The sequence below is a fragment of the Salvelinus fontinalis genome, chromosome 7, assembly GCF_029448725.1.
Source record: "Salvelinus fontinalis isolate EN_2023a chromosome 7, ASM2944872v1, whole genome shotgun sequence".
NCBI classification, from domain to species: Eukaryota; Metazoa; Chordata; class Actinopteri; order Salmoniformes; family Salmonidae; genus Salvelinus; species Salvelinus fontinalis.
The window spans coordinates 39,697,474-39,769,562 of NC_074671.1; the positions used below are offsets into that span (position 1 = coordinate 39,697,474).

Consider the following 72,089-nt stretch of genomic DNA (forward strand, 5'->3'; position numbering starts at 1 on the left):
TTGAGTAAAAGTAAAGACATCCTAATAGAACATTGCTCAAGTAAATGTGAAAGAAATCCAGTAAATTACTACTCGAGTAACAGTCTAAAGGTATTTGGTTTTAAATATGCTTAAGTAGCAAAAGTACATGCAATTGCTAAAATATACTTAATGCATGTGAGACAGGTTCCATGTACAACAAGACAGGCAGAGATGGAGAACAATAACACAGAACGGATGAATTACCTCTGGTTATGGTCACTTTTGCCAGCAATAAAGCGTCCACGTGTCACGCCCTGGCCTTAGTATTCTTTGTTTTCTTAATTATTTTAGTTAGGTCAGGGTGTGACATGGGGAATGTATGTGTTTTTTGTTACGTGTGTGTATTTTGGGTGTTTGGCAAGTGTTCTCTCTGCGCCCTGGATGTTCGGGCTTATTCAGTTTTTGTTAAGAAAAAATATAAGGAATATTTTTCCCAAGCGGCTCTCTCTCTCTGCGTCTGGTTCTTTCGCCAACCTAGTCCCGCGTGACAGAATTCCCCACCAAACCCGAATCAAGCAGCGTGACAAGCAGCAACAGGAGCAAGGCATCAAGGATTCATGGACATGGGAGGAGATATTAGATGGAAAGGGACCTTGGGCTCAACCGGGAGAATATCGCCTCCCTCGTGAAGAGCTGGAGGCAGCGAAAGCCGAGAGGAGGCGATATGAGGAGGCAGCACGGAGGCAAGGCTGGAAGCCCGCAAGTACTACCCAAAAATTTATTGGGGGGGGGGGGGGGGTGGCTAAGAGGTAGTGGGCCGAGGGCTGGTAGGAGACCTGCGCCCACTTCCCAGGCTAACCGTGGAGAGCGGGAGTACGGGCGGAAACCGTGTTACGCAGTAGAGCGCACGGTGTCTCCTGTACGTGTTCATAGCCCGGTGCAGGTTATTCCACCTCCCCGCACTGGTAGGGCTAAATTGGGCATTGAGCCAGGTGCCATGAAGCCGGCTCAACGCGTCTGGTCTCCAGTGCGTCTCCTCGGGCCGGCTTACATGGCACCAGCCTTACGCATGGTGTCCCCGGTGCGCCTACATAGCCCGGTGCGGGTTATTCCACCTCCCCGCACTGGGCGGGCGACAGGGAGTATTCAATCAGGTAAGGTTGGGCAGGCTCGGTGTTCAAGGGAACCAGTAGCCTGCACGGTCCGGTATTTCCGGCGCCACCTCCCCGCCCCAGTCCAGTACCACCAGTGCCTCCTCCACGCACTAACCCTATGGTGCGTGTCTCCAGCCCTTTACCACCAGTGCCTAAACCACGCACCAAGCCTCCTGTGTGTCCCCAGAGTCCTGTGCGTCCTGTTGCTGCTCCCCGCACTAGCCCTGTGATGCGTGTCCCCAGCCCGGTACCACCAGTTCCGGCACCACGCACTAGGCCTAATGTGCGTCTCCAGGGTCCAGTATGCCTTGTTCCTTCTCCCCGCACTAGCCCTGAGATGCGTGTCCCCAGCCCGGTACCACCAGTTCCGGCACCACGCACCAGGCCTACAGTGCGCCTCAGCCGGCCAGAGTCTGCCGTCTGCACAGCGGTGCCTGAACTGCCCGTCTGCCAAGAGCCATCTGAGCCACCCGTCTGCCAAGCGCCATCTGAGCCATCAGTCTACCCAGCTCCATCTGAGCCATCCGTCTGCCCAGCGCCATCTGAGCCATCCGTCTCCCCAGTGCCGTCTGAGCCATCCGTCTGCCCAGTGCCATCTGAGCCATCCATCTGCCCAGTGCCGTCTGAGCCATCCGTCTGTCCCGAGCCATTAGAGCCGCCCGTCTGTCCCGAGCCGTCAGAGCCGTTAGTCAGTCAGGAGCCGCTAGAGCCATTCGTCAGTCAGGATCTGCCAGAGCCGCCAACCAGACAGGATCTGCCTGAGCCGCCAACCAGACAGGATCTGCCAGAGCCGTCAGCGAGCCATGAGCGTCCAGAGCCGTCAGCCAGCCATGAGCGTCCAGAGCCGTCAGCCAGCCATGAGCGTCCAGAGCCGTCAGCCAGCCATGAGCGTCCAGAGCCGTCAGCCAGCCATGAGCGTCCAGAGCCGTCAGCCAGTCATGAGCTGCCCCTCAGCCCAGAGCGGCCATTTATCCAGAACTGCCTCTCAGTCCAGAGCTGTCTCTCTGTCCGGAGCTGCCCTTCAGTCCGGAGTTGCCCCTCTATCCTGAGCTACCTCTCTATCTTGACCTACCTCTCTGTCTTGAGCTATCTCTCTGTTCTGCGCTACCTTATCCTGGTGCTGCCCCTTATTTTGAAGTTACCTATTAAATTAAGTAGGTGTAATAGGAGGGTGGTCATTTTAAGGAGAGACGTAAACTGGGATTGACTATGGTGGGGTGGGGACCTCGCCCAGAGCCTGAGCCACCACCGTGGTCAGACGCCCACCCAGACCCTCCCCTAGACTTTTGGTGGTGCGTTCGGAGTACGCACCTTGAGGGGGGGTTATGTCACGTTCCTGACCGGTTTTCTGTTATTTTGTATGTGTTTGACGGTCAGGGCGTGAGTTTGGGTGGGTAGTCTATGTTATGTGTTTCTATGTTTGTTTAAGGGTGACCTGATATGGCTCTCAATTAGAGGCAGGTGGTTTTCATTTCCTCTGATTGAGAGTCATATTAAGGTAGGTGTTTTCACACTGTTTGTTGTGGGTGGTTGTCTCCTGTGTCAGTGTTTGTCGCGCCACACGGGACTGTCTCGGTTATGTAGTCTGTTCCTGTTCGTGAGTTCTTCGTGTATTTATGTAAGTTCCATGTCCAGGTCTGTCTACTCCGTTTTGTTATTTTGTTAATTACTCAAGTGTATTTCGTTTCGTGTTTTTTCGTCTTTACTTTAATAAATATCATGTCTTGTCACAACGCTGCGTTTTGGTCGAAAAAGCCGTTACAATGTCAGTGATTCTCTCGTTAACACAGGTGTGAGTGTTGACGAGGACAAGGCTGGAGATAACGCTGTCATGCTGATTGAGTTCGAATAACAGACTGGAAGCTTCAAAAGGAGGTTGGTGCTTGGAATCATTGTTCTTCCTCTGTCAGCCATGGTTATCTGCAAAATAATCAATTTCTATATAAATTAAACTTGTTTTATACATTCGTGATGAATTTAATAACGACTATATATTTCAATGGAAATGTGATATCCCATTGGAAAAAATAGTTATAAACCTCTTTACTATTTAATTGCAATTACTTCCTTCTTTACATGATGGGTCATGTGACTTGGATACCATCATCAGGTACTAGCCAAGTACCCCCTGTACATAGTCTTGCAATTGTTATTTTACTGCTGCTCTTTAATTACTTGTTCCATTTATTTCTTATTCCTATTTGTCATTTTTTAAACTGCCTTGTTGGTTAGGGGCTTGTAAGTAAGCATTTCACTGTTGTATTCGGCGCCTATGAAAAATACAATTTGATTTGAAGTAGCCTAGGGTGTGCCTAAATTCAATCTGGAGTGCCAGAGTGCGCTCAGTGTGTGCTCTGGGCATTAGTAAATTCAGAGCATTGTCAGATTGTCCGTTTTGTAAATTCAGAGTGTTTTGTTCTCAGAGCATTCAGAGTGCACACTGGACGCTTTGACCAAGGAGTAGGGTCTATCAGAGTGTTCTGACCACACAACGGCAGTCAAGCACCCAAGCTAACTGGCCAACGGTGGCTGGCTTGCTAGCTAATTCCAGACCCAAATGAGAGCACACCACTCTGACCATTTTACTCTCCCTAGCAGAGCTGATTAGGCTGTTTTCATGTTATCCAGAGCGTTGGTGACTGTAACTGTGCAGCTGACAACAATTTAATTATGCTTTTTTGCTGATGTTTACAGACCGGCCATTTTCAACAGGTGTTGATCATTCATAAATTCATCAGTTATTCTGCGTTCTGGCACACTCCGACAAGAGTGCTCTGAAATCGGAGTAGATAGCCAGAGTGGATTTACAAACACACCCCTAGTCATTCAACAAATCAAGTCTATCACCATCCGTTTCAAAATACTCCAAAATTATAACCCAATTTATGGCATAGCAAGAGGGTTATCAGACCTCATTTGTCAAGTTTTTTAAATGTTTTTTTATGGTAAGACCTAGCTAGCCGCCAATGCAGCTGGAGAACGTGCATGCATCCCACGTTTTTTTTTCCCCCACCAAGATGTACATGCTGAAATCGCCACTGCCTATATCTATTTCCTCCAATACTGCCACCATGCACTCCTTAATTATGCCTATCTCCTTTTCGTGTCAGACTTGGGCCTCATGTCTAAAATGTAAAATCTACTTCTGAAAGTGCCATGCTTAGATTCATAATGACATCTCAGATGGAATTATTTGCAAACAGAGACAGTTTCATTGCAAACAAGACACAATGGTTTGGCATTACGGTACAATTAATACGGTACGATTAATATCTTTTAGAGTAGGTAGGTCTATAGACATGGGTAATTATACCACTGTAATCCGATCAAAATTATTACATTGCAAATTCATTAATTAGCTCGCTAACCACGTGTTAAATGTGTCGTGTAGTCTACATTGTGTACGGTTCTGAATTGGGCAACTATAGGCTATTTGTTAATAGGCAAATTCTGTTCAGCCTGCCAGCTAGCTAGCTACAAGCTCAGGAACAAACTGGCTGGAGGCAAAACCTAGTTTCCAACACCATTGCATAGGCTATTGTGGGGAGGCATGTAGCATAGTGGTTAGAGAGTTGGGCCAGTAATCGAAAAGTTGCTGGATCAAATCTCTGAGCTGACAAGGTAAAAATCTGTTGTTCTACCCCTTGTCAAGGCAGTTAACCAACTGTTCCCAGGTAGGCCGTCATTGTAAAATAAGAATTTGTTCTCAACTGACTTGCTTAGTTAAATGTAAATTCAATCATCCTTTAAATGTGTGTGTGGCTTAGAACTTAACTTGAAGAGTTCATGGTTGTCTTGGCGAAGTGAAATTTTATTGTTGCTTTAGTGTGCTTTGAAGAGGAAAAACAATACAATGTAGCCAAATGTAGCTTGCAAACGGCACAGATGTGAGATATTTATTTAACTATATAGCACTGGTCCTCTTACATTTTTATTCCAGGTTGCATATCACAGTATTTAAGCGCATTAAAAAAACCGTCAGTATTTGGTGTGACCACCATTTGCCTCATGCAGTGCGACACATCTCCTTTGCCTAGATGCTGTTGATTGTGGCCTGTGGAATGTTGTCCCACTCCTCTTCAATAGCTCTGCGATGTTGCTGGATATTGGCGGGAACTGAAACAAGCTGTCGTACACGTCAATCCAGAGCATCCCAAACATGCTCAATGGGTGACATGTCTGGTGAGTATGCAGGCCATGGAAGAGCTCGTACATTTTCAGCTTCCAGGAATTGTGTACAGATTCCTGTGACATGGGGCCATGCATTATCATGGTGAAACATGAGGTGATGGCGGCAGATGAACGGCACTACAATGGGCCTCAGGATCTTGTCACGGTATCTCTGTGCATTCAAATTGCTTACTACATGATTCCATATGTGCTATTTCATAGTTTTGATGTCTTCACTATTATTCTACAATTTGGAAAATAGTAACTAAAAAGAAAAACCTTTGAATGAGTAGGTATGACCAAACTTTTGACTGGTACTGTAATATGAATAGCAGTTTGACTGAATACAATTTACAGTGTAACACAGTCAATATTCAAGTCCACTTGAATGATACACTACTTTTTAAGTACACTGGTTCTTAACCGTTCAAATCTCACGAATAATATCTCATATCTCATCATATCTCTTCGTATTTCTACTTCACAGTTTGTATTTATAAGGATGAAGGAAAAGTTTACGTTCTAGTTTTCATAAAAGGACTTCTTGCTCTACCACAGCTTCCAAACGGGTACCCGTAGTATTCGCCGACACCATTACAAAATAGGGGTCTTGCTTTACAATGTTGATCTTATAAGTCTTTGAATCGACGCCCTCTGTAATTGTGACTTTTGTTGGTTATTAATATTTTAATTGTGCGCGGTACACATTTAATTTGTCGAATATGAGTAGACTGAATGCTCATGACTACTACATCCATAACTACTCCATTACAGTACACCTACAGCTGATACAATGGTATATTCCATGAGGTATGGAAATGGCAGTGCTGTAAGTGAGAGATCAAGCTTGTGACAGCGGAGAAACTTGACTTTTTAATAACACGTATATATATTTATTAGAGGTATGTATATACAGAAAATCTCCCTTTGACGTTGTAAACGTGTTTACCTAGCTACCCCAAATCGGTCGTTACTAGCTAGAATTAAGTGCCTAGCTCTAGCTAACTGGACCTCAAAGCTAGCTACTTCTATTACCTAGCTATGTTGTTGCTTCTTCCTCATCCTAGCATGGTTAGTTAGTAAATGTGTAACATTGTTCGAGAAAAATATGACTGTTCGTGACTTCAGTGAGTAAGGTAAATATGTATGCTGCATGCTGCAATATTCTCCAAAACTGACAAGCTATCTAACTTTAGCTTGCTTGTTTGAATGACGAATGAAATTGATAGCTGCTAACTAGCTACAGTAGCTAGACAGCTAGCCAGGCCTTCTTGTAAAAATCTTGCAGGATATCTAACGTTGGCATTAGACTCACCCTGTTACCTGTGACAGTTCAACTTAACGTTAATGCAACGAATGACTGCATATTGTTAGCAAATCGCTTTGCTAACTAGTTATATTTGATTTGGGTAGTATGACTAATATTTTGACGATTGGATTGTTTACACTGTCAATTAATTTAAGCTACGTTAGGTTGCTAGCAACCGCCCGTGGACAAGGGTGGAACATTCCATTTTATAACCTTCTAGCTAGCTATTAACAGGATTGTTTGTATGTTGAGGTGTAATTGTATTTAGGGGTAACGTTAAATCTCACATGATAGTGATAACTTCATTTGTGCTTTCACTATATTGAGTAGGAGATACAGTAGTATTTATCATCCCCTGCACAATTTTACGTTTTGACATGTCTTTTAGTTAGGTTGTGAACCCATCTGAAACTGTAATTTGGCAAATTATTAAGTCATAACCTTGTTATCACAACATCATGTTTGAAATTGTAATTGCAAACTTATAATCAGAGTTAGTTATGCTACAGGCAGAGCAGTAAAAACATATTTTTTTCAAATCTGTCTTTTTTAAATAATCTGTATGCCCAAGTATTGTTTAGTTATTGAGACATTATGTAACAGTTTATCAAACCTGAAGAGGAAAGATCATTCCTAATTGCAGTTGGATTGATTACGTTTGGCATAGTGTATTAGCAGTTACTTGATTCAACATCCATACATGAAGAATTTGCATTTATAATTCCAAACACCTTGCTCCAATATTCCAGTACTGTCCAATTACACCAATAACCCTGCTCTTTTTCCCTCTTTACAACAGCCTGAAGAAGAAGCCGTACGATGTCCTTGAAGCCGCGGGTGGTGGACTTTGATGAAACATGGAGCAAGCTACTGACGACAATCAAGGCTGTGGTGATGCTTGATTATGTGGAGAGGGCCACATGGAACGACAGATTTTCGTATCCTACCTCGTTTCAGCTCTTCAGAAAAATAGTTTTTATGAGTTTCTGAACTTTCTGTGTTTTGTTGTTTAGTTTTCCATTGATTTAGTAGGCTAATATGCCACTTATCTTTGTTTACATAGTCAAGCCATTGAAGGGATACTTCAGGATTTTGGCTATGAGGCCCTTTATCTACTTTATCTTCCCCAGAGTCAGATGAACTTGTGGATACCATTTGTATGTCTTTAACTAGGTTTCCATCCAATTGCTGACAGATTTTAATGTGAATGTTCTAGAATCCCCATAAATAAAATATGTGCATTTTCCCACCAGTGGTGTGTTTCCACCAAATGGACTTGTTGCGGACAAAAATCATTGCATGATGTAGTGCACACAAAAATGTACTTTTTCGCTTACGTTTTCATATACCAAATAAAAATCGTAAGTTCAATGCGTTTCCATCGCATTTTAAACTTAACCGATAGTTTTGTCACAAACATTTGCGTTAAACAGCAAATGTACCTACTCTGGTCTTGGCACCTGCACTCTAGCCAAAAGCTCGCATATACAGTGCCGGTAGGCTGTTCGGGGTCTCTAGTCTATATTAGATTATTATGGATAAGAGCGAGAGTATTCTGTCAAACTGCAGTCATTAATCTATCATCATGTCACCAGAATGAGTCCTTCGATATTTATTGGATAGAAGGAGCAAGATCACCGTGCACTTTCACTACCCTGTGAAGTTCACCATAATTTATTTCATTTGTAGCCTTAATAAACTGCATGGTTTCCAGAGTTGTATGAGGAGGACCACACACCATATCATCACAAGACTCCAAATTTGCTTTGATATGGTGGTTATTATATCAAAATTTGTGCAGAAAGGCGTTTCCACTGCCATTTCCTGCATAATTAATTTCCCGTCACAAAAAGATCCCACCATGTCGAATGAACAAATTACACCAAAACTTCCTGTTTCCGTCACAGCTTTTGTGATTTTCTTTTTACAATATGGTTGGTGATATGGTTACTTGCATTAAATTGTGGATGAATACATGGTTGGCTGTCCAGTATAAAGAGTGTTAGAGGTAGTTTTGCAAGCCAATGCTAACTAGTTGCACAATGGCCAGAGGTCTATCATAGACTTCCAGCCATTGCGCTAACACTAATTAGCATCGTCTTGCAAAATTTCCTCCAAGTTCCTTCATACTGGACACAGAGACCTAAAAATGGTATCCACAAGTTAATCTGACTCAGGAAGTAAATATCCCAAAGTATTCCTTTAAGGTTTAGCTTTAGGAAATTCTCAAGTTCACTTAACAATTTTCCAGTAGAAAATAAATTGTCTGCATGATTTTCTTCCTCAGTGTTACAGATGAATGTGTTGGACTCCTTTACTCTAAAATCAGTGACATCTATGCCTTGTGTGTTGCATACCCAGAGCCTTTGGGTGAAAGGTTGTACACAGAGACCAAGGTATTCCTGGAGAACCATGTCAGACAGTTGTACAAGGTAAATAAGTTTCATCATTTGGGGAAAATATATTAGATCTGTTATCTACTGAATGTTAGTTCATAATGCCATTTTCACTCAATTTACTAATTTCCCATTGCTCAGCATCGGATAGCCTAATAGTTGTATTTGTTGGTTGGCTGCTTGTCATTGAAGTGCCAAGGTAATAAACTGATATTGGGTCTCTAATCTGTAATTTCAGAAAGTTCTGGAGTCTGAGGAGAAGGTTTTAGTGATGTACCACAGATACTGGGAGGAGTACAGCAAGGGAGCAGATTACATGGATTGCTTGTACAGGTAATATTAGGGATGTGCATCTTTTTCTGTCGAGGTGATTCGATGCGTATATGTTCTTCGATATGATACAGGAACGATACGTTTTAGTTTGAAATTATTCGGTTTGATTAGAGAGAGAATTGATGCAATTCAATGCACTAACATTCATTTTCCATTCTAAATACAAGTCTGCTGCTGGTATAGCTCATGAGCTGGGCCTCTCCGAGCTGGATCTGTCTGAGGTGACTTTGTCGGCACCTGAGCTTAGCCATAAGAGAGAGGCATCTACCACACGACTATCAGATTGGGGCGGCGGGAGGCAAACTAGCCTTTGTTTATTGTATTGTCTCCCCATTATGGTTCTGAAATCACCATCACCCACTAATTAACTTGGCATTTTTGCTGATTGTATTTGAGCTAGTAATGTTACAATATTTATAATTTACAAACTAACTATGACATAACCAATGAATACATAGCACAACTTTGGATTTTACCCCCATCTCAAAATCAAATGGTTTTGACCGTTTGTAAGTTTTTCCTGAGTGATCTTTTATTTTCCTCTTGTTTTGGCCATGCAGTGCGCCTCACATAAGTGATTGCTGTCCTCCTTATGAAATTATCAACTTTACCCTATATATAAAAAAAATGACCAAATACACTGATTGTTTAAAGCAAAACTAACAAAACTATTGCTGATGGTGAACCAGAACAAACAAATTAAAATCTTTTGCAAGCTCCTTTGAGCAAGTATAGCCAGATGAGAGTGCTCTCCAATAGCTTACTTTTGTTCCAGTAAAACATAATTTTCAACAGCGCATATATGCAAATTACTTTTTGCCACTCATCTAATAAAGCGTAATATCACGCAAGCCATTTTAGCATTTGAATGCTGAATGTGCTGCACAGATGTGCAAGATCAGGAGCAAGCTGCCAAACTCACGAAGCTGGGCAAAGCGGGCAGTTTGATGAGGAAAAAAAACTTGACTGTCAACACAGTTACATGCAGTTCGACACTGGAGGATGCATCAGTAGTCAAAAGTTTAGGTGTTTTAGAGGGATGTAACGATTCACCGATGCGCATCGGTCCCGATTCAAATGTTTAATATATGAGAGTGGATCGGTCCGCGGGACCCCAAACCGATCCAAATGTACTGCTATTGTGTAGCTGGCACTTATCCCTCAGCCAATTCTATTTTCTGATATAGTCTGAGATTGGCACCATGTGTAAAGAACACTGCCACTTTTAGATATTTACAGATATTTCATATGTCACATTGGCAGATGTTTTGGGAAATTAACTCACACCACAGTGACAGCTTTGGATGTCATAATTTCTTACAAGAAGCTCTTTTCAACCATTTTTAAAGGTCATTTAGCATGTTGTCGTCCCAGGAGTTTGTATATATGAACTTGAGTTCATATCTCTTCTCGTCACTGTCTGTCCTGCTAATGCAAAGTAGACAGCACAGCTGTGAAAACAACTTGTCATGTAGAATGTAGATAGAGCCAGGGTCAGATCAGTCTGATGACAGCCTTCAGAGCTAGTGTGTCTGTCTGCCTGACAGTATCTGTCTGCGTTCTCTCTCTGTGGTCTGATTGGCCCTGGGATCTTGGCCATTCACACTCTAGTGAATCTGTATTGTGTTATGGGTTGCCCATAGCTAGCTAGTCTTACCAATACTTTGGTACAACTCTAGATTAATAACAGACGTGTTGTTATTTTAATATTATGTTGTGTAATGCTCTTTCTCTCCCCTCTCTCTAATATAGGTACCTCAACACACAGTTCATCAAGAAGAACAAACTGACAGAGGCAGACTTGCAGTATGGCTACGGAGGGGTTGACATGAACGAACCACTTATGGAGATAGGAGAGGTAAGTCTCCAATCATATCTTATTACTTACAATCTCAGTTATCCAGTACAAATGTCACAATATATCAGTTTCAAATCAAATTGGATTTGTCACATGCGCTGAATACAACAGGTGTGGACCTTACAGTGAAATGCTTACTTGCAAGCCCTTAACCAACAATGCAATTTTAAGTATTTACTCAAATAAACTGAAGTAAAAAATGTACAAATTAAAAAAATTATATTAAAGCGCAACAATAAAATGACAGTAGCCAGGCTATATACAAGGGGTACTGGTACAGAGTCAATGTGCGGGGGCACAGGTTAGTGGAGGTAATTGAGGTAATATGTGCATGTAGGTAGAGGTAAAGTGACTATGCATAGATAATAAACCGAGAGTAGCAGTAGTGTAAGCATTTGGGGGACAATGCAATTTGATTAGCTGTTCAGGAGTCTTATGGCTTGGGGCTAGAAGCTGTTAAGAAGTCTTTTGGACCTAGACTTGGCGCTCCGGTACCGCTTACTGTGCACTAGCAGAGAGAACGGTCTACAGTTGCTGCTCAACTAAAAGTTTTGAGATTATGCTGCGGGATTTAGAGGTAATTTGTAGTTTAGTACATTACCCTGCGTCACTGCTTCATTGCTCCAGACCAGCAGAAGGGGGGGGGGGTTAGAGCACTGATTATGCTTTTGGGTCCCAAGGCCCTACTGTGTCGTTAACTGACAATGAATGGGCGACATAAACCAAATAGAAACTGATAATTATGCACAACTTCAAAATTGAATTTCAATGAACTGAATGATAAGGATGAAGAAAGTGATTGAATTTAGGACAATAGTGTAAGAATTGCTATTCCTCTGTCCTGCACGTGCACACCCGGAAAAATTCACTTTTTTTGTTACTACTCGTCAGTATTACTTACTAAGATAAATTAAAATGTTCAATTATATTCCATGATATTCTTAAAATATATGTGTTGACTGAATATAAGCAAGTGATGTCTGCTAAATAATCAAGTTGATGGTGCAGTCATATAGCCTCGGCACCTACATGCATGAAGCTGAATGACTCACTCGTTCATGGCTTTGGATCAAAATTATTAAGTACAAACATTCTTTCTGATAGTCTTGAAAAAAGAAATGTTTTGGTTACCCTGACCTGGATTATCTGGATTACCACCATCTCTTGCGCATGTCAAGACATTATAGTCTCTAAAAGAAAAAATATTACCACCATCTCTTGCGCATGTCAAGACATTACGGGCTATTAGAAGGACAATATACTCTTGCCAACACCTCTCTGTATTTTGACACTTTATGCGAAGCAATTGATCAGCATTAAAAACTTTGTGGATGGGGCCTCCCGATTGGCGTAGCGGTCTAAGACACTGCATTGTTGCTACAGATGCTGGTTCAATACCCGTGCTGGCCGCGACCAGGAGACCCACGAGGCGACGCACAATTGGCCCAGCGTCGTCCTGGTTAGGGGAGGAATTGGTCATCCGGGATGTCCTTGAAAACGTAATCGTCTCCAAAATATCGTTCTTTTTTAAACAAACAATTTAGAATCCTCCAATCCTCTAAATGTAATTATTGGCGAAGAGCCATATAGATTGCAAAATAGTTTGTAAGAGATTTTGCGATGGCACATGGTTTATGAATTGACATGCAATTTTCCGTTCCTCCAGAACAATAGTGTAAGAATTGCTATTCCTCTGTCCTGCACGCACACCCCAAAAAATACATTTATCCCCCAAAATACACTTATTTTGTTGTTTCTACTTGATCAGAACAAGCTGTAACTGGACTGTAGCATATTACTTACTAAAAATGACAGGAAAGCGCACATTTCTAAAAAGTAATTGGAAAGGTAGATACAACTTATTTGTGACATTGTGGTTACAATAAAAAATGTAAACAAGATGCTGTGTTTTTATTTACAGTAGTGATGGATAGCTGGAGGCATTTTGAAAACAGGTTTTCAAACTTTTCTTTTTCACTGTAATACTGTATCTGGTGTATATCCCATCATGCAAACAATGTTTCCTATTAGCAGGACAATAGACTCTTCACATCCCGGCTACTGTAGTTGTGAAAATTCCCCAATTTGTAATGTATTCGATGCTTAAGTACTATAAAGTGTTACATTTCTAACTCAAGTCCTCATGCAACCGCAAAATTTCGAAGAGCCATGAAGATGGAAAATAGTTGGGAAGACATTCCATGGCACATGGTTTATGAATTGACACGCAACTCTTCATAACCCAGCTGCTGTAAGTGTGGAAATCCCCCAATTTGGCCCTAACAGTTCTTCATCAACATCTTTATGCTTTCATTAATAAAATAACTAGACAAATACATAAAAAATGCAGATGTTTATTTAAACTACATTTTAGTTGTACTTCCCCCCCCATCTCCACGACGGGTAAAACCTTACTGAGATGTATCAATTTCTCAATCCAAAACGGATTTCTTCTTAAACTTCTTCTTAAAGAAGAAGTTACAGGTCTGTGAGAGCCAGAAATCTTGCTTGTTTGTAGGTGACCAAATACTTATTTTCCACCATAATTTGCAAATAAATTCATAAAAAATCCTACAATGTGATTTTCTGGATTTGTTTTTCTCATTTTGTCTGTCATAGTTGAAGTGTACCTATGATGAAAATTACAGGCCTCGCTCATTTTTTTAAGTGGGAGAACTTGCACAATTGGTGGCTGACTAACTACTTTTTTTGCCCCACTGTATATATATGGCTTACCTAGCCTTTCCATAAGTCCACCCAAGTTTCTTGAACTGTCTTCTTTCTGTGATCAGAGTGATGTAGATGTTGGGCCGTGATGTCAGCAGATTACAGATGGCCTTTGCTGAGCACTCATCATCTTCATCCATTAGTGAGTCGATCGCTTGAATTGTCTTGCTGTAAACAGAACACAATACAATTGTGCATCAAACAGTAAATACCAGCAGTCAATTTCTTTAAGCATTATTTTTTAGCATTATTAGGCCTACTTTACAGTATTGTAGCCTACTGTACCTGTTAATTGTATCGGGCTTTCGCGTTCGGTATAACACAGGCATCTGATGATGGTGTTTGTGAATAGCACAGTCCGTGACCAAAATCCCCAAGTCTACCAGTATTTTTGAAATGTCTCCAGTAGATTTTCTGTTCCTCCTGAAAGCCAAAATCTGTTCACTTAAATGAATAGAGATCCTGGTCATGGTGCTACAGTATGTTGTTACAGCAAAATCAAAGAGAGGACAATCGGCAATCTGCTGTATACTTATGGCCTATTGTAACCTGAAAGTCACACCTTACCAGTACTCCTCACCCCGCCCTAAACTCCACCCTTAACGCGGTTACCATTCAAAAACGAGCTGTTTATCTAAAACGAATGATGGGCTATTAGGAGGACAATATATATTGGTCATGGCTGCCGAGTGGTGCTGTGGTCTAAGGCACTGCATCTCAGTGCAAGAGGCATCACTACAGTCCCTGGTTCAAATCCAGGCTGTATCACATCTGACTGTGATTGGGAGTCCCATTTGGCCTTTATTCAGATTACAATCGCTCACTTTCGGTTATTTGAGAACTAAATAATCTCCAAAATATCTGTATTTTTTTAGACAGTGATTTATTATTATTATTAATTAATTTCGAATGATATAAAAGCCCCTTAGACATTCTCACAGATCAGATTTGCCCTAATGAAAAATGCCACTTAGATATTAATTTAGAATCCTCCAATCCTCTAAATGTAATTATTGGCAGAGTCACATCTTTGAAAACAATATTTTTAAATTTACTGTAGGCCTACCGTAGGATACATGAGTCTCACTAGTGTTGCGTAATGTTATTTATTTAAAAAGCATATTGAAGTTAGAAGCAATAAGATTTGAAAAATTGCCTACTCGTGTGTGGTCAACTATTTCAGCACCGTTTCGCGCTGCTCTGAGACAAGCATGGGGACTGGTCTTGATAAATCAATGAGATTTTTATTTTCACTGAATCTACGTTTGGGTATTGGTTAGACTAGAATTAGGATGTGGAAATGTTATGCTCGTAGTACTGTAGCCTACTAACAACAGTCACTTTGTACAGCGCCATATTTTCCAAATGGAAACCCTGAGTGTTTCGTTTTTATTTCTCTTGGAAACGAAACACCATAATATTAATCAAATGAATAAAGCAACATTTCTTAACATTAATCCCATATACTATGTTCTTACAAAAAAGGTTTTAAGTTCTCTAGTACAGCCAATATTGATGACTATCAAATGCTTCTCAAAGATGCCCTCTGGTGGTCAAACTAGCACTAATTGGCATTAATGGAAACAGTGGCTGACAATTAAATAACGTGCCATAGAATTCTGCGGCAGCCCACAAGGTGTGCTGCAGTATGACACAACTTTTACAGGAAGAACCACTGTATGACTAGGTTGGCTAGAGTTTTGGGCATTTTTTAGGGCCTTCCTCTGACACCGCCTGGTATAGAGGTCCTGGATGGCAGGAAGCTTGGCCCCAGTGATGTAATGGGCTGTATGCACTACCCTGTGTAGTGCCTTGCTGTTGGAGGCCGAGCAGTTGACATACCAGGCAGTGATGCAACCAGTCAGGATGTTCTCGATGGTGAAGCTGTAGAAACTTTTGAGGATCTGAGGACCCATGCCAAATCTTTTCAGCCTCCTGAGAAGGAATATGCGTTGTCGTGCCCTCTTCACAACTGTCTTGGTGTGTTTGCACCATTATAGTTCGTTGGTGATGTTGACACCAAGGAACTTGAAGCTCTCAACCTGCTCTACTACAGCCCCGTCGATGAGAATGGGGGCTCGGCCCTCCTTTTCCTGTTGTCCACAATCATCTCCTTTGTGTTGATCACTTTGACGGAGAGGTTGTTATCCTGGGACCACACTGCCAGGTCTCTGACCTCCTCCCTAAAGGCTGTCTCATCGTTGTCGGTTGTGTCATCGGCGAACTTAATGATAGTGTTGGAGTCGTGCTTGGCCATTCAGTCATGGGTGAACAGGGAGTACAGGAGGGAACTGAGCACGCACCCCTGAGGGGCCCCCGTGTTTAGGATCAGCGTGGCATTTGCGTTTCTTTCGATTTTATTTTAATTTAACCTTTATTTAACTAGGCAAGTCAGTTAAGAACACATTTTTATTGACAATGACAACTTACTCTGGCCAAACCCGGATGACGCTGGGCCAATTGTGCACCGCCCTATGGGACTCCCAATCACGGCCGAATGTGGTACAGCCTGGATTCAAACCAGGGAATGTAGTGACGCCTCTTGCGCTTATATTTAGTGCCTTAGACCGCTGCGCCACTCAGGAGCCCCCTTGTTACCTACCCTCACCACCTCAGTGGCCCGTCAGGAAGTCCAGGATCCAGTTGCAGAGGGAGGTGTTTAGTTCCAGGTTCCTTTCTCTTCGTGATGTGCTTTCAGGGCACTATGGTGTTGAATGCTGAGCTGTAGCCAATAAATAGTATTCTCACGTAGGTGTTCCTTTTGTGCAGGTGGGAAAGGGCAGTGTGATAGAGTGTAATAGAGATTGCATCATCTGTGGATCTGTTGGGGCAGTATGCAAACTGGAGTGGGACTTGGCTTTCTTGGATAATTGTGTGTATGAGAGCCATGACCAGCCTTTCAAAGCACTTCATGGCTATAGACATGAGCGCTACAGGTAGGTAGTCATTTAGACAGGTTATCTTGGTGTTCTTGGGCAAAGGGACTATGGTGGTCTACTTGAAACATGTTGGTATTACAAACTCGGTCAGGGACATGTTGAAAATGTCAGTTAAGACACTTGCTCGTTGGTCAGCGCATGCTTGGAGTACACGTCCTTGTTATCAGCTACGGAGAGCGTGATCACCCAGTCATCCGGGAACAGCTGATCCTCTCATCCATGATTCAGTGTTGCTTCCCTCGAAGCGAGCATAGAAGGCATTTAGCTCGTCTGGTAGGTGAGGATCAATTTGTGGTGGTAAATAGACTGCTTAAAAAATTTAGATGATTTCTCTTGGTAAATAGTGTTGTCTACAGCGTATCATGAGATACTCTACGTCAGGTGAGCAAAACCTCGAGACTTCCTTAGTATTATGTAACGGATAGCTAGCCATTTCACATCCGTTACAATTACATTTCGTGCACAAGCTGTTATTTACAAATAGACACAGACCGCCACCCTTATCTATCTTGCCGATGCACCGAAAAACCTGACAGCTGTATGTTAGTTTACATTTCTCTGTGTGCTGAACTCAAAGATGATGTTGTCTTGACGTTACTATCATTAATGACACGCTATTTATCGAATAATTACCTAAAGTGCGGGCGGCAGTTAGCCTAGTGGTTAGAGCATTGGACTAGTAACCGAAAGGTTGCAAGATTGAATCCCCGAGCTGACAAGGTAAAACATTTGTCATTCTGCCCCTGAACAAGGTTAACTGCCTTGTTAACTGCCGTCACTGTTCCTAGGCCATCATTGAAAATAAGAATTTGTTCTTAACTGACTTGCCTAGTTAAATAAAGGTAATAAAAAAGACCTTTGAATTATTACCCGATTTAAATTAATCATGTTACAATTAAATCATTAGGAATCTGGGGCACAATGGGAAAAGTTTGTTTAATAAGTTACCTTTTCCCCAATTAACTCAAGAATATATCAGAATATATCAATATCATAACAGTCAATAATTAATAATTTCCTCATATCAGTCTCATTCTGAATGTCGTAGACTCCGTAAATCTGCACAAAACTTGGTCTCATTGATCATTCCGTACCACACATTGATTTGATTATTTATTTACGAACAAGCTAAATGATAACATAAGATACATACACACACGGTATAGGTTAGTGATTAGAAAGTTAATACGATGACAACAGATCCCTAGTGGAACAACACAATATGACACGTGTTACACAAGACAGAGATTTAAATAGAGAGACAGTGAGAGAGAAAGAGAAACAACACTTGCATACATGTGTAAACTATGCTTAGTTTAGCCCTATTACCTTACCCCGAACTGCCTCTCTTATGGGTAAGAAGTTTTATGCATGTATTTATGTGTTGAAGGTCTTTGTTGGGTATCTCTGTTGGGCCCACTTCGGATGGCCTGGCCTTTTGTTCTCAGGTGTAAATCTCTGATTGTCCACAAGATGTCACAATGTCCTTCCTCTTAGTTGTCTGTTTGTTTGTACTTGTTCTGTAAGAGGGGTCTCCTGAGGACGGCTAAACAGCCGTGTCGATGCTCCCAGCATGGGGATGAAAGCCATGTAGACAACCGATGATTTGAAGAGAATAACTAGATGGTCCTGCTTAAATTCATTCACCTTAGATACAGTACTTAGAACAGCTACTCAACCATAGCATTGATTAAGAGGTTCCTTTGTCTTCTTCAACCTCGTGTTGCGTTTTGGAGTTGTGACTAATCGTTGACCTCGGCTGCAGCGCGCGATCATCCTAGTCTGGTATGTTAATTCTTAACTCAAATGCTTTATACCCTCGGGTAGAAAGGGATATTTCCGTCTTGCTGGTACGCTCTCTGGGTTCCCTGGGGTGTAGCTAAAGTGGTTCCTCCTTTAAAAGTAGCGAGCTTACACCGCGGGACTTAGAGGTACCCAGCATCATGGCTTTGTTGCTCCAGACCACCGCAAGGGGGAGTTAGAGCACTCATTATGCATTTGGGTCCCAAGGTTTTTATATGATCAATCATATCGAGTGGTTCCAATGGCAAATTTGACGCGAGCCACCCGTCCCTGGTAACTTTCTTCAGAAAAGATGGCTGACAAAACATTACGGTGGAAGAAAATGTAAGTAATTATAATCTTATAACGAGTCAAGCAAAAAAATTACAATTGAGATAAATATGTTAATTGATGTAAAGACAAACGATTGTGCGTATTTTTTTGGTCATAAAGGTAATTTACGAAAATTGCTTTTTAGCAAGTTAGCTGACTAGCTAACATTAGCCAACTACCTAGCTAGTGTTATCACATGAGTATGAAATTGTAATTTGTGTTGTTTAATGTTTTAGGGACTCCTGAGAAAACCAGCAAACCAGACTATCGTCTTGTGAAACAGTGGATGTAAAGAATCTAGCAAGATAAAGCATTTACTGCAAATTGAATGTACAATTGTGTTAGCTTGCCTTGCTTATATTTGCCATGCAATGCAGCTGAAGTAACATAGCTAGGTAACTATTTATTTGCTTATTGTGTAGTGGAGAATGAAAATAACTGTATGCCTATGGATGTGTAGCAAGCGACAGTATGTACCCGATCTGTGTATGGACCCTACAACGTTTGGTATGAATATTAGTTCAGAACCTATGAACCTCAGCTATCATAGTTGTATTGACTTCAAGTCTGAATGGCATTAATGAAACCTATGGATTGAGTAGAATATAATAACTTTATTGTGCCAAGGATGCAAGTCCTACATGTACTGTAGTTATTACCACGCATGGGATCCCTACGTTGTAGCCTGTACATTGAATATATTCACTGATCATGTACTCTTCCTTGGCAGCAAATAAAGTTGCAGTTCAGGTATGGATCTCTGTGTGACATTCTTTTTCAGTCATATCCAATAATAGGTGTATCAAACTCCATTCTTTGAATTATGCTGTGTATGCATGTATTACAATTATACACTTCAACAGTGTTTACCACTCATGCTCCTGGGACATCAATGATTACACATTGTAACTATGCAATAGACTAGAAACATGATTTAAGTAAAGGCTGATTTGTAATTCATATATACAGAAAAAAACAGTACACTCCACTTCCTATGCATATCTAACTCCCTTCATCTGCATTAATCTGAGGACACAGGATATGTGAAGTATTTCAATGAGTTACGTAATTTCAACCAGTGGAGAATGTGAAACGCTTTATTGAAAGTTCATTATCCAGGTGTTATAAATTCATAATACATGCATTATAAATATTTAAATTGTAATATTATATTATAAATACAAGTTACATCTGTACTTCAATGCACATATAGTGTGCATTATAAAAAAGAGGAACAAAGAGGAGGTGGGGAGAGAGGTAAAACAGGAGCAGGGAAGACAGCATATGATTTAATGAATTACAGTGCTACCCTAATATTCTCTCAGTTCATCACAATTACGTAGTGTCTCTAGCGGTGTCTCCTAACCAGCCTTGGGCCCCCAGGTGTTCCGAAGGTTATCTTAAGAGCGGGTGAGGTGGCGATGACGGGACTGGCTTCCTCTCTCACATCAAAACATACCTGCAGACGAGAGACAGATGGATAGAGAGAGAGCATGATTAAGCTTTGTTTTTTATTCTAACATGGTCAGTCATCATAATCATCAGGAGGTGAAATGCAAAACTGACCTTGGATCATTAACTCTGGGACTACTACATCTCTATCTGTATTTCATTGTAAAACATCTCTTTAATAATAATTCCTGTTGACCCGACCAAGTGACCTCACACCTATGCTGTGCCCTCTGTGTCAGCCAGTTCAGATGTGGGAGGGGTTCACCAAAACAGCTGATATAACTGTGTGTGTGTAGTCTCACCTGGTGTCCACATTAAGTGGCTACAGAGTACGTTATGCTGACAAACAGACACACGAGGACAAACAATGGAAGATAATGTCATTATTAGACTTTTACATTACCAGATCTCAAATGAATACATAAATACCCCTTGAAGCTTAATGACGACTTGATCATTTGAATCCGTTGTGTAGTGCTAAGGCAATAGCTGGTGAGGTGTCAGGTTCACCTCTGTACTTAAATGGTGATTATTCCAACTCTCTGTGAAATGCTGCAGATCTGCCCGCAGATGAGGTAGGAGCACATATCCCACACAGAAGAGGTGGATATAATTCGACAGGTCAAGGTAGCCTTCTTTCTCCAAACTGTGCAGCAAGTTGTATTACTGACATGTCTCAGCACTCCGAACATCTCTCCATAAGTGTTCCACTCTAACAGAGAAAGAGAAGGTTTTGTGGGGGGGAGGAACCTAATATCTGTGGCCATGTGTTCTTCCTCCATGAATAGTGAACACAGGTGGGTCCGAGGTTATTGTGTGTGCCTCTCTGAGTGGTTACTGACTGTATGTGACGCAGACACCTATCTGAGTGAACCTGAAACATTTAAATATAGAGGGCTGTGTCTCTCACCACCGGGTTATTGCAAGGCTAACCCCCAGGGAAATCATGACTTGGTAGCAACAGGGGCTTGATAGTCCAGTGAAAATGGCTGAGTGTTTATGTGGTGTAAATCTCAAAATTAGCAGCTGACATCTTAAGTTTACATTTTTTTTTATGCATGTAAGATAGGTTCCATGTACCACAAGAAAGGCAGAGAGGAAGAGAGAAAAAGAACACAGAACAGTTTAATTACCTCTGGTTATGGACACTTTTGCCAGCAGTAAAGCTTCCATGGCCTGTTGCTCAGACAGTGAACATACATCTGTCAATATCTAAATTTTCAACCCCTTGATCAGCTCGCACTCTGAAAGTAAAGAAAATAGCTTATTTTTTATAGATATGAAAACAGTAACTGAGATATGACCGTTCACTCTAAAGCAGCAGATGTCATTTTCAGTATCCGTCAATACAGCACAGAAAGCTGGTATTGTGGTTGTTCATTAGGTGATGGGAAATATGCAATATGCATATAAAATAATATACTTACCTTAAAAAAAAGCATTGGAATTAAAAGTGAAATGTTTAACCTATTAACCTGCTTCAGTATACCTTATAAATGTATGATTTGTAACAATGTGGACGAGAGACGGGAGCAGGAACAAGAGTATTTTTGCCAAGCAATGCAACGAAGCTGGATCATTCTGGCAATGATACCTGCACCATCTACATGCTGCAAAGACTCCCTAACTCTTCGCCATTGTACACGATGGCCCATTGCTTGGAGACTTCCTTTGACCATTCTAAAGCCCGGATGGGGCATCCTTGCCTTAATGGCCCTGACTTTCTGGTATAACTCTTCATCTGACATATCAGAATAACATTCCCGGACAGACATATTGTGTTCTTTCATCCTTCTGTAAAAAAAGTTAACCGTTACACTGTCATGAAATATGATTATATATCGACTATGAAGCAAATAAGACATGGCCTGCTTATGAGTTGCCATGAAAGGAAGTTAGATGAATTCAAATGAAAATGGCGAGAACAGACATTCGTAGCTAAATGTTTTTGGTTAGCTTGAGAATAATAATTGCATGAGTTATCACTCTACGGTATGTATGTATCTACGTAATATAGTAGAATGTTAAGAACCCGACACTGAATCGTAGGCGCTAACTACTAGCTATGTAGAAGTTGGACAGAAGAACGCCCAGTGCTGCTTACCTGAGATGCCATCATCACACAGTCCTTCGTAGGTGTCCGCTATGACTTCCTTTGTGTCGGAAAGAAATGTTGAACAGTATTGGTTGTAGCCAAACTGACACTCAAAAAATTGCCAAAATGGAAGGTGGTTGATAGCGAAATTAAATCAGATAATCTTTTTTTTATTTAAAGTAAAAAAGTTGCTTTCAGAACAATTATTTTTGATTGAAAATAAAAAAGTTTTGCTCTCGACAAAAAGACACAAACGTACCTCCACAGCATATAATGATTTGCCTGTGAATAACCAGATCTTCATACAAACTTGCCATACCGAATTATTGATGCACAACCGAAGATGCTGCCATATCCTGCCAGCACGCCCATAAGCGAGCCACTCAGGTGTAGAATGACACGTGGAAGAGGGCGAGGAACGAGATGGGAGTAACAACAATTTGTTGCAAGTTGGGGAGGAGGGCTAATAGCTGTAAAATAGACTATTCAACCTTTACTAAAGAATAGTCTAATAGCCGAGCTAGGTGTAAAAAAAAAAACAATCCAATCACAGACCAAATTTGCCCTAACGACCAAGAGCACTGATTTATGCTTTTGGGTCCCAATGCACTACTGTGTCTCTGACTGACAATGAATGGGCAAAATAAACCAAATAATAAACTGATAATTGGGCACAACTTCAAATGAAACATGCAGGAAGCAGGTTTCGAACCCTCAACCTTCTTGCCCGATGTCCAGCGTGCTATTGACTGTGCACCAAATTCGCTCTAAAATAATGAATTTACGATCGCTCAACACCTGTTTTAATATGGCTGGTGTCAGTAAACATCGGCAAAAGAGCGTAATGAATTGTTTCCAGCAGCACAGTTACAGTCACCAACTCTCTGGTTAACACGAAAACTGCCTAACCAGCTCTGCTACGGCGAGTAAAATGGTCAGAGTGGTCTCATTTGTGTCTGGAAGTAGCTAGCAAGCTAGCCAACGTTAGCTTAGGTGCTTGACTGTCACGTTGTACAGCGCCATATTTTCCATTCCATCCTAACAGAAACCCAGAGTATTTTTCATGGAATAGAAACACCATAATATTAATCAAATTCATTAAGCAAGTACCAGTTAGATGTTTGGACACACATACTCATTCCAGGATTTTTCTTTATTTTTACTATTTTCTACATTGTAAAATAATAGTGAAGACATCACAACTATGAAATAACACATATGGAATTGGTTAAGAACACTTTTATTTTACAAGGACAGTCTACTCCTTCCTCCCCATCAGAGAATTGAACCCCGGTCCCCTGCGTGCCTGCATTTTGTAGTACAGACATGGCTTGCTCTCCCTTATGTAAGGAATTAGGCACTTTCCCATGTTTACTACAGTATGTACTGTAAGCCAAGTTTACTTGTCAGACTGCACAATAGCCTAATTAACAAATGCAGGAGGCTTATATCTTAAAAATGGTTTAATTGCTTTATTATCCAAATGTAAAAGAATATACTGTACAGTACTGTACTTCTGCATCAGCATCATTATGCTAATAATGTTAATAAATGAATGACAAAAATATGAATGACAAAATGCAGATGTTGATTTAGGTATGGTTCCATAAGGAATTTCTATGGGAATAAATGTCACTGATTTACATAAATATTGGAACAAAGTTGTCTAATGAAGGCAAACCATTTAGAATCCTCCAATCCTCTTATGCTGTAGCCTACTCCTGACCGTCACGTTGTACAATGCCATATTTTCCATTCCATCCTAACGGAAACCCTGAGGGTGTCATTTTTTGTTTTTCCTCGGAATAGAAACACCATAATATTAATCAAATTAATTTAGCCAAATTGCTTAAAATCAATCCCATATACTATGTTATTACAAAAAAGGTTTTAAATTCTCTGGTAATGCCAATATGATAGACTATCAAATGCGTCCCAAAGATGCCCTCTGGTGGTCAAACTAGCACTAACTTGCATTAACAGAAAAAAATGGCTGACAATTTGATAACGTGTCACAGAATTCTGCAGCAGCCCGCACAAGGTGTGTTGCAGTATGACGCAACTATTAAAGGAGCAACCAATGTAGTTACGAGGCAAGGTATCACAATTTACTATAATCTCGATAGACATCTTCAATCACCGTCTCATCTTCACAAAAACATTCTCTTTAATCTGGATATTTTCTACACAATTTAAAGAATGTTAACATCCTATACACATTATGAAAACGCTTCAAGTTAGTGTTTGTCATAATCTTCATTTAACTTTTAATGACATCACAAAATTTTACATATTCCACCTCTCATTATTACCAGCATTTGGAGGATGACACTTATGATATATAGTGTGTCCCGTGTCCATGGTTTAATGTTCTAGTTTTGGGCTGTAAACTCTTCATAAGGCACACACATACATTCCAATCGCCCATGCTAGAGCAGAAAGGAATTGTCTGCTGCCTTACAATTTTCGATGGGCGTGAGGTGTCATAAAACCCCCACATCCATCCCTCCCCTCTCTGCGGGTGAGAGAGAGTTCTGTAGAGCTGATACACTGTAACCTGATCATTTGGATCCTCACAGGAGAGTCATGACAATATGCTCATACAATTCTCCCCACTTTGTCATTTCAGCTAGCACTAGACATGTGGAGGAAGCTGATGATCGAGCCACTGCAAGCTGTCCTGATCCGGATGCTGCTCAACGAAATCAAAAAGTTGGTTCTTGGTTGATATGTACAGTAGGATTCAGCAGGGCTAGCCTGGGAGGAGAAATGCTAGAAGTACGATGCATTCGATAAGTATTCAGACCCCTTGAATCTTTCCACATTTTGTTACGTTGCAGCTAGGTTTGCAAAATTCCGGGAACTTTCAATAAATTCCCTGGTTTTCCCGAAATCCCCGGTTGGAGGATTCCCGGAATCAGGAGGGAATGAGCAGGAAATCTGGATTCCTCTAACCAGGATATCTAGAAAAACAAAGGAATTTATTGAAAGTTTCTGGAATTTTGCAACCATAGTTGCAGCCTTATTCAAAAATCGATTTTCTTTAATCGCTCATCATTCTGCACACAATACCCCATAATGACAAAGCAAAAACTGTTTTTTTGGAATGCTTCGAGACAGGATTGTGTCGAGGCACAGATCTGGGGAAGGGTACAAAAAAAATTCTGCAGCATTGAAGGTCCCTAAGAAAACAGCAGCATCATTCTTAAATGGAAGAAGATTAGAACCACCAAGCCTTTTCCTAGAGCTGGCCGCGCGGCCAAACTGAGCAATCGGAGGAGAAGGGCCTTAGTCAGGGAGGTGACCAAGAACCTGAGCTCCAGGGTTCCTCTGTGGAGATGGGAGAACCTTCCAGAAGGACAACCATCTCCGCAGCTTTCCACCAATCAGGCCTTTATGGTAGAGGGTTCAGACGGAAGCCACTCCTTAGTTAAAGGCACATGACAGCCTGCTTGGACTTTGCCTAAAGACTCTCAGACCTGGCCTGAATGCGAAGAGTCACACCTGGAGGAAACCTGGCACTATCCTACGGTGAAGCATGGTGGTGGCATCATCATGCTGTGGGGTTGTTTTTAAGCGGCAGGGACTGGGAGACTAGTCAGGCTTGAGGAAAAGATGAATGGAGCAAAGTACAGAGATCCTTGATGAAAACCTGCTCCAGAGCGCTCAGGACCTCAGACTGGGGCAAAGGTTCAGCTCCCAACAGGACAACAACCCTAAGCACACAGCCAAGACAATGCAGGAGTGGCTTCGGGACATGTCTCTGAATGTCCATGAGTGGCCCAGCCAGAGCCCCGACTTGAACCCGATCGAACAACTCTGGAGAGACCTGTGCGCTCCTCATCCAACCTGACAGAGCTTGAGAGGATCTGCAGAGAAGAATGGGACAAGCTCTACAAATACAGGTGTGCCAAGCTTGTAGCGTCATACCCAAGAAGACTCAAGGCTGTAATCGCTGCCAAAGGTGCTTTAGCAAACTACTGAGTAAAGGATCTGAATACCTATGTAAATATGATATTTCTGTTTTTATTTTAGCAAAAATGTCTAAACATGTTTTTGCTTTTTTATTGTGGGGTATTATAGATTGACGAGGGGAAAAACATATCAAGGGGTCTGAATACTTTCCGAATGGACTGTAGGTCTAAAATGACCAGTGCTTCTATTTAGCGGTTTGTGATTGTCTTAATGACTTGATCTCTGGGTTTGTTTCTGTGAAGGTAAAGGATGAACATTCGCTCTGTTCTGACCGTATCTATTACCGTGTTATAGCAGGCTAATACAGTTCAGGGTTACTGTTAGGCAGCTTTTGATATGTCATTTAAAACCACAAGTTACCTTTTACTCTTTTATTTACATTCTCTAGCTAGGCACAGGTTAATGCTCCACAGAAATAGTATCACTAATTGAGCTTGTGTTCTTCTCTTCCAGTGACCGGTGTGGCGAAGACCCAAATCAGAAAGTAATCCATGGGGTTATCAACTCCTTTGTTCATGTTGAACAGTACAAGAAAAAGTTTCCTCTGAAGGTAAGCAGCTGTGCTATGTTGGAATCGAATAATAATAATTTATTTAACTTTTCCAGAAAATAATCTAAAAGTGCATAGAAAGCAAAACAAACAACACCTTTAAATTGAGATGGTAGAGACAGAGTTTGAATGTCTCCATTTGGCATCAGATGAAAGGCTGGGAGTTCAGATTGGAAAGGCAGTGTAACTTCAGCAGATGGTACAAGCAGAGAGAGAAAAAAAGACAGCGCTTCACCAATGCACCACATCTGCTTCTCCGACAGTCAGTTCCTCCATAGGATCCGCTACTCCGTAGGTACTGGTCCTCCATTGCAGAACATGTAGCACCCACCTGGGTTAGGCCACGGGTGCTGAAAAGCGCTCGAAAAGGCAGTGTGTAAGAACAGTCCCTGAGGCTATTTTGCCATCTCTGCAGTACTTGTTGTAATCCTTCCTGACGTAATTCTTCCTGATGAAAAAATAAAAGCCGGGGCTGCATTATTTGAATCCAAACTGTTGAGCGTGAAAAACGCTGCAGCATTGCAGTTCTTGACACAAACCCGTTGCACCTGGCAGCTACTACCATACCCCGTTCAAAGGCACTTAAATATTTTGTCTTGCCCATTCACCCTCTGAATGGCACACATTCTCAATTGTCTCAAGGCTTAAAAATCCTTCTTTATCCTATCTTCTGCCCTTCATCTACAGTGATTGAAGTGGATTTAACAAGTGACATCAATAAGGGATCATAGCTTTCACTTGGTCAGTCTGTCATTTAAAGAGCAGGTGTTCTTGACCTCAACCCCGTGGAACACCTTTGGGATGAATTAGAACGCCGACTGCAAGCCAGGCCTAATCGCCCAACATCAGTGCCCAACCTTACTAATGCTTTTATGGCTGAATGGAACCAAGTCCCCACAGCAATGTTCCAACTTCTAGTGGAAAGCCTTCCCAGAAGAGTAGACGCTGTTATAGCACCAAAGGGGGGACCAACTCCATATTAATAAATGTACATGATTTTGGAATGAGATGTTTCGACAAGCACGTGTCCACATATTTCTGGCCGTGTGTGTGCGTGCGAGCGCGCAGTACCAGTTAAAAATGTTAGACACACCTACTCATTGAAGTTTTTTTTATATATTTTTTTTTACTATTGTTTACATTGTAGAATAATAGTGAAGAAATCAAAACTATGAAATAACACATATGGAATCATGTAATAACCAGAAAAGTGTTAAACAAATCAAAATTATTTTATATTTGAGATTCTTCAAAGTAGCCACTCTTTGCCTTGATGACAGCTTTGTACACTCTTGGCATTCTCTCAACCAGCTTCATGAGGTGGTCACCTGGAATGCATTTCAATTAACATTTCAATGTGCCTTCTTAAAATTTTGTGGAATTTCTTTCCTTCTTAATGCGTTTGAGCCAATCACAGTTGTGTTGTGCCAAGGTAGGGGTGGTATACAGAAGATAGCCCTATTTGGTAAAAGATCAATTCCATATAATGGCAAGAACAGATCAAATATGCAAAGAGAAACGACAGTCCATCATTACTTTAACCTTTCTGGACTACCCATCCCGGATCTGGGATCATTGTCATCAGAAACGCTGACTAGCCTAGCCTAGCGCCACAGGGATATAATATAATATAATGTCATGAAATCACAAGTCCAATACAGCAAATGAAAGATAAACATCTTGTGAATCCAGCCAACATGTCCGATTTTTAAAATGTTACAGATAGCCACGACGATCGTGACAATAGGTGTACAATTTGTGCACTCTGTGTGTTCTCTAAACTCACTATGCAGCTCACACTCTTTTCTTGTGTTTCAGTTTTATCAGGAAATCTTCGAAGGGCCATTTCTGACGAAAACGGGAGAGTATTACAAACAGGAAGCTTCCAATTTACTGCAAGAGTCCAACTGCTCACAGTATATGGAAAAGGTAAGATGGCTTTAGGTAGCCCAACTCATAGAGATCCATACAGCTATATATATATATTATAAGATCACTATGGTCTAACTGCTCACAGTAGCCTTTAGGGAAAAGGTAAGATGGCTGCTGGACAGGACATGTATTGCTGTTCACTCCCCTCCCGTGTTACCTACTGCTCTCTGTGGGCTGAGCATAATAAGCTACACCCTGGTCATTTAGAAATAAAATTACTCCTGTTTCAACCCTCCTAATGTTATTTCTTTGACTTTTTGTACATATAATCCAAGGGCCTTAGAGCAGTCCGTTGTAACCCTAAGGAATGCCTATGTTACATGAGAAAGATGGTAGAGGAAATCCGTTGAGGCTAGGATTTTCGAAAATATTGATTTAGTTCATGTGATTTGCCATGGTTGCAAATTGGTATTGAGTAATGTTGCTGTGCATTTATCGTGTTGTTGGTGTTATACTATTGGAGGCCTCAGTGACTTTCCGAGGAGACTCATGGCGCTCCCAGCTGTAGCACCGTCAGGTGTGTGTGTTTATGAAAATGTGTTATAATTCCAATGAAGGGGTTAAATCCTCCATCGTAAGGCTCCTTAATTGCGGGGCCTGAGTGGAAGCCCTCCAACCCTGCCCTCACCCCAGACAGTGTTGAGATGGTGTGGGAGGTCTTGTGGATGTGCTGACTTAAGAGTTGAGTCTGTGTATTTCTGTCTGACTGACTGTAGCGCAGAAACAGACAGTCCCCTACATTAGCTAGCTCACATCATGGCTGCCTTCAGGTGCGTCTGCGATGGCACCCTGTTTCCTATATTGTACACTACTTATGGGCTGTAGTCTGGTCAAAAGTCGTGCACTATATAGCGAGTAGGGCTCCATTTGGGACTCGGACTCTGTTCACAAGTGGACCTGTAAATCAGTGACAATGATAAGATTAATGTGATCGCCATTTAACAAGGATAATCACAACACTGGCTTCAAAAGGCATGGTGGCCAGTCTACAGTGTATAGGAGCATCTGTCCATCTGTTGTTGTGCTGTGTGGTGGTGACTGAAATCTCTATATATGGGATGCTTGCTGGCGGCGTTAGCGTTGCTTATATGATGTGGTATTTTTTCCCCACACAGTCACTTATCCCAGTATAGATCTTTCCAGGTTTGGGGTCAAATTCATTCAATTCAGAAAGTAAACCAAATTTCAATTCCAACATTCTCCTCATTGAAAGGAATTGGAATTTCAGTGTGCACCCTGAATTGACTGGAATTGAAATGGAATTGACCCCAACCCTGGTGCTTTCTGTTCACCTGCCTATCTTTGCATTAAGTAGACAGTGCTGCATGGTAGATTGTAGTGGGTTATTGGCTTTCAGCCCTACTGGGGTTGGGCCATTTAGCGACTTTGAAATGTGCATAATTAACCATATTAAACAAATCAATGAATCCAATGTGTTCCCTTTCTTCCCTGGCTCCACTTAGGTTTTAGGAAGGTTGAAAGATGAGGAGGTGCGATGTCGGAAGTACCTGCACCCCAGCTCGTACGCCAAAGTCATCCATGAATGCCAGCAGAGGATGGTGGCGGACCACCTGCAGTTTCTCCACGGAGAGTGTCAGAACATCATCCGCCAGGAGAAGAGAGACGGTCAGTCTGGTTACAGGAGTGACGGTCAGTTTGTTTGTTACTAATAGATACAGGGGCTGGCTTAGAAGGTCTGTTACTCTAGTTAGATGGTAATTCTGTATTTAGATGGTCAAATCAGTAAGTTAGATGGTCAGGGTGCCAGGGGCTGGCTTAGAGCCAGTGTTAATTATGCACAGGTCATCCTTACATTGGCGATCAAGCAGGCTGTATTTGGGATCCTGAGTGGCGCAGCCGTTTAAGGCACTGCATCGCAGTGCCTGAGGCGTCACTACAGACCTGGGTTTGATCCCGGGCTGTATCTCAACCGGCTGTGAATGGGAGTCCCATAGGGTTGCGCACAATTGGCCCAGCGTCATCCGGGTTAGGGGAGGGTTTGGCTGGGGTAGGCCGTCATTGTAAATAAGAATTTGCTCTTAACTGACTTGCCTAGTTAAATAAAGGTTAAATAAAATATAACTTGAGCTGGCTGAATCCCATATGGTTCATTGACTGACTCCCATATGTTACTGGCCATTGGATGTACAGTGCATTCGGAAAGTATTCAGACCCATTAACTTTTTACACATTTTGTTACGTTACAGCCTTATTCTAAAATTGATAAAATATGTGTTTTTCCTCATCAGTCTACACACAATACCCCCTAAATGACAAAGCGAAAACAGGTTTTTAGACATTTTTGCTAATTTATTCAAACTAAAAAATTGATACTTTATTTACAAAAGTAACATCAGACCCTTTGCTATGAGCCTCGAAATTCAGCTCAGGTGCATCATGTTTATGTGTAATCGGTGGAGAAGGTCCTTGGTCAGGGAGGTGACCAAGAACCCAAAGGTCAGTCTGACAGAACTCCAGAGTTCCTCTGTTGAGATGGGAGAACCTTCCAGAAGGACAACCTTCTCTGCAGCACAGGCCTTTAGGGTGGAGTGGCCAGACGGAGGCCACTCCTGAGTAAAAGGCACATGACAGCCCGCTTGGAGTTTGCCAAAAGGCACCTAAAAGACTCTCAGACCATAAGAAACAAGATTCTCTGGTCTGATGAAACAAAGATTGAACTCTTTGGCCTGAATGCCATGCGTCACGTTTGGAGGAAACCTGACACCATCCCTACGGTGAAGCGTGATGGTGGCAGCATCATGCTGTGGAGATGTTTTTCAGCGCAGGGACTGGGAGTCTAGTCAGGATAGAGGGAAAGATGAACAGAGCAAAGTACAGAGAGATCATTGATGAAAATCTGCTCCAGTGCGCTCAGGACCTCAGACTGGGGCTAAGGTTCCTTTTCCAACAGGACAACCATCCTAAGCACGCAGCCAAGACAACGTAGGAGTGGCTTTGGAACAAGTCTCTGAATGTCCTTGAGTGGTCCAGCCAGAGCCCGGACTTAAACCCGATCAAACATCTCTTGAAAGACCTGAAAATAAATAGCTGTGCAGCGGCGCTCCCCATCCAACCCGACAGAGCTTGAGAGGATCTGCAAAGAATGGGAGAAACCCCCCAAATTCAGGTGTGCTTGTAGCGTCCTACCCAAGATTACTCGAGGCTGTAATCGCTGCCAAAGGTGCTTCAACAATTTACTGAGTAAAGGGTCTGAATACTTATATGTAAATGTGATATTTCATGTATTTTTTTATTTTTTATAAATGTGCAAAAAAATAAGTTTATTCTTTGTCATTATGGGGTATTGTGTGTAGATTTGAGGGGAAAAAACCCAATGTAATACATTTTAGAATAAGGCTCTAACGTAACAAAATCTGGAAAAAGTCAAGGGGTCTGAATACTTTCCGAATGCACTGTAGCTATCGGATTTCAAACTGAACAGAGAACCTCCATCTGTGACTAAAGATCTCCACAGGTTTCACGCAAGGTGCTTGAAGTACTTGAATTTGGCACTCTGGAATACAAGATATTTTCTCAAGTTTTTTTGCTTGAAAATTACTTGAATTAAAATGAGAGGAGAACAGAAAATAAAATGTTTATATGAAAAATATTTGAAAAATGTATTGGTCTTGAAAATGAATTTCCAGGCAGACTACCTACATAATTTCCCCGCTCCCCTCACGTGTTTCGCGCTCTGGATGCCTGGAAATTAATTTGCTCTGAACTTGATGCTCCTTGGAAGAGAAGTAACAGAGCCCATCGACCTGGTGGCTGGCTTGTCACTCAATCATGGGCGTGCCAAGACCGTCCTGGACGAAGAATGACCTTGAAGTTATACACCCCAAGCTTCTCGAGCTACCTCGCCAGTTGACCTTCTGGTTCCTTCATCCTTATGAACCACTGAAGGCTGCTGTGGTCGGTGCGCACAATGAAGGGTCTTCAGAGCAGGTATTGACGGAAGTATGTAGTGAACTCCACTACTGCTAGTAGCTCCCTCTGTGTGGTCAGTGGAGGACTACCTTCAGCTCCCATACACTACTACGGGTTCCTCACCGTCCTGTATTTGGGACAAGACGGCTCGAATGCAGAAGTTTCAGTACGTCTGTATCAAGGATGAGGTCGCCGCTAATCGAGTGGATAGCCCAAGACGGGTGCGGTGGTGAGTAGCTTCTTTAAGTCTTTGAACGCCCTCCACTCCAGCCATGCCTCCTGTGGAAAACTGTAGTCGGGATGTATTGGTCTTGCAAACTGTAGTCGGGACGGCTCAGGAGAGCCTTCACTTGCTAGCTCCAGGGTCAGAGCAATTTACGGATGCTCTTGGGTAATTCCCACCTTTGTGGATCTTATCCGCTGCTAATGACGAGTTAGCCTGGAATTCCTCTGAAGTAGTTAACATTTATTAAACTTGTACACCATGTGAGGCCTCAGTTTTCTCCTGTCACTGCTATTAAACTCTAACTGTTTTATCATGCCAAAGTGCAGAGGAAAACACAACAATTTCCCCTTGATGTTTCCGGACAGTGCTATTGCCAAGTCATATGCCTGTTGCGAGAAGAAGATAGCCTACATGATAAATCATGGTCTTGCACCTTACTTTTGACACCATCTCCTGGACAAGTTGCAGAAGAATGATGGTTATGTGCTGCTTTTTGACAAACGACTGCAGCTCAAGCAAATTGATGTCCACGTAAGGTTTTTAGACCCCACAACCAACAGGGTTACCACACACTACCTGGACTCATCATTCATGGGACACGGTACAGCTAAGGACTGTCTCTCTCACGACAGATAAACCTAACATATCTCGCCTCCTACGAATTTCGATGGATGGACCACATGTTAACCACAAGTTTTACAGAGAATTCACTTCTGATGTCCTTGCAGAAGCCACAAACCGAGAGCTAATTGACATTGGAACATGTTCCTTGCACAGTATCCACAATGCATTTCAAAATGTATTTGGCTCCATAGATAGGGACATAGAGGGCACTTTAAATGCTTTCTATAGACTGTCGCACGACGTCCCTGCAAGGCAAGATTTTGTGACAACCACAGGCTCCTCAGTTTTCCCTAAAAAGTGTTGTGGACACCTATAGGTACAAAAAACAGAGGTTGCAACTAGAGCCTTAGAGGGTTTGCCAAACCGAATAAAATCCTATAGAACACCAACATGCATTACATTCACAACTGTAAAGGAAGCAATAGCAGGCAAACTTCACCCAGCAAAACATATTCTTTTCATATTTGTAGCCAAACGCATTCAAGGGTACATACATTCCCATGCTCCCATTCCTGGCAGCAGACTGGGCAGACCTATTGACTAATGTCATGAGCAGGGTCCTGAAAAGAGGTGACAGATACACTTACAACCCCCCTGAAACTCTCAAAATACATGGTGCCAGAGGATGATGCCGTGGGTCCCTTCCAAAGATGACATTGGGTTTTCAACATGTAAGCTGCTAAAACAAAAAGCGGCTAGCAAAGTGAGTGAGAGGAGGATTTTTGCGTTTGAGTGACAAAAAGAAGTGCCACCTTGAGGAAGTTGATGCTCAAAACCCCATCACTCCAGTTTTGTGAGACAGGCTGTTTGTCTTGACCCACAACAGATGGCAAGGAATCCTGCAGCTTGTGAGCGCAAATTCAAAAGTCTTCTCAAGCTTATGTAATTAAATTGAAGCATGCCCAGTGGCAGTTGGAGTGCTTCATATCGCATGAAGTTTTGAAACATCACTCTGTTTAGTGAGTATGATCTGCCGAGGACTCCTCTGAGCACATTTTTAGAGCGTCTGAAGGGTAAGGAGAACTACAGAGACCTGTGGCAAGCAACTCAAATTGTCCATCTGCTCTCCCACTGACAGGCCTTGGTAGAAAGGGGGTATTCAGTCAACTCCGCTCTCACTGTTGTAAACAAAAAGGAGCAGCCCTGCACAGCACAGAGACTGGTGTATAATGCTGTAGAGAATGCAGTAGGACTGAAGAAAGTCAACATAACGCACCAAGGATACCCTCCTGCAAGTCTGCAAGGCAGAAAAATCAAGACTACCTAGATGCACATCATGACCAAATGGAGGGCAGAGAAAATAAAATTGGTAGACAATGAGGACCTCAAATAAAAAGAGATTCCTGGAAAAGGACATGGAACTCTTGCAAAAATAAATGGAAAAGGTAGCTACAGAGGCAGACCTCAATGTCCAGAGAATGCAGTATCAAGTTCAACAGCTTCAGAAGATCAATGGAAGATAAAAAGGCTGAGCTTGGACTGTTGTGAGCACATCACTCACACTAACTCACTCACTCTCTTCAATATACACTGAACAAAAATATAAACGCAATGTAAAGTGATGGTCCCATGTTTCATGAGATTAAATAAAAGATTCCAGAACATTTCCATACGCACAAAAGGATTATTTCTCTCAAATTTGTTTACATCCCTGTGAGTGAGCATTTCTCCTTTGCTAAGATAATCCATCGACAGGTGTGGCATATCAAGAAGCTGATTAAACAGCATGATCATTACACAGGTGTACCTTGTGCTGGGGGCAATAAAAGGCCGCTAAAATGTGCAGTTTTGTCACACAAGATAATGCCACAGATGTCTCAAGGTTTGAGGGAGCTTGCATTTGGCATGCTGACTGCAGGAATGCCCACGAGAGCTGTTGCCAGAGAATGCAATATTAATTTCTCTACCTTAAGCCACCTCCGTCGTTTTAGAGAATTTGACAGTACGTCTAACCGGCCTCAACCTCAGACCACATGTATGAGGTTGTGTGGGCGAGCAGTTTTCTGATGTCAACATTGTGAACAGAGTGTCCCGTGGTGGGGGTGGGGTTGTGGTATAGGCAGGCATAAGCTATGGACAACAAACACAATTGCATTTTATCAATGGCAATTTCAATGTACAGAGATACCGTGACGAGATCCTGAGGCCCATTGTCGTGCCATTCATCCGCCGCCATCACCTCATGTTTCAGCATGATAATGCACGGCCCTATGTCGCAAGGATCAATACACACTTCCCGTAAGCTGAAAATGTCCCACTTCTTCCATGGCCTGCATACTCGCCAGACATTGAGGATGTATGGGATGCTCTGGACGTGTACGGCTGCGTGTTCCAGTTCCCGCCAATATCCAGCAACTTGAAGAGGAGTGGGACCACATTCCACAGGCCACAATCAACAGCCTGATCAACTCTATGCGAAGGAGATGTGCTGTACTGCATGAGGCAAATGGTGGTCACACCAGATAATGACTGATTTTCTAATCCACGCCCATAACTTTTTTTTAAAGGTATCTGTGACCAACATATGCATATCTCTATTCCCAGTCATGTGATATCCATAGATTAGGGCCTCATGAATTAATTGACTGATTTCCTTATATGAACTGAACCTCAGTAAAATCTTTGAAATTGCTGTGTTTCTTTGTTGTTCAGTATAATTCAATTAACTTTATTGACATGGAAATGTTTTAGATTGTTGTTGAAATTAAACGGAATGTTTTCAGAGAGACAAAGAGTGTCTACCACTCTGAATGATGTATCAGGTGAGCTGTGATGTTGATCTTTGCGGTGTACGCACTATGTTACATGTGTGCTATGCCCATGGATGTGTTTTTTATTATTAACTGGGTGGCTTGAGCCATGAATGCTGATTGGCTGAAAGCCGTTGTATATCAGACCGTATACCACGGGTATGACAAAGCATGTATTTTTACTGCTCTAATTACATTGGTAACCAGTTTACAGTATATCACAAAAGTGAGTACACCCCTCACATTTTTGTAAATATTTGAGTATATCTTTTCATGTGACAACACTGAAGAAATGACACTTTGCTACAATGTAAAGTAGTGAGTGTACAGCTTGTATAACAGTGTGAATTTGCTGTCCCCTCAAAATAACTCAACACAGAGGCATTAATGTCTAAACCGCTGGCAACAAAAGTGAGTACACCCCTAAGTGAAAATGTCCAAATTGGGCCCAATTAGCCATTTTCCCTCCCCGGTGTCATGTGACTCGTTAGTGTTACAAGGTCTCAGGTATGAATGGGGAGCAGGTGTGTTAAATTTGGTGTCATCGCTCTCACACTCCCTCATACTGACTGGCCACTGGAAGTTCAACATGGCACCTCATGGCAAAGAACTCTCTGAGGATCTGAAAAAAATAATTGTTGCTCTACATAAAGATGGCCTCGGCTATAAGATTGCCAAGACTCTGAAACTGAGCTGCAGCACGGTGGCCAAGACCATACAGCGATTTAACTGGACAGGTTCCACTCAGAACAGGCCTCGCCATGGTCGACCAAAGAAGTTGAGTGCACGTGCTCAGCGTCATATCCAGAGGTTGTCTTTGGGAAATAGACGTATGATTGCTGCCAGCATTGCTGCAGAGGTTGAAGGGGTGGGGGGTCAGCCTGTGAGTGCTCAGACCATACGCCGTATACTGCATCAAATTGGTCTGCATGGCTGTCGTCCCAGAAGGAAGCCTCTTCTAAAAATGATGCACAAGAAAGCCCGCAAACAGTTTGCTGAAGACAAGCAGACTAAGGACATGGATTACTGGAACCATGTCCTGTGGTCTGATGAGACCAAGATAAACTTATTTGGTTCAGATGGTGTGTGGCGGCAACCAGGTGAGGAGTACAAAGACAAGTGTGTCTTGCCTACAGTCAAGCATGGTGGTGGGAGTGTCATGGTCTGGGGCTGCATGAGTGCTGCCGTCACTGGGGAGCTACAGTTCATTGAGGGAACCTTGAATGCCAACATGTATTGTGACATACTGAAGCAGAGTATGATCCCCTCCCTTCGGAGACTGGGCCGCAGGGCAGTATTCCAACATGATAACGACCCCAAACACACCTCCAAGACGACCACTGCCTTGCTAAAGAAGCTGAGGGTAAAGGTGATGGACTGGCCAAGCATGTCTCCAGACCTAAACCCTATTGAGCATCTGTGGGGCATCCTCAAACGGAAGGTGGAGGAATGCAAGGTCTCTAACATCCACCAGCTCCGTGATGTCGTCATGGAGGAGTGGAAGAGGACTCCAGTGGAAACCTGTGAAGCTCTGGTGAACTCCATGCCCAAGAGGGTTAAGGCAGTGCTGGAAAATGATGGTGGCCACACAAAATATTGACACTTTGGGCCCAATTTGGACATTTTCACTTAGGGGTGTACTCACTTTTGTTGCCAGCGGTTTAGACATTAATGCCTGTGTGTTGAGTTATTTTGAGGGGACAGCAAATTTATGCTGTTATACAAGCTGTACACTCACTACTTTACATTGTAGCAAAGTGTCATTTCTTCAGTGTTGTCACATGAAAAGATATACTCAAATATTTACAAAAATGTGAGGGGTGTACTCACTTTTGTGATATACTGTATAATAGCAATAAGGCTCCTCGGTGGTTTGTGATATATGGGGCCGCGATATGTCGTGCCTAACAGCCCTTAGCAGTGATATATCGGCCATATACCAGACCTCCTCAAGCCTTATTGCTTAATTAGACAAAAGGTAGCTAGTTTTCTCACCTTTATCTACCATTTGCTTTCAGTCTTTATTTCAACCATTATCACTATTAGCTAAACAAATCTTATTCCGTATTCTCATCTCTCTGATAAATTGTTCAGACTGCCATCTGTTATTTACAATTTCAATAATGCATCTAAATCCAACTCTCTCTCTCATATTAAATTAACTTTATTGACATGGACATTTTTGAGATTGTTGTTGAAAATGGTTCAACATAAAACATTTTGGTCTGTAACCTAAAATAAAAGGTTGTTTTATTGTCATTGAGTTTGTTTTACACAATCATGTTGATCTCATTGACTGATCCATAGCTCCATTTATGAATTTGAATTCACCAGAAACAGGCTGTTGTGACTTCAAAGATTATTGCGGCTACAGTATTTAAACTCAAATCAAACTTTATTTGTCACATATACAACATGTGTAGACCTTACCATGAAATGCTTGCTTCCAAGCCCTTAACCAACAGTGCAGTTCAAGAAATAGTTAAGCATATTGTGATATCAATTAAACAATATTACATAACATGAACACAATTGCATAGCTAGTACACTATTTAGTAGCTATTAAGTAGTAGATTCCCAAATTCCCTATAGTAATACAATACGGTCATCAAGCTGGAATTGTGTAGTATTGCGAATAGGAAATGTGTTCACCAGTAGGCACGTCCCGAAACTGCTCATCACTTCTCAAATTACAACATCATCACTACTGACGTACTACGCAAGTATGTAGTAATTACGTATTGAAAGACGTGATATTGGGTATAACTGAGGTAGTGATGAATAGAACATGTATATGTGAGGAAGTATTACACATTGATGGTCCTTGAAAATAAACATTAGTGCTTGAAAATGTACTTGAAAGTCCTTGAATTTGACGTGTCTGTCTGTACGAACCCCGTCTCTATGACTGACTCTCCCCTGGCTCCGTCTGTCTCTGCCTTCCTTCTGGTCTCGCTCTCCTCTCCCCTCTTTCTCCCTCTTGCTACCCCATACAGACATGGCTAACATGTACACCCTGCTGAGAGCCGTGTCCAGCGGCTTACCCCACATGATCCAGGAGCTCCAGATCCATATCCACGACGAGGGCCTCCGAGCCACCAGTAACCTCTCTCAGGAAAACGTACGTCACATCTTTGTGTATCACTACACGTTATCATTGTACGTTATCTGATTATGGTTATTGTAAATGACAGCACCCCGCTAATCCTTTTGTCTAAATGTATTGTTTTTGGACTTCAAATACTACATTGTCGCTGTGCATTATCAGTATGTATTATCAGTAGGCCTATGCATTATCAGATTACCATTATCACAAACATAATATTCACAACTCACTACTAATTCTCCTGTTGTGTTGTTACCTCCTCAGATGCCAACCCTGTTTGTGGAGTCCGTGTTAGAGGTTCACAGTAAATTTGTTCAGCTCATTAACACAGTCCTGAATGGGGATCAGCACTTCATGAGCGCCCTTGATAAGGTATTAATGTTATGACTCCCTGGCTGGCAGCCTTAGAGGGGAAATCAGAAACTGGACACTAGGGACAGGTCAAGCCAGTAGGTGGCACCAGTGAGTGATGTTTGTGTTCACTATGGAATGTGTCTCCATATTGTTTCTCACAAGATTGTTCCGAAGGATCCTCATAAGTTAAAACATAACTTTTAACTATATTTATTAGTTGATGTCTTAGCTGTGGATGTACTGAAACTGATGGGGGGGAAATGACTGGTTTGTTTGATCCTCCCCAGGCTTTGACTTCAGTGGTTAACTACAGGGAGCCCAAATCCATCTGCAAAGCACCTGAACTGGTGAGTGTGAGACTCATTCATGACACCTGAGGTTAGGACATGTGTGGGGGGTATCAGATAAGACCATAGTGATAAACTAAGTAAAAACCCTGTACACAGCAGTTCGTCTAGAGCTCTACTACTTTATCTGTGTTTTTTCCCCAACATTTGTTTTGAGGACCATAGTAATGTCTTGACCTTGTGTTGTTTTGCCCTTTACCCATGTAGCTCGCTAAGTATTGTGACAATCTGCTCAAGAAGTCTGCAAAGGGAATGACAGAGAACGAGGTGGAGGACAAGCTGACTAGCTTCATCACCGTGTTCAAGTACATAGACGACAAGGACGTTTTTCAAAAGGTAGCTGATAGACCGGCATGAGAGTTATTACTCTCATTATCTCAAATGACCAGCGATATTGACAGCTAGTATGGCTGCTTTTTACTCCTTCCAGGCTGAATTTGGAACTCGCCAAAGAGCATTATCTAAAAAAAATAAAAAAAATAAATGTTTTTGGAGACTGAGATGTTGAATTGATGTCTTATGTTTTCTTTTTAACCATGTTGATGACTCACTCTCTTGCCTCCCTCTCACTTTCACTCTCTCTCCCACTCTGTCGCTTCTTTCTCTTTTGTACAGTTTTATGCAAGAATGTTAGCAAAGAGGTTAATACATGGGCTGTCCTTGTCCATGGACTCAGAGGAAGCCATGATCAACAAACTAAAGGTGAAATAAGACTTCTTTCAACTTTATCAGTTGCCATTCCAAGGTCTTTTATGCCTAAAGTAAGCATTTTCCATGCCAGAATGGCCCATATGGCAGGAGCATATCTCCTGTTTTCTTAGCATGAGGCAGCTTGATGTGCAGGTACACCCTCTCTGGACAAGACACTAACAATGCCATTTATTGATGCCATGATTGAGCATCACTCTCTAAACTGTCAGTCTTTCCCTTTAATCTAGTATCCCACATAACTTTCAAACGAAGCCCTACTGCATGTGCTTCTCAATGCAGTATAGTAAATGTCATCTAGCGGTGTGACTCCACTGTACTCGAATGCGTCTGTCATGTGTGATATTTGGCCGTAATGATGGACTTGTTTATTATAGTGTTTGTACTGGTGCACGTCTTTCATTCATACATACATACACACACACACACACATTCTCTCCCCCACTACAGCAAGCATGCGGCTACGAGTTCACGAGCAAGCTCCACAGAATGTACACAGACATGAGCGTCAGCGCAGACCTGAACAACAAATTCAACAACTTCATCAAGACCCAGGAGTCACCGGTTGACCTGGGAATCAGCTTCCAGATCTATGTATTACAGGTGAGAGGGGTTTAGAAGTCTCACATAAATTCATATCTTTATTGTCCGCAAATGTGTAGTGCAGTCAGGGTAAGAAACAACATTAAAACAATAACAACCATACAACATGATATAGACATAAACATTTTTTGTCCATTAAAATAACATCAAATTGGTCAGAAATACAGTGTAGACATTGTTAATGTTGTAAATTACTATTGTAGCTGGAAATGGCAGATTTTTTATGGAATATCTACATAGGCGTACAGTGGCCCATTGTCAGCAACCATCACTCCTGTGTTCCAATGGCATGTTGTGTTAACTAATCCAAGTTTATTATTTTAAAAGGCTAATTGATCATTAGAAAACCCAAATGCAATTGTTAGCATAGTAGTAAAACTGTAGTGCTGATTAATGAAGCAATAAAACTGTCCTTCTTTCTTCTTTAGACTAGTTGGGTATCTGGAGCATCAGCATTTGTGGGTTCGATTACAGGCTCAAAATAGCCAGAAACAAAGACCTTTCTTCTGAAACTTGTCAGTCTATTCTTGTTCTGAGAAATTAAGGCTGTTCCATGCGAGAATTTGCCAAGAAACTGAAGATCTCGTACAACGCTGTGTACCACTCCCTTCACCAAACAGCGCAAACTGTCTCTAACCAGAATAGAAAGAGGAGTGGGAGGCTCCGGTGCACAACTGAGCAAGAGGTACATTAGAGTGTCTAGTTTGAGAAACAGACGCCTCACAAGTCCTCAACTGGCAACTTCATTAAATAGTACCCGCAAAACACCAGTCATAACGTCAACAGTGAAGAGGCGACTCCAAGATGCTGGCCTACAAGGTCATTTCTAAATGACCCCAAACTTTTGAATGTTAGTGTATATGATGGATAGCAAAGATATCAGGTAGTCAGGAAATCGGAGCAATCATGCAAATGTGCAGTCGTCACCCATATTAATAGATAGACATTACTTTATGTGCAGGTTAAGCAGGTTGATAGCTCACCAATATTATTGGATAGACATCCAAATACACCTCTGCTGTTTTCAATCAGGATCTCAGCGATCACTGCCTCATTGCCTGCATCCGCTATGGGTTCGTGGTCAAACGACCACCCCTCATCACTGTCAAACGCTCCCTAAAACACTTCTGCGAGTAGGCCTTTGTAATCGACCTGGCCCAGGTATCGTGGAAGGATATTGACCTCATCCCGTCAGTCGAGGGTGCCTGGTCGTTCTTTAAAAGTAATTTCCTCACCATCTTAAATAAGCATGCCCCTTTCAAAAAATGTAAAACTAAGAACAGATATAGCCCTTGGTTCACTCCAGACCTGACTGCCCTTGACCAGTACAAAAACATCCTGTGGCGGACTGCAATAGCATCGAATAGTCCCCGCGATATGCAACTGTTCAGGGAAGTCAGGAACCAATACACAGAGTCAGTCAGGAAAGCAAAGGCTAGCTTTTTCAAACAGAAATTTGCATCCTGTAGCTAACTCCAAAAGGTTTTGGGACACTGTAAAGTCCATGGAGAACAAGAGCACCTCCTCCAAGCTGCCCACTGCACTGAGGCTATGCGACACGGTCACCATCGATAAATCCATGATAATCGAAAATTTCAATAAGCATTTCTCTACGGCTGGCCATGCTTTCCTCCTGGCTACCCCAACCCCGGCCAACAGCTCCGCACCCCTCGCAGCTCTACTTGCCCGAGCCTCCCCAGCTTCTCCTTCACCCAAATCCAGATCACAGATGTTCTGAAAGAGCTGCAAAACCTAGACCCGTACAAATCAGCTGGGCTAGACAATCTGGACCCTCTCTTTCTAAAATTATCTGCCGCCATTGTTGCAACCCCTATTACCAGTCTGTTCAACCTCTCTTTTATTTTGTCCGAGATCCCTAAAGATTGGAAAGCTACAGTGGTCATCCCCCTCTTCTGTTACAGACCTATATCAATCCTGCCCTGCCATTCTAAAGTCTTTGAAAGCCAAGTTAATAAACAGATCACTGACCATTTCGAATCCCACCGTACCTTCTCCGCTCTGCAATCCGGTTTCCGAGCTGTTCACGGGTGCACCTCTGCCACAATCAAGGTACTAAATTATATCATAACCGCCATCGATAAAAGACAGTACTGTGTAGCCGTCTTCATCGACCTGGCCAAGGCTTTCGACTCTGTCAATCACCGTATTCTTATTGGCAGACTCAATAGCCTTGGTTTCTCAAATGACTGTCTTGCCTGGTTCACCAACTACTTCGCAGATAGAGTTCAGTGTGTAAAATCGGAGGGCCTGTTGTCCGAACCTCTGGCAGTCTCTATGGGGGTACCACAGGATTCAATTCTCGGGCCGACTCTTTTCTCTGTATACATCAATGATGTCGCTCTTGCTGCTGGTGATTCTCTGATCCACCTCTACGCAGACGACACCATTCTGTATACATCTGGCCCTTCTTTGGACACTGTGTTAACTAACCTCCAAACAAGCTTCAATGCCATGCAACACTCCCTCCGTTGCCTCCAACTGCTCTTAAACGCTAGCAAAACCAAATGCATGCTTTTCAACCGTTCGCTGCCCCCACCCGTCCGCCCGCCCGACTAGCATCACTACTCTGGACGGTTCTGACCTAGAATATGTGGACAACTACAAATACCTAGGTGTCTGGCTAGACTGTAAACTCTCCTTCCAGACTCATACCAAACATCTCCAATCCAGAATTAAATCTAGAATCGGCTTTCTATTTCGCTACAAAGCCTCCTTCACTCACGCCGCCAAACTTACCTTAGTAAAACTGACTATCCTACCGATCCTCGACTTCGGCGATGTCATCTACAAAATAGCTTCCAATACTCTACTCAGCAAATTGGATGCAGTCTATCACAGTGCCATCCGTTTTGTCACCAAAGCGCCTTATACCACCCACCCCTGCGACCTGTATGCTCTAGTCGGCTGGCCCTTGCTACATATTCGTCGCCAGACCCACTGGCTCCAGGTCATCTACAAGTCTATGCTAGGTAGAGCTCGGCCTTATCTCCAGCTCACTGGTCACGATAACAACGCCCACCCGTAGCACGCGCTCCAGCAGGTATATCGCACTGGTCATTCCCAAAGCCAACACCTCCTTTGGCCACCTTTCCTTCCAGTTCTCTGCTGCCAGTGACTGGAACAAATTGCAAAAATCGCTGAAGCTGGGACTTACATTTGCCTCATTAACTTTAAACATCAGCTATCTGAGCAGCTAACCGATCGCTGCAGCTGTACATAGTCCATCTGTAAATAGCCCACCCAATCTACCTACCTCATCCCCATATTGATTTTATTTACTTTGCTGCTATTTTGCATACCAGTATCACTACTTACACACCATCATCTGCTCATCTATCACTCCAGTGTTAATCTGCTAAATTGTAATTACTTTGCTACTATGGCCTATTTATTGCCATACCTCCTCATGCCATTTGCACACACTGTATATAGACTTTCTTTTTTTCTATTGTGTTTATTGACTGTACGCTTGTTTATTCCATGTAACTCTGTGTTGTTGTTTTTGTCGCACTGCTTTGCTTTATCTTGGCCAGGTCGCAGTTGTAAATGAGAACTTGTCCTCAACTAGCTTACCTGGTTAAATAAAAGTTAAATAAAATAATAAAACATTACTTTATGTGCAGGTTAAGCAGGTTGTTAGCTCACCCATGTTAATGAATAGACATTACTGTATGTGCAGGTTAAGCAGGTTGATAGCATAAGAGAAAACGACACCCATCAAATAAGTATCCAATGAATTGTTTTCCTATAATAAAGGTTGTTGACACTGGAGTGAAATCGGGTAATTGGGTAATTTTCTGTGGTTTTATAAATAGAAGGTTAGGCATCTTCAGGCAGGTTTGCTGTGAGAACCTCAATGACAATGGTGGTGGAGATGTCTCACCGTGTGTGTTGTCTCGTTGCAGGCAGGAGCCTGGCCCCTCACACACATCTCTTCCTCCACCTTTGCCATCCCACAGGAGCTGGAGAAGAGTGTACAGATGGTGAGTAGCGGTTCAGGAGACTTAGATGTGGTTGTTTGGAGAGGGCATTCCCATAGAAATAACACTTTATTTCTGTGATTGCCCCAAGATTACACCGAGCTATTCAACAAAACTGCATATCTTCATCTGATGTAATTCTAACATAATTATGTTTTTCTCTACAGTTTGAGATGTTCTATAATCAGCACTTCAGTGGGAGGAAGTTGACTTGGCTGCACTATCTCTGCACAGGTATGTATGTGTGCGCGCGCGCGCACGCACGGCAGGGGATAGTAGTATAGAAAACCCCGTGCAAAATATGTGGAATTTTTTGTTAGCAGCAGTACTCTATTTTTCACTGAAGCTGCTACTACATGGAAGGCCCACTTGCTACTCACTGAAATCACATCCATAGCTCGACAGAAGTGACAGGATGATTATTCCATAGTCTAAAATGGATTGTGTGTATGCTCTGCAGTGTTTTATCCCAAATCTTCGTGACACTATTACATGTTAGTAGAGAGGCTCTGATTCTAACTAACGCTGCACCTGGCACTACTACTGCATAATCCATGAAATCCCACAGCGCTAAGACTGTGATAACTCCCTCAAAGCTTACAACAGCATACATACGTCAGGTGCAATCCCGACACTGACACTGCAGTTAACGCATTGGAACTAAATCCCTGTGTGCGTTTACAAGAATACCCAGAGAACACATCAGGATTGGGGATTAATTTTTTCTGATTTCTTCTTGGTTTTGCTTACACTTGAGAGCAGTGTTTTTGTATATACAAATACAAACCTGTTATCAATAGGTGGTGTGGCGAATAAGATGGTGGTACAGCATTGGTGATGACGATGATTGGCTCCTTTCTCTCTTTAGGTGAGGTGAAGATGAACTATCTCTCCAAGCCCTATGTTGCCATGGTGACCACCTACCAGATGGCGGTGCTGCTGGCCTTCAACAACAGTGAGACGGTGTGTTACAAAACCAACATGTTTAGTGGAAATGGATGTTTTAACTGCCTTGAGCACTAACTACCTCCACATCCTAACAGGTGGAAAAGGACTGTGTTAACTGTGCCCTAAGCACTGAGCAAGTTCAATAACTGTGCCCTAAGCACTGAACTAGCTCTGTATCATATCCTAACAGGTGGGCTACAAGGAGCTCCAAGACTCCACCCAGATGAACGAGAAGGAGCTTCAGAAGACCATCAAGTCCCTGCTGGACGTCAAGATGCTTAACCACGACTCTCAAAAGGTCAGGGGTCAGATATCAGCAGCCACAGAATCACCCGGAGACCCAGAGTCAGCAGTGTCTTCTTTAGTGGTTAGATGGATTTAAAAGTAGCTCATCTTGGCATTTTTATTATTTCTCAGTCCTTTTGGTGGATACAATGTATGTAACTATTTTCTTGTCTTCAGGAGGAAATCGATACTGAGTCCACTTTTTCACTAAATATGAGTTTCACCAGTAAAAGAACAAAGTTCAAGATCACAACGTCAATGCAGAAAGACACACCACAGGTACAGTACCCTACTACACTGAGAGCTCAGTCTGTATCCATCCAACAATGCAAACACCTATTCTCTGAAAGTGTCTGCCTCTGTTTAAACGTGTGTGTGTTTCTCCAACCTTGCAGGAGATGGAGCAGACGAGGAGTGCAGTGGACGAGGACCGCAAAATGTATTTACAAGCTGCTATAGTGAGAATCATGAAAGCACGCAAAGTGCTCAGACACAACGCACTCATACAGGAGGTGAGTTCAACTCCTGTCATATTCCACAAACCCATGTAGAAATAGCACCCCAGGTCTGTACTGTACATAAACATGGTCCTGAGAGGGAGATAGAGAGATATCAAGGCTACAGGTTCAAGCAATGTCTGTGAATGGTACAGGCAAGTTACTGTTCAGATACGATACAGAGCTTTACCTGCTAGTCCTGAGAGACCGGTTGAAACAAGGGAATGGAGAGATCCAAGGGTTTTCCTGAGGACAGAGCAGTCACCTGACCAGTCGGACTACATCCTCCCTGGTTTAGGTCTCTAGTCTAGCCCCTGGCTCTCTTCCTCCTGTGTTGATGTTCTGGTTTGTTGTGTCAGGGAGGTAAATTCCTTCCTTGATGGTGAGATATCATCTCTGAGGCCGGGACACAGAACAGAGTGATGTCAGGAATGAGTGTCTCTCCTCTGGAATGATCTTCGAACACGCCTGGGGACTAGGAGAAGACTGCAGCACATTGCTTTCTGCTGTCATCATCTATCTATCTCTCTCACTCACATATATCCTGTCTCCCCAACAACACAACACACCTCAAAACACTATTTTATTTTCCCTCTCTGTACTTTAATGGTTCAATATTTCAGTCATTGCATAAAATTAGGACTTAAGTGACTGGTTTAGTGGCGCACTCTCCCCACCACATACAGTCCCCTACATATACTCCAACATTTTGGATTTGAGATCAAATGTTTCATATGAGGTGACAATACAGAATGTCACCTTGTATTTAAGGGTATTTTTGTACATATCTGTTTTATCGTTTAGAAATGAAAGCACTATATATCTAGTACTCCCATTTTGAAGGTGTCATAAATATTTTGACAAATTCACTTATGTGTAGTAAAGTAGTCAAAAGTGTAGTATTTGGTCCCATATTCCTAGCACACAATAGCTACATCAAGCTTGTGACTGTACAAACTTGTTGGATGTATTTGCAGTTTGTTTTGGTTGTGTTTCGGAATATGTTGTGCCCAATAAAAATGAGGAGAGCTTCCTGTCTACCAGAACACAGAGGGGGTTCTTTAATGGAAGCCTCTCCAACATAATCCAGGTAGAATCAGGCATTCCCCAGGGCAGCTGTCAAGGCCCCTTTACTTTTTGCAATCTTTATTAATGACATGCTTTGAGTAAAGCCAGTGTGTCTATGTATGTGGATGACTCAACACTATACATGTCAGCTACTACAGCAAGTGAAATTATTGCAACACTTAACAAAGAGCTGCAGTTTCAGAATAGGTGACAAGAAATAGGTTAGTCCTAAATATTTCAAAAGCATTGTATTTGGGACAAATAATTCACTAAACCTTAAACCTCAACAACATCTTCTAATGAATAATGTGGAAATTGAGCAAGTTGAGGTGACTAAACTGCTTGGAGTAACCCTGAATTGTAATTGTCATGGTCAAAACATGTTGACGCAACAGTCGCTAAGATGGGGAGAAGTCTGTCCATAATAAAGCATTGCTCTGCTGCCTTAACAACACTATCAACAAGGCAGGTCCTACATGCCCTAGTTTTGTCACACATTGACTACTGTCCAGTTGTGTGGTCAGGTGCCACAAAGATGGACTTACGAAAATTACAATTGGCTCAGAACAGGGCAGCACTGCTGACCCTTAAATGTACACAAAGAGCTAACATGAATATGTCAATCTCTCATGGCTCAAAGTAGAGGAGAGATTGACCTTATCACTACTTGTTTTTGTAATAAAGTATTGACATGCTGATTCCACCTAGCTGTTTGTTTAAACTACTAGCACACAGCTCAGACACCCATGCATATCCCACAAGACATGCCACCAGAGGTCTTATCACAATCCCCAAGTCCAGAACAGACTATGGGAGGCACACAGTACTGCATAGAGCCATGGCAACATGGAACTCTATTCCACATCAGGTAAATGATGCAAGCAGTAGAATCAGATAAAAAAAAATCACCTCATGGAACAGCGGGGACTGTGAAGAGACACACACACAGGCACATACACGTGCACTCTACACACACATACACATGGCTTTTGTATTGTAGATACACTGTATATACAAAAGTATGTGGACACCCCTTCAAGTTAGTGGATTCGTCTATTTCAGCCACACCCGTTGCTGATAGGAGTATAAAATCGAGCACACAGACATGCAATCACCATAGACAAACATTGTCAGTAGAATGGCCTTACTGAAGAGTTGAGTGACTTTCAAAGTGGCACCGTCATAGGATGCCACCTTTCCAACAAGTCAGTTAATCACATTTCTGCCCAGCTAGAGCTGCCCCTGTCAACTGTAAGTGTATTGTGACGTGGAGACGTCTAGGAGCAACAACAGCTCAGCCGCTACGTGGTAGGCCACACAAGCTCACAAATCGGGACCGGCGAGTCCTGAAGCCCGTAGAAATCGTCTGTCCTCGGTTGCAACACTTACTACCGCGTTTCAAACTGCCTTTGGAAGTAACATCAGCACAAGAACTGTTCGTCGGGAGCTTCATGAAATAGGTTTCCATGGCTGAGCAGCAGCACATAAGCCTAAGATCTCTTGTGGCTGAATGGAAGCAAGTTCCCGCAGTAATGTTCCATCTTCTAGTGGAAAGCCTTCCCAGAAGAGTGGAGGCTGTTGCAGCAGCAAAGGGGGGACCAACTCCATATTAATGCCCATGATTTTGCAATGAGATGTTCGATGAGCAGGTGTCCACATACCTTTGGTCATGTGGTAGTAGATTAGTGGCCTGAGGGCACACAATGTGTTGTGAAAAGCGTTATGAAATGTCATGTAATAACACTTTTTAAAATTCTCTATTGTATGTACTTTCCTAAATGTAGCTGGACCCCAGGAAGAGTAGCTCCTGCTTTGATATCAGCTAATGGGGATCCTTAATGAATATAAAGTTACTTTTTGTAAATATAAATAGCATATGTTTCTGGACACTTATACAGTAATGTGGATGCTACCATGATTACGGATAATCATGAATTGTGAGAAAGTTACAGTGGCACAAAGATCATACCCCCAAGACATGCTAACTTCTCACCATTACCAATAACGGGAGGTTAGCATTTTTGGGGGGGTATGATATTTATGCCTTGTAATCATTATTATTATTCACGATTCTACCAACAACAGAGTAACACAGGCAGTTAATTTCTCTCTTTCTGTCTGTCCATTTCTTCCCTCAGGTCATCAACCAGTCCAAAGCCAGATTTAACCCCAGTATCAGCATGATCAAGAAGTGCATCGAGGTGCTCATTGACAAGCAGTACATTGAGCGGAGCCAGAGCTCTGCAGACGAGTACAGCTATGTGGCATAATGGAGGAATAATGGCATATTAGGCCCCCTACCCCAACCTAACCGCAGGTTAAGCAAAGAACGACAGAGACCATTCTTCTTCATATATTTTCGGGCTGTTGCTGTCTCGCGTGCTCCCGTAGGGAGGGAGGGATGAAGCAGGACTATGTGCCTCCATCTTGGAAACAAACAAAACAAGTCACCCCAGACAGCCACCGAAACACGACACCTTCTGACCCCCCCTTTCTGATTTTATGCTGTTTACATCACCAGTGCCACGCACCGTTGCGTCAATGAAAATGCCTATAGCTATCCGTGTGCAAAGCTGATAATACATTTTTTGTTGACTTAACCGAAAACAAAGAAGAATGGAAAAAGAGCGAGTGAGCTGTGACATTGACGGAAATGTTGGAGACTAGACGTGGAAAACCATGCTTTCTTTTCTCACATTTGCAGTTTTCTTTTTTTATGTATCGAAGTTAGAAAACAATATTGTAATAAAACCGGTATACTGATAATTGTATCTACTTTCAAATGTAAAGAACAAACAAATTGAGGTGACAAACATGGTCCTGCTGCTTGTCAAATAAATAAATAAAAACACTGAGGGATTTTGGGAAATATTTCAAAGGATTGTGTATGTGTTAGTGTAGCCTCTGCTTCCAGGCCTCGCTCACGTTGTGGTAGAGGCTAGTGTCAGTGTGATGAGAAACTAAGGGGATGGATGGAATGTCTATCTTTATTACAGAAGCCTACCTCTAGGGAGAGTGCAAGAGGACCCATTGTTATGAATAATTATGGAGTTACACATTGTTACGTAACTTACAATGCTGCATTCTTGTATTCCAATGATGTTGACTGCTTGTTTGTTCATGCAAGAGACAAGACCAGGGTCCACTGGTTACAACACCTTACCAACCAGGAGCTGTACAAAACTCTGCCCAGGATCAGTGAGAAGATCAACGGCCGTATGTATCAAGCATATTGGAGAAGGAATGCTAGGATCAGGTAACTCCTGTCCATTAAATCCTATTCATTATGATCTAAAAGACTAAACTGATCCTAGTTGAGCACTCCTACTGTGAGATGCTTGATACATATAGAGCCAGGAGGCTGAGATTTGCTGGTCACTGTTTCAGCCATCCTGAGCAAGGCACAAGCAGTCATACTTTGGGTACCCTCTAATGGGCTCCAGAGTGGTGCAGCAGTCTAAGGCACTGCATCTCAGTGCAAGACGCGTCACTATATTCCCTGGTTCGAATCCAGGCCCTATCACGTCCGGTTGTGATTGGGAGTCCCATAGGGTGGCACACAATTGGTCCAACGTCGTCCTGGTTTGGCCAGGATACGCCGTCATTGTAAATAAGAATTTGTTCTTAACTGACTTGCCTAGTAAAAAAAAAAAAACGTATAATGGGAGTAGACCTGGAAGACCACATGAAACATGCGTGGACAACATCTGCCGATACACTGGTCTCAGAACAACAGAGAGCTATGGCATGACATCCCATCCCCATAAGCAAGTAAGCACATTACTTTATATTAAGCCTACAACTCTATATAAGTACTGTGTATTGAACAAAAATATAAATGCAACATGTAAAGTTTTGGTCCCAATTCTCCTTATGCACCAAAAGCTTATTTTCTCAAATTGTGTGCACATCCCTTTTAGTGAGCATTTCTCCTTTGCCAAGATAATCCATCCACCTGACAGGTGTAGCATATCAAGAAGCTGATTAAACAGCATGATCATTACACAGGTGCACACATCCGGCTTCACCTGCGGGATAGTCTGAGATCATCATTATGTAGTAATGCCCTTTTGTGGGGGAAAACTGATTGGCTGGGCCTGGCTCCCAAGTGGGTGGGCCTATGCCTTCCTTATGGATATAGATATATAGCTAATAGAATTGGATTTTGTGTTCAGAAAGTCCAATGGTTTGTTTTTTTCCCTAAAATCTGATGAATCAGCAGTGAGCTCTGTACTCCAGCACTTTGGATTTGAAATTATACAATGACTATGGAGTTAAAGTGCAGACTGTCAGCTTTAATTTGAGGGTATTTTTATCGATATCAGGTTTACATTTACAAATTACAGCAATTTTTGGTACCCAATTTTTGAAAATTGCTCCCAAGGATGAACCAGACTTGTGTAGGTCTACAATTTTTTTATGAGGTCTTGGCTGATTTATTTAGATTTTCCTAAGATGTCAAGCAAAGAGGCACTGAGTGTGAAGGTAGGCCTTGAAATACATCCACAGGTACACCTCCAATTGACTCAAATGATGTCAATTAGCTTATCGGAAGCTTCTAAAGCCATGGCATAATTTTATGAAATTTTCCAAGCTGTTTAAGGCACGGTCAACTTAGTGTATGTAAACTTCTGACCTACTGGAATTGTGATCCAGTGAATTATAAGTGAAATAATCTGTCTGTAAACAATTGTTGGAAAAATGACTTGTGCATGCACAAAGTAGATGTCCTAACCAACTTGCCAAAACTCTAGTTATCAAGAAATTTGTGGAGTGGTAGAAAAACGAGTTTTGATGACTCCAACCTAAGTGTATGTAAACTTCCGACTTCAACTGTACACTACATGCAAGAAGTCTCCATCCTTTACGTTGTGCATGAATTATGAAAAATGATGAACGTTTTTTTGTTAAAATATTAATGGATTTTAGGAGCCGTAAGAGATCATTGTCTCCTATAAACTTTGAACAGTAAGTAGCCACGCCTCGAGTGAGGTCAGAGAGAGTGTCAGCCTGATGGAACCGGCCCTTTTGACCAGAGTGCATAAAAGGATTGGTAAAGAAATTAACATTTAGACCAGGAAAGATTGGGAGCTGCAGCTCACTTCTAATGTGGTTTGAACTCTGATACTCAACATGAGGTTGAGACAATAATGTCAATCACTGGTACGGCTGATTAGCTGCCCAAAGTAAAATCTCTTAGAAAGTGAATTTAAGTGGGATCATTCTACTGCTCTGTCAAATCACCGTAGTACACTAGTATCATTACCCCACTGGAACCATCGACACGACTGGCTAGCCTATCTTCAAAGAAGCTTCAGGAGTGAATGAGAGGAGGTAAAGGTAAATACATGAATGATGTCTTACTCAAAACGGTCGGCAGTTCATGTGCAAAGTATATGATTACTGTGAAAGTAGTTCCTAAAATGTATCAACGATAAGTCTCTCTCTCTCTCTCTCTCTCTCTCTGTCTCTCTCTGTCTCTGTCGTTGTGTAAGAAGCAGCCATATGTTGTGTCAGTCCGCTAGGGCCCTTTTCCTAATGTTTTAAGTATGTATGTTTATCCTGTGTTATCATTTAGTTAGCTAGTAATTCATTAAATCAATTTGTGTGGTACTGAATCGTAAGTGAGGCTGGGTTTTTTGCAGATGCAGGAGGTTACGACTGTTCGGAGTGATGTTATGATTAATACATTGACTGTTTTGTGGATGTGATAGGTAAAGTTTAATTCGGGAGATGGTAACTCTTTAACTTCTCTGGGATATGTGGGACGGTAGCGTCCCACTTGGCCAAAATCCAGAAAAAATGTAGCGCGCCAAATTCAAATATATTACTAAAAAAATATATCTTTCATGAAATCACACATGAAAGACACCAAATTAAAGCTACACATGTTGTGAATCCAGCCAACATGTCTGATTTCAAAAAGGATTTACAGGGAAAGCCCACCAAACAATTATGTTAGCTCAGTACATAGCCACAGAAAAACACACATTTTCCCAGCAAAAGATACTCACAAAAAGCAGAAATAGAGATAAAATGAATCACTAACCTTTGATGATCTTCATCAGATGACACTCATAGGACATCATGTTACACAATACATTTATGTTTTGTTCGATAATGTGCATATTTATATCCACAAATTAGTTATTTTTGCTAGTATGTTTAGTGCACATATCCAAACGCTCGCGCAAATGCAGGCAAACGTCGGACAAAAACGTCAAAAAGTTATATTACAAGTCGAATAAACTGGTCAAACTTAGTAGAGAATCAATCTTCAGGATGTTGTTATCATATATATCCAATAACGTTCCAACCGGCCCATTCCTTCATGTCTGTAGAAGTTATGGAACGCAAGGCGATATCATGAGGAAAGCTCGTGACCAAGAACTGGCAATCTGCCAGACCAATGACTGAAACACCTCGCATTCAGCCCCACATCACACTAGAGGCTTCGTTTAGCGTTCTACAGACTGTTGACATCTAGTGGAAGGCGTAGGAAGTGCAAACAGATCCATATATTACAGGGAATTGAATAGGCAAAGACTTTAACATCGACCAGTCTAAGAATTCTCACTTCCTGTTTGGATTTTTCTCAGGTTTTTGCCTGCCATATGAGTTCTGTTATACTCACAGACATCATTCAAACAGTTTTAGAAACTTCAGAAGGTGTTTTCTATCCACTAGTAATAATAATATGCATATATTAGCATCTGGGACAGAGTAGGAAGCAGTTCACTATGGGCACGCAATTCATCCAAAAGTGAAAATGCTGCCCCCTATATCAAAGTAGTTAAACATCCACTCTCGTGGTGCCCCAAATTCCTAATGATTTAATTGTTACATGATTAATTTAATCGGGTAACAATTAAACATGGTTAGTTGATTCAATAAATAACAGTCATCAGATTAATGAAAGTACACAACAGAGCCAAAGGAGGAAAAGATGGGGGATTGGAGATTCACTGAGAGAAAGTAGAAGGGGCTATTTTCTCTCTCTTGCTCTCTGAGTCTCCAATCCCCCTGCCTTCCTCCCTTGCTCCATCCCTCCCTTCATGGGTAGAGGGGGAGAGAGAGGGTGAGAGAAGGAGGTGTAGACAACTGTCTTGTCCACTACCAGCCAAAAGCACCTCTTTATCCGGGGAGATCCTGACAGATCCTGAGACAGAAAGAGGGATGAATAGAAGCCTGAGGAAGAAGAATATGGAGCACCGGGAGACTGAGGGAGAGTGTGTGTGTCTGCTAAGGATTACACTATTACCGTGTAACAGTAACCAATGGTTATGGATGAATACTGAACAGCTGATTGAAGACGGGACAGCCAGGCATTCGTGTGGTTGAGTCTCTTTTTGTGGTAACATGGACTCTTAAGTGGTTTTAAGCTTTGTTGCTCCTTGCTGAAACAAGTAAACAAGTCTTCGGTTGACTTGGCAACACTCCCCTCCCTGCAGCAGCACAAATAAATATAATGAATAAAACGGGCTTGGAACCTCTAACCCTGGCAAAAGGACTGGTAAACTCATGGGTGTCATACTTAGGCCGTTTGATTTGTACACACACACACATTTGCATTATGTTTCCGAGTAAGGAATTATTCAAACAATCTATTTAGAATACACTAACTAGCCCCCATTCAATGGTGTCTTCAGACATGGACAAAACTTCCCCTCTGAGGGACTATGTGATATCCATTCTTCTTTCAGCTAAAATACACTGTTTTGCCAGGAGAGTTGGTTGTTTTAGGACCATGGTTTTGAAATCAGGCCAAGTTACTGGGCTTTCCTTTCAAGGGGCACTCAGTAGATTTGGGCACATAGCTGTTTATGATATGCCTAGCATGACAGCTTGCTTCGACTTTGCCATTTCACCAAATTATTCCTGACAACGTGCCTGTATAACTAGTGTTTTAAACCAGACCTGGAATTCGGCACTACTGATGAAAAAAACACACACACACACACACACACACACACACACACACACACACACACACACACACACACACACACACACACACACACACACACACACACACACACTTCCCTGTACACACTCCCCCACTGCTCTCTCTCTGTGTCATGCTAGGATGTTTGTCTCTGTTGACAGCTGTCAGGGCTAGTCTATCTCTAGTGTCTGAACATTTTGCCAAACAGCCCTAATAGCTGCCAGCGTGGACTCCCTGGGCCAGCCCTGCAACACAGAGAGGCTGATTTAGGTCAGGCACTGCCCAAGGGGACATAAACAGAGGTGACATAGCCAGGCCCCCTGCTGGGATGGGAATCCCCGTTACCCCACACTCCCGGAGGCCCCGGAGCTTTCCAGGACCCGCTAAGATAACAGGCCCCGTCTCCTACTAGGGGCATATGGGACAGATATTTGACTGATACACACCGCAGGCCCACTGATTTACTGACACAGAGGAGAGGCTGGATTCTCATCTTGTGGCCCTGAATTCATGAATCTGAGGTGTTTTTATTTTATGTCTGATGGAATAGTTGTCTGTGTCACGCATACCTTGGGATTGTATTTGCTGAAGTCAGAGATGTTTTAGGCTTTGTACAAGCATATCCATCAGATTTTTGCATGTTCTAATCTGACATGGTTGATTATAGTTATTATACCTTTTCTGAGGGTGCCATTGGCTTTTCTTATAGTCTTCCAGTCCAATGTCAAATATTCAAAGATAGTTTCTCTCTTAAACAATATGATTTTTTCAGGGAATTTTCTGAATTTGGTTTGCTAATCCTTGAATCTAGGAACATCCCATGTCAAATGTCACTATTCTTTACTACACCTGACCTTTTACACATGTGTAAAGCAACCAGCGAGCAACCATTTTTGCATGCCAATTAGGCCTTTAAGTTACTGGTAGGTCTCAAGTGGCCATACACCATGAAGCACTCTCTCTCTGTCTTATCTTCCCACTTCAATGGTTCTCTGAAACCTTCTCTGTGTAATTCCTCCCCTCCCTCTGCCTCAAAGTCGCTCCAAGGTTGGTGCTTCAAATTGCCTCTCAAATTGCTTCATGAGGAGAGCCTTGCCACAGCCTCAGCCTGGGTCTTAAACTAAGTTAATATATTAGATCTAATATGATATAAGCCTAGCCGGTATGCATGCCTCGTGTGCTGCAGTAGCGGTGCGTTGGTAAAATCACTGGGGAAGCCAGTTGCATGTAACAGACAAGTATATTTTCCTGACATTTTTAGACCACTTAACAACTATTGATTTAGAACCACAGTTACCACAAGTCACAAAGAAAACAGGAGCTGCCTCAACTATTCCAGCACCATTTCAACTTCAACATTTCAACATCAACAAATCACCTCTGCCTAGTCTAATACAGTGACAACTAAAAGATACCAAAAACAATTTAGTCCAATCAATATAAGCTAAATATGATGTGGCTGTCCATGGTTCTGATTTCTGTTTGTGCGCTTGTGCTTTTGCGTGCGTTCGTGCAAGTAGAAAACATGTTGACTCACCCTACTTGTAGAGAAACGCCAATGCCACCCTCCTTTCTTTCATGTTGACGAAACGGACTATCACTCTATCATACAGTGCACGCTTTTATTTTTTGTTGTCCTAGGCTACTGGGCTAAAATGCTTGCTAGCTAGCCTAACTTCAATTCCACGACACCATTTTGTTGCTCCCAGCCTATAGACAGAAACCAAAACAAGAAACGCCCGTGCTCAGGTCTGTTCAACGCTGGTCCGACCAATCGGATTCCACGCTTCAAGATTGCTTCGATCACGTGGACTGGGATATGTTCCGCATAGTGTCGGACAATAACATTGATGAATACGCTGATTCGGTGAGTGAGTTTATTAGCAAGTGCATCGGTGATGTTGTACCCACTATTAAAACCTTCCCCAACCAGAAACCGTGGATTGATGGCAGCATTCGCGCAAAACTGAAAGCGCAAATCACTGCTTTTAATCAGGGCAAGGCGCCCGGAAATATGACCGAATACAAACAGTGTAGCTATTCCCTCCACAAGGCAATCAAACAAGCTAAGCGTCAGTATAGAGACAAAGTAGAGTCGCAATTCAACGGCTCAGACATGAGAGGTATGTGGCAGGGTCTACAGTCAATCACGGACTACAAAAAGAAAACCAGCCCCGTCGCGGACCACGATGTCTTGCTCCCAGACAAACAGGACAATACAGTGCCACCGGCACGGCCCGCTACCAACACCTGCGGGCTCTCCTTCACTGCAGCTAATGTGAGTAAAACATTTAAACGTGTTAACCCTCGCAAGGCTGCCGGCCCAGACGGCATCCCTAGCCACGTCCTCAGAGCATGTGCAGACCAGCTGGCTGGTGTGTTTACGGACATATTCAATCAATCCTTATCCCAGTCTGCTGTTCCCATGTGCATCAAGAGGGCCACCATTGTTCCTGTTCCCAAGAAAGCTAAGGTAACTGAGCTAAATGACTATTGCCCCGTAGCACTCACATCTGTCATCATGAAGTGCTTTGAGAGACTAGTCAAGGACCATATCACCTCCACCCTACCTGACAGCCTAGACCCACTCCAATTTGCTTACTGCCCCAATAGGTTCACAGACGACGCAATCACAATCACACTGCACACTGCCCTTTCCCATCTGGACAAGGGGAATACCTATGTAAGAATGCTGTTCATTGACTACAGCTCAGCATTTAACACCATAGTACCCTCCAAACTCGTCATTAAGCTCGAGACCCTACGTCTTTACCCCGCACTGTGCAACTGGGTCCTGGACTTCCTGACGGGCCGCTCCCAGGTGGTGAGGTTAGGTAACAACATCTCCACCCCGCTGATCCTCAACACTGGGGCCCCACAAGAGTGCGTTCTCAGCCCTCTCCTGTGCTCTCTGTTCACCCATGACTGCATGGCCATGCACGCCTCCAACTCAATCATCAAGTTTGCAGACAACACTACAGTGGTAGGCTTGATTACCAACAACAACGAGACGGCCTACAGGGAGGAGGTGAGGGCCCTCGGAGTGTGGTGTCAGGAAAATAACCTCACACTCAATGTCAATAAATCAAAAGAGATGATCGTGGACTTCAGGGAACAGAAGAGGGAGCAGCCCCCTATCCACATCGACGGGACAGTAGTGGAGAAGGTGGAAAGTTTTAAGTTCCTATGCATACACATCACGGACAAACTGAAATGGTCCACCCACACAGACAGCATGGTGAAGAAGGCGTAGCAGCGCCTCTTCAACCTCAGGAGGCTGAAGAAATGTGGCTTGTCACCAAAAACACTCACAAACTTTGAGTGGCTGCTGCCAACATACTGACTCATCTCTAGCCACTTTAATAATAAAAAATTGGATGTAATAATAAAACATTGGATGTAGTAAATGTATCACTAGCTACTTAAAACAGTGCCACTTTATATAATGTTTACATACCCTACATTACTCATCTCATATGTATATACTGTACTCTATACCATCTACGGCATCTTGCCTATGCCGTTCGGCCATCGCTTGTCCATATATATTTTTATGTATATATTCTTATTCATTACTTTACACTAGTTGTGAAACTGCTAGATTACTTGTTAGATATTACTGCATGGTCGGAACTAGAAGCACAAGCATTTCGCTACACTCGCATTAACATATTTAAACCATGTGTATGTGACAAATAAAATTTGATTTGATTTGGGCAACATTAGCTAGTATGTTGTTCAGTAATGTACATACTGAACTTTCATCCTCTAATGCCAGGGGCACAACAATGTATGAATTAATGGTTGGATCAGAATCGCTGTTATAATCATTGCCCAGTACAGGAGAATTAAGTCCAAATCCCTATCTCCATCAATGGCTAATTTGGGAAAGAGACAATTTTAGCTAGCTAGCCGCTGGATGACAACACAACGAGATGCAACAATTCAAGTTGTTTCTGTTAATGACGTATGCTCTCAAAGCATTTTGATTGGAGAGACGCCAAATCCAAGCTTGCTTTCCTTGGCTAATTCTTTATACTTTTTTTGTCAAGGGAAGCATTATCATCTCTAAGACATTCTAAAACACTACTCTCATCTCCTTGCAAGGGGATCAGTCTTTTTCACACAGACATAGCATTCCACAGAGGGTTGAGCTGCACTATGAAATGGAGAGGTCTGTGGACCTAACATACTCCATAAAGGCTCTGGAATGGAGGACAATACACTGAATAATGCATGTTCAAAAACTGTTCGGATTCAATCAAATCATTTGCGTTTCAGAGGAAATCAATTCTGATTTAATTGAAAACACAGGTCCTATCAATACTCAGGATATAACCCAGATGCAGACACAGGAGGCGGATGGTTCGGTTCTCAGAGTATTTATTATAACAAAGGGGCAGGCTGAAGGACAGGTCGAGGGCAGGCAGAGGTTCAAATCCAAGGCAGAGTGAAACAGAACGGCAGGAAGGCTCAGGGTCAGGGCAGGCAGAACGTTTGTCACAGGGAAGACTAGAAAACAAGCACTTGAGAACTGGTAACACACGGAAAACACATTGGGATGACTTGACGAGACAAGACGAACTGGCAACAGACAGACAGAAAACACAAGTATAAATACACAGGGGATAATGGGGAAAATAGGAGACACCTGGTCGGGGGTGGAGACAAGTACAAGACGGGGGCAACAAATCAGAGTGTGACAGGTCCTACTAATCACCCGAACAACCCTAAGTAAATAAAACATTCCGCACCGTCCTCTGCCTTTGGTTTGATCTGTAAGAAAAAAGTGTTACTAACTAACGTTAGCATTAACTCAGGAGCTAGCTAGCGATACAATCTAACATTAGCTTGCTAGCTATCTAGTTAGCTATATACTCTTCCTCTCTGCCTAAATGTATGTTAGGCAACTAGCTAAAATCTAAGTGTAACGCACATAATGTATCTGATGTTAGTTCGCTATTGAACTTTGAGTAATGTTAGCTAGCTTGCTTTTTCATGTTGTCTGTAATTAATGTTGATTTGAATCCAGCCATCATTTCCGATTTTTAAAATGTTTTACAGCGAAAACACAATATGTATTTCTATTAGCTAACCACAATAGCCAAAGACTCAACGGCATATTTTCACCATGTTTCTACTGCATAGGTAGCTATCACAAAACCAACCAAATAGAGATAAAATTAGTCACTAACCAAGAAACAACTTCATCAGATGACAGTCTTATAACATGTTATACAATAAATCTATGTTTTGTTCGAAAATGTGCATATTTGAGGTATAAATCATAGTTTTACATTGCAGCTACCATCAAAAATATCACCAAAGCAGCCAGAATAATTACAGAGAGCAACGTGAAATACCTAAATACTCATCATAAAACATTTATGAAAAATACATGGTGTACAGCAAATGAAAGATAAACATCTTGTAAAACCAGCCAATATTTCCGATTTTTTTAAGTGTTTTACAGCGAAAACACAATATAGCATTATATTAGCTTACCACAATAGCCAAACACACAACCCATTTATCAGCAGGAAAAGGTAGCTATTGCAAAAAAACTGCAAAAGATATCAAATTAATCACTAACCTTGACCAACTTCATCAGATGACAGTCTTATAACATCATGTTACACAATACATATATGTTTTATTCGAAAATGTGCATATTTAGAGGTACAAATCTTGGTTTTACAATGTGAATACGTAGCCAAAATGCACAAAATTCTCCGGAGATATTTTGGACAGTTATCTAATCTAATCAAAGAACTCATCATAAACTTTACTAAAAAATACATGTTGTACAGAAAATGAAAGATACACTGGTTCTTAATGCAACCGCTGTGTTAGAATTCTAAAAATAACTTTAGTACGACATACAGCTTACGTTATAGCGAGAGAGCTCCCAAAATCTGGGCGAAAACTAATAGTAAACATTTTCGACAGAAATACGAAATAACATCATAAATGGGTCCTACTTTTGGTGAGCTTCCATCAGAATCTAGATTTTTAAAAATAACTTTAGTATGACATACAGCTTGCGTTATTGCGAGACAGCGCCCGCTATAAGGGCGGAGAATAGGATTAAACATTTCACACAAAAATACGAAATAACATCATAAATTGTTCTTACTTTTTGCTGAGCTTCCATCAGAATCTTGTACAAGGAGTCCTTTGTCCAGAATAAATCGTTGTTTGGTTTTAGAATGTCCTTCTCTCCTGTCGAATTAGCAACCTTAGCTAGTCCATCTTCACCTAACGCAGAGAACGGAAAACTCCAAAACTCCCGATAAACGTTGAATAATCTGATAAAACTATATTGAAAAAACATACTTTACGATGATATTATCACATGTATCAAATACAATCAAAGCCGGAGATATTAGCCGTCTATACCGAACGCTTTTCAGAAGCCAATGCTGATGTCCTTCCCGCACCTTGGTAGACAAAGGAAATTGTGATCACGTCATTCCAAGAGCTCTTGTTCGACCTCAGATCAAGCTAGACACCCCATTCCACCTCCCACTGCCTGTTGACATCTAGTGGAAGGCGTATGAAGTGCATGTATATCCATAGATTTCAAGCAATTGAATAGGAAGACCCTGGGAGTTTGCTGCAAAATGAGTTCTGTTTTACTCACAGATATAATTCAAACGGTTTTAGAAACTTGAGAGTGTTTTCTATCCAATAGTAATAATAATATGCATATTGTACGATCTAGAATAGAGTACGAGGCAGTTTAATTTGGGCACGATTTTTTACAATTGGAAACAGCGCCCCCATATTGACAAGAAGATAATTTGATTTACACAGCATGCCTACCACTATGAAGATGCAAAATATGCTAAATAGATGCAAAATACCATGCTTCACCATGGGGATGCTGTTCTCGGGGTGATGAGAGGTGTTGGGTGTGTGCCAGACAAAGCATTTTCCCTGATGGCCAAATAGCTCAATTTTAGTCTCATCTGACCAGAGTACCTTCTTCCAAATGTTTGGGGAGTCTCCCACACCAAACACGTCTCAAATGTTTGGGGAGTCTCAACACCAAACGTGTTTGCTTATTTTTTTCTTTAAGCAATGGCTTTTTTCTTGCCACTTCCGTAAAGCCCAGCTCTGTGGCTTAAAGTGGTCCTATGGACAGATACTCCAACCTCCACTGTCGAGCTCTGCATCTCCTTCAGGATTATCAATGGTCTCTTTGTTGCCTCTCTGATCAATGCCCTCCTTGCCTGGTCCGTGAGTTTTGGTGGGCGGCCCTCTCTTGGCAGGTTTGTTGTGGTGCCATATTCTTTCCATTTTTTAATAATGGATTTAATGGTGCTCGGTGGGATGTTCAAAGTTTCTGATATTTTTTTATAACCCAACCCTGATCTGTACTTCTCCAGAAGTTAGAGAAAGTTAGAGAAATAACTAAAATAAATTTGTCTTGTCAAATGTTAGAAATAAATACGGTGTTCAATTAACAATTTCCAGTTTGTGTTGTCACCTACTTTAATAATGATCAAAAAAATAAAAATAATTAATTCATTTGTCATTCTTTCTTTGTCTCAGGGTATAAAATAACATTGTTGAACAGAAGTGCCATACATTAGAGCATATCCTCTTGGCAAACACTTGAATATTAAAATCTGAACATTAAAATAGATATTCCAATTTACATTCAATTGATATTACTGCTATTAAGAGTTTACGATCTAATAAGATCTATTATAAATATGTCTCTAGGAGACAGAACGCGTCCTTCCTGAGCAGTATGACGGCTGCATGGTCCCATGGTTTTTATACTTGCGTACTATTGTTTGAACAGATGAACATGGTACCTTCAGGCAATTGGAAATTGCTCCCAAGGATGAACTAGACTTGTTGAGGTCTTCAATTTATTTTCTGAGGTCTTGGCTGATTTATTTTGATTTGCCCATGATGTCAAGCAAAGAGACACTGAGTTTGAAGGTAGGCCTTGACATATATCCACAGGTACACCTCCAATTGACAACATTTTCTGGAATTTTCCAAGCTGTTTAAAGGCACAGTCAACTTAGTGTATGTAAACTTCTGACCCACTGGAATTGGGATACAGTGAATTATAAGTTAAATAATCTCTTAACAATGGTTGGAAAAATTACGTGTGTTATGCACAAAGTAGATGTCTTAACCGACTTGCAAAAACTATAGTTTGTTAACAAGAAATTGGTGGAGTGGTTAAAAAACGAGTTTTAATGACTCCAACCTAAGTGTATGTAAACTTCCAACTTCAAATGTACCAGAAAGTGTGTACAACATTGTATCAGGGCACTCTGTATATTGAAATCCCTAATGTGAATGGTAATTCACATGAATTGTCTACTCCAGCTCCCACAGGAAGAGTATGTGTTGTCATTGTGTTAGTGTTTGAGGTTCAATGTTTAATTACCCCCACTGTTACAGAGGGAATGTTGTTGTGACTGTACATCCTTCTGGGGGTTTATGTCTAAATGAGCTTATTGTTGTAATGACACACAGTTCATGTGTGGTGGCTTTGCTGCACAGTAGTCACACACAGTTGCATATGCAGCCATAATGGCCCAATTTCCCCATAGTCTCTTCTCTCTTTTTAGAGACAGCTCACTTTTTTCAGTCCCGTCATTTGTCTGCCTGCCTGTCTGCCTGCCTGCCTGCCTGCCTGCCTGCCCGCCTGCCTGCCTGCCTCCCTCCCTCCCTCCCTCCCTCTTTGTGTGTCTCTCTCTCTCTCTCTCTCTCTCTCTCTCTCTCTCTCTCTCTCTGTCTCACTCTCTCCTGCGTACCCTCAAACAGAGAGACACATCTATCTTTTATTCCATCCCCTTTATTGGTCTGGGAATCCCAAAATGCCACAGTACCAGAGCCATCACACACGTACAGCACAGCACAGCAGGCCCTTCTCTGTTCAACACTAGCTACTTTACAGTGGTACAGAATGCTTGAAGTAGTGGTACCACACTTTAGACAGACATCATCTTTTCTCTGACTTTGAGCAGGTAATAGACTGAGCAATCCTTAACTCCTTAACCACTATACAAGGGGAGGAAGATACTGTAGCTAGCTAGCTAGCATGTCAGGAAGGAAGGAAAACACACAGCTGCCCTCTCCTCCTCCTCTTTCCCCCCTCCCACTCTCTTTGTACTGTACCAGCTGGATCATGTTTCATAATGGTGCCAGTCCACGTCTAGCTAGGGGCATTTGGCAGGGCAGTGACCCACAAGCAAGGCCCAGAACCAGGGAATCATTTGTGACATTACCCCTCTCTGGAGGGATGGTGATGGTGCCTTGACACAGATGCGTTAACTTCACCCCTCACATCCTCTGGTGATGTCTCTTACTTCCTCTCTGTATATTCTATGGAGTGTGTGTGTGTGTTCTCTGTGTCCTCTAGAATGAGTATGTCAGAGTGACATTTTACAATTTCGTACCATTTTATGCTTATATGTATATTGCCTTTTTATTTTATATGTTTATTTAATTTAAGTCTATGGCACAGTAATTAATTTGTTTTCCCCATTTCAGTTCTCGCTCACTTGTTTGCTCTCCTCTGTCACAATATCACACTTCCTTTAGATCAAACCTAAAGGTCTGTGTCGCTGTGTTTTGCACTGCTTTTATGTTCAGTAATTAGTTTGTGTTCGGATTTCACAGAGAGAGTATGCAAGAGAGAGAAAATTGAGAGAGACAGGTGCAGTGTTGGAATATAGGAATAACAGAGGAGAGCGAAAGAGAGAGAGAGAGAGAGAAACGGAGGTTTGCGTTGTAAGCACAGCGATTTTTGATGCATTTTTTCTATCTCTGGCGCTAAGGGTTGATTTGAATAACAAAGCCCCTCGCCCTTCTGAGCAAGTGATGCCGCCCACAGCGCTAAACAGTCTTTGACAGGCGGTCTCTGCTGGCGAGGGTCTGGGAATGTGTGTGTGTGACTGAGCAGGCTGTGTGTCTTTGAGAACATGGGTGTGTCTCTGTGAAGAAACATGGCTCCTGTCTGTGAGCTATGACGCCCTCTCCCCTCCCAGCCTTATTTAACGCTTGTGAAGTTACATACATTAAACCCCTGGAACAGCACTGTGCGGTGCGGTGGGGAAGTTGTGTTAGCGCAGAGAGGAGTGCCAAGCTTGGCTGTTTATATTCATATTAACGGCTGGTGGGCTCAGTGACGCATAAAGCAGGTATGAAGTATTGAAGTATGCAGACAGGGAGCACTTCTCCCCTCTTGTATTTGTTTTCTGTGTATTTCTGTTTACCCACCAATCAGCAGGGAGGTATATACTGAGCCATCAGCAGAAATAACTGTGTTGTGACCTCTGTGATGATGATCCATCCTGTTCAGGCCTGCGGGTTAGAGTTGGACTGCAGCCATGCTGAGTCGGTCATAGAGAAGTGTTTGTATTTCCTAACCTGTTTACAGACAATAGGTCCATAGTGGAGCTCCTATAGGGAATTGTCATTCCCCCGACCGTTGCATTTCTCGCCTCTGAATGGTGTCATTATATAGGGATGATTGCACAAGTCATTATGCAACAAAAACATACACATTTAAAGACACACACACACACGCACACACATCCAGACCAGAAATTAAATTAATTGCAACATGCTGTATCCCAGCGCAGTACAGTGGCCCAGTGATACAGTATTCAGTCTCTGGTGTATGTTGTCTCTGATCACAACTGTTGTGGATGTGTGATTCAGGGGAGGGGTGTACAGTGTTACCCGCTGCAACATCTAGTGTGTGTGTGGCTGCAGTGAACAAACAGGATAAGAAACAACAGAGACCCCTGCTGCAGGCTACCTGGAAATAGAGGGTGATTTCTCACATTCACCTCTGATATTGGCTTGGCTAGCCATGAGTCATTCAGGAAAGATGGGCTGCTTTTCAATATAAATCGCCATGGTGTGAAATGTTCTTTGTTGAGTCAATTGAGTTTATTGCTACTAACGGGAGATTACATGGAGCTCCGAGTTAAAATCACTGTGGTTGCAAGGAAAACGGCAGCGGAATGAACTACCAGACCAGCTGATCTGACTTTGTTAAGGTGTGAAGCCGGCTTGATGACATGGGAAATGATCATTGTCTCCATTCACTATACCTGCCCCAATGAAGTAACAACCTATTAGGAACAACTAATAAAAATAAGAAAACAGATAAACTGAATGTTCAGTTGACATATTAAAACAGATCAAAAATGATTAGACTGGAAATGTAGCCTACGTCAATTACGCAGATTTAGTTAACACGTTTCATTGCAGACATTTACTTCGCCAAATTATGCCTACATTGAGGCTACTGGGGGTCTGGGTGCATGCCCCAGGCTAATATAAAAAAAAGGTTTTAAATGTTCCTTTCTAGTGACTTTTGTGCATAAAAAAAGAAAATGTGCATAAAAACTAGTAGTCTGTCGTTGAATGACAACTAACACTTTATTGGAGAATCCCTACTGTTGACCAATCACAGACGAAGGGTTGTAGACTTCAGCCGCTAAAGTCCTCAGGAAAAAAATGTGTGTGCACAAACTCCCGAAAAAACGCTTTGCCAAAGACCAAAACAAACAAAAACATCACAAACTCTGTTTTGGATGGAAAGCATGCAGATGGCTTTACTCTGGTACAGTACAATCAGGCTTAGGGCCATGGCCATTCATACTGTACTGAATACCAATTTGACTGTTACTGTGGATATATTCAACTAAAAACAATTGTGTGCTCTTTCTATACTACTGTATGAATAATTTCCCACTTCCCCTATGTCAGGTTGTTACTACTGCTGCTCTACATATTGTATGGTTTGAAACTTAATGTAATATTATACTGTAATAATAACCAGCAACATACACAGTTAAAGCTGCAATATTTAACTTTCTGGGTGACCTGACCAAATTCACATAGAAATGTGTGTTATAGCTATGTCATTCTCATTGAAAGCAAGTCTAAGAGGCGGTAGATCTGTTCTATGTGTGCTATTTCTATGCTTCCTTGTCTTAAGTTTTGTTTTTGCTTCTGTTTCTTTCGGTTTTGTACACCAGCTGAAAAAAACAGCTGAAAAAAAAATGGTTTATGGTAAATATATTTCACAGCATGTTAGCAATGGATGTACAATGACTCTCTGCACTATACTTCCTTGTTTCGTCACATAAACAGAAATTAGTCAAACTATTATATTTTTAGCAACCAGGAAATGTCAGAAGAATTTCTGCATAGTGCAACTTTAAAAGCTGTTTTAATCAAAAATAAGTAGTCATGAAAGATCAAACTGAAATGAATCAATCTCCACTCTATACAATTGTCAAAAATAAAATATCATCATGGCTGCCTCCTGCATGAAATTAGCACATGCAATGAACTATATGAGTTTTGGAGAGGCACTTTTCACTATCTTGCATGTTGGTTTTTGGCCTCTCTCTCTCAATCCCTCTCTGCTTGTCTGTCTGTTCATGGCTACTAGCCAGGAGAAAGCTTATAGTTGCTCCCGTCCGTTTTAACCCTAAGTTATAGCCCTGCACTGATGTATGTGGCCAAAGAGCTCTATTTTCATCTCATCTAACCAAAGAACCGGTTCCAGTCCAGGTGTCTACATTTGTTGGATTACATGAAAATAGAGCTCTTTTGCCACGCAAACCAGTGGTGAGTTTGGCATCAAAATGAGAATACATGAGCAGAAAAGAAGCCCATAACTACTGTAAAATATGGTGGTGGATCTTTGTTGTTATGGGGCTATTTTGCTTCCGCTGTTGCCGGGGACCTTGGTCAACGGCATCATGGACTTTACCCAGTACATTTGACCAATTTTTAACCATTTAGCCATTTTAGCCAAAAACCTGGTTGCCTCTACAAGAAGGCTGCAACATGGCCACAAGTGGACCGTCCAACAAAACAATAACTAACCCCAAGCACACATAAAATCGACACAGTAATGTTTTTTTTTGGGCCACAAAATCAACATTTTGCAACGGCCATCCCAGTCTCCGGACTTGAAACCCATAAAAAAAACATGTGGTTTGAATTGAAGAGGGAAGTTCATAATCGCAGACAAAGGATATCCGGAAGGATTCTGAATGGAGGAATGGTGTCAGATCCCTCCGAATGTGTTCTCCAACTCTTAAAACATTTTAGAAACAGGCTCGGTGTCGTTATCCTCGCAAAGGGAGGTATTGAAAGGTATTGAAAACAGGGGTGTCAATCATTTTAGAAAAAAATATTTTCTAATCAAATAGTATTACTTGTTAAACAAAATGTATTTCTCTGAGCAATTGCATTAGTATAAAATTGTATAATTTCCCCCAAAAATGTAGCTTACAATGTAGCTCAGTATTTTAATTATTTATTTTATACAGTCATTTTTGCTCATCTTTATCAAAGGTGTCAATCATTTCGGACCCCACACTGTCCTATAGAGGTTATACTCTACAGTAGCAGAAGGGGGCACTGTGGTGTTACAATTGATGTGTGAGAATGTGAGAGGCCGAAGCACGGACTCATCCAAACACCAAACCAAACTCTCGCTGATCAAACATACGCACACCAAACTCAGATAGGCATTAGGCCTACCTGTATGCTGGTGTGTTTTTGAGAGTGTGTGTGTGTGTGAATGTGGCGGTCTGTTCATATTAACATGCCTGCCCTCAATCGTGTATCATGTGTGGATCCATCTGGTTCCAATGGTCCAATATACTGAATGGGTCAGTGGAGTAGAGAGCAGAGTATATAGTGTACACCACCACACACACGCACACACACACAAATCGATACTTTGACTCCAAGTATCGATTTGCGCCAAAACTTCTGTATTTTTCTTCCAAACTCTGGCTTGTTCTCCATGTCCTTTTTAAATAGTGAGCCAACATGTTTTCAGAACTTTGTTCCCATGACTGATCAAAACAAATTTTCTCATGCCCTCTCGCCTCTTTGCAGTAGACATGTAGTGAGCAATATGTTTGGAAACTTCAAATCTTAATAAAAACGCAGTATCAAATCGCAATACATATAGAATCGCGAGAATCGCAATACATATCATATCGGCACATAAGTACCATGATAATATTGTGAAGTCCCTGGCAATTCCCAGCACTAATAAAGAAGTACCCCTTTGCCCTCAGAACAGCCTCGATTTGTCGGGGAATGGACTCTACAAGGTGTCGAAAGCGTTCCACAGGGATGCTGGCCAATGTTGACTCCAATGCTTCCCACAGTTGTGTCAAATGGTGGTGGACCATTATTTATACACATGGGAAACTGTTGAGTGTGAAAAACCCAGCAGTGTTGCAGTTGTTGACACAAACCTGTGCGCATGGCACCCACTACCATACCCCGTTCAAAGGTACTTAAATATTTCATCTTGCCCATTCACCCTCTGCATTTAATGCTAAACCATTAATGGTGATCAGATATACAATGCATTCAGAAAGTATTCAGACCCCTTGACTTTTTCCACATTTTGTTACGTTTAAAGCCTTATTCTAAAATGGATTAAATATTTTTCCTTATCAATCTCCACACAATACCCCATAATGAAAAAGCAAAAACAGGTTCTCAGAAAGTTGTAGAATTAAAATACAAAAATCACATTTACATAAGTATTCAGACCCTTTATGCAGTACTTTGATTGAAGGACCTTTGGCAGCGATTACAGCCTCGTGTCTTCTTGGGTATGACGCTACAAGCTTGGCACACCTGTATTTGGTGAGTTTCTCCTATTCTTCTCTGCAGATCCTCTCAAGTTATGTCAGTTTGGATGAGGAGTGTCGCTCCACAGCTATTTTCAGGTCCCTCCAGAGATGTTCGATCGGGGTCAAGTCCGGGCTCTGGCTGGGCCACACAAGGACATTCAGAGACTTGTCCCAAAGCCACTCTTGCATTGTCTTGGCTGTGTGCTTAGGGTCATTGTCTTATTGGAAGGTGAACCTTTGCCCCAGTCTGAGGTTCTGAGCCCTCTGGAGCAGGTTTTCATCAGGATCTCTCTGTACTTTGCTCCGTTTATCTTTCCCTTGATCCTGACTAGTCTCCCAGTCCCTGCCGCTAAAAAAATCCCCACAACATGATGCTGTCACCACCATGCTTCACTGTAGAGATGGTGCCAGGTTTCCTCCAGACGTGACGCTTGGCATTCAGGCCAAATAATCTTGTTTTATTGTCTTTTGACAAACACCAAGCGGGCTTTCATGTGCCTTTTACTGAGGAGTGGCTTCCGTCTGGCCACTGTACAATAAAGGCCTGATTGGTGGAGTGTTGCAGAGATGGTTGTCCTTCTGGAAGGTTCTCCCATCTCCACAGAGGAACCCTGGAGCTCTTTCAGAGTGACAATCTGGTTCTTGGTCACCCCCTTGAGTGAGGCCCTTCTCCCCCGATTGCTCAGTTTGGTCAGGCGGCCAGCTCTAGGAAGAGTCTTGGTGTTTCCAAACTTCTTTCAATTAAGAATGATGGAGGCCAGTGTGTTCTCGGGGACCTTTAATGCTGCAGAAATGTTTTGGTAACCTTCCCAAGATCTGTGCCTCGACACAATCCTGTCTCAGCTCTCTACGGACAATTCCTTCGACCTCATGGCTTGGTTTTTGCTCTGAAATGCACCTGTGGGAACTTATATAGACAGGTGTGTGCCTTTCAAAATCATGTCCAATAAATTAAATTTACCACAGGTGGACTCCAATCAAGTTGTAGAAACATCTCAAGGATGATCAATGGAAAAAAGATGCACCTGAACTCAATATTGATTCTCATAGAAAAGGGTCTGA

At 42.1% G+C, this 72,089-nt stretch overlaps 1 protein-coding gene across 5 annotated transcripts; it reads left to right on the forward strand.

Moving 5' to 3' along the window:
- Nucleotides 1–6,077: 6,077 nt before the first annotated feature.
- On the forward strand, nucleotides 6,078–51,264 carry LOC129859472 (cullin-2). 5 transcript variants are annotated; one of them, XM_055929304.1, is made up of 22 exons: nucleotides 6,078–6,187; nucleotides 7,394–7,532; nucleotides 8,924–9,026; nucleotides 9,229–9,323; nucleotides 11,076–11,181; nucleotides 25,139–25,221; nucleotides 26,938–27,034; nucleotides 28,853–28,963; nucleotides 30,430–30,616; nucleotides 39,493–39,617; nucleotides 39,867–39,974; nucleotides 40,244–40,303; nucleotides 40,511–40,639; nucleotides 40,919–41,005; nucleotides 41,462–41,614; nucleotides 45,541–45,618; nucleotides 45,783–45,849; nucleotides 46,484–46,578; nucleotides 46,754–46,930; nucleotides 47,026–47,127; nucleotides 47,244–47,360; nucleotides 50,552–51,264. In XM_055929304.1, the coding sequence occupies exons 2-22, from the start codon at nucleotides 7,414–7,416 to the stop codon at nucleotides 50,681–50,683; spliced, it is 2,331 nt and encodes a 776-aa protein (XP_055785279.1). In that variant the 5' UTR covers nucleotides 6,078–6,187; nucleotides 7,394–7,413; the 3' UTR covers nucleotides 50,684–51,264. The 5 variants fall into 5 exon arrangements, with proteins under 5 accessions (XP_055785279.1, XP_055785282.1, XP_055785281.1 ...); XM_055929307.1 differs by having other exon boundaries at nucleotides 46,754–46,861; XM_055929306.1 differs by having other exon boundaries at nucleotides 30,430–30,592.
- Nucleotides 51,265–72,089: the final 20,825 nt, after the last annotated feature.

Bases quoted from the DNA above. Each gene is read 5' to 3' on its own strand.
- LOC129859472 (XM_055929304.1), top strand. From the start codon at position 7,414: ATGTCCTTGAAGCCGCGGGTGGTGGACTTTGATGAAACATGGAGCAAG. The intron at 39,618-39,866 runs GTACGTCACATC...TTACCTCCTCAG, and splicing joins GTAACCTCTCTCAGGAAAAC to ATGCCAACCCTGTTTGTGGA. The intron at 40,640-40,918 runs GTAGCTGATAGA...TCTTTTGTACAG, and splicing joins ACAAGGACGTTTTTCAAAAG to TTTTATGCAAGAATGTTAGC.